At 32.2% G+C, this 72,089-nt stretch overlaps 3 protein-coding genes and 2 long non-coding RNA genes across 10 annotated transcripts; 2 read left to right on the forward strand and 3 right to left on the reverse strand.

Annotated features, from left to right (window-relative positions):
- The first annotated feature begins 20,160 nt into the window (after positions 1-20,160).
- Positions 20,161-23,914, forward strand: LOC124922612 (protein unc-13 homolog). The gene is made up of 4 exons (XM_047463337.1): positions 20,161-20,878; positions 20,946-21,839; positions 21,923-22,360; positions 22,450-23,914. The coding sequence occupies exons 1-4, from the start codon at positions 20,321-20,323 to the stop codon at positions 23,698-23,700; spliced, it is 3,141 nt and encodes a 1,046-aa protein (XP_047319293.1). The 5' UTR covers positions 20,161-20,320; the 3' UTR covers positions 23,701-23,914.
- A 3,619-nt stretch (positions 23,915-27,533) lies between these two features.
- Positions 27,534-31,269, reverse strand: LOC124922613 (protein NPGR2). The gene is made up of 6 exons (XM_047463338.1): positions 31,082-31,269; positions 30,324-30,625; positions 29,970-30,222; positions 28,679-29,898; positions 28,338-28,491; positions 27,534-27,975 (listed from the first exon to the last, which is right to left on the reverse strand). Exons 2-6 carry the CDS (start codon positions 30,594-30,596, stop codon positions 27,659-27,661), a joined length of 2,217 nt encoding a protein of 738 aa, XP_047319294.1. The 5' UTR covers positions 30,597-30,625; positions 31,082-31,269; the 3' UTR covers positions 27,534-27,658.
- A 13,538-nt stretch (positions 31,270-44,807) lies between these two features.
- Positions 44,808-45,186, forward strand: LOC124941508. Its single transcript, XR_007099640.1, has 3 exons — positions 44,808-44,870; positions 44,957-45,071; positions 45,142-45,186. It is a non-coding gene; the product is annotated as an uncharacterized LOC124941508 (long non-coding RNA).
- A 1,234-nt stretch (positions 45,187-46,420) lies between these two features.
- LOC124925994 (glycine-rich cell wall structural protein-like) lies at positions 46,421-47,650 on the reverse strand. The gene has a single exon (XM_047466151.1). It carries the CDS (start codon positions 47,648-47,650, stop codon positions 46,613-46,615), a length of 1,038 nt encoding a protein of 345 aa, XP_047322107.1. The 3' UTR covers positions 46,421-46,612.
- Positions 47,651-61,974: 14,324 nt separating this feature from the next.
- On the reverse strand, positions 61,975-64,881 carry LOC124921963. 6 transcript variants are annotated; one of them, XR_007097747.1, is made up of 8 exons: positions 64,460-64,881; positions 64,263-64,338; positions 63,858-63,986; positions 63,721-63,767; positions 63,517-63,630; positions 62,799-62,852; positions 62,623-62,715; positions 61,975-62,111 (listed from the first exon to the last, which is right to left on the reverse strand). It is a non-coding gene; the product is annotated as an uncharacterized LOC124921963 (long non-coding RNA). The 6 variants fall into 6 exon arrangements; XR_007097746.1 differs by having other exon boundaries at positions 62,623-62,726; XR_007097748.1 differs by lacking the exon at positions 62,799-62,852 and having other exon boundaries at positions 62,623-62,726; positions 63,858-63,970.
- Between the last annotated feature and the right edge of the window lie 7,208 nt (positions 64,882-72,089).

Raw genomic sequence — 72,089 nt, forward strand, 5'->3', positions numbered from 1 at the left:
GACCAAGCGTCAATCACTTCGCTCGCAATTTCTTGATCCATTTTCATTATTTGAAATAGCCGACGGGTGATATTACCCGGTGCACCTTCGTACAGAACGTCACTGCAAAATACATTCATTTAGAAGACCATAACTAACTAATTTCATTTTTCAAATTTCTAAAAGCATGCGAAGTAACTTACAATGGAGGCAGGTCTTCATCAAACACAAAATCGGCTAATCTTTGTTCCTTGTTGGTTATTTTGTGGTCCAACATATCCGCAACCTGTTGCATGTAAGGGGATCAAAGGTGCACAGGAATTTTTGAGATCTTCCTCTTAGGATATTCTCTAATGTTGATGCGTCCCCCCCCCCCCCCCCATCACCTTCATCTTCATCTTCAGAAGATTCAACGGCCTTATAAGCCTCAACATGTTCCTTGCCTTCACACTGATCACTTGGTGCAACAGACTGAGCTTGGGGTTCCGCAACATTTTCCTTCCCTACACCCTGATCATTTGGTTCAACATGCTGAGATTTGGGTTCCTCAACCTGTTCCTTCCCTTCACCCTGATCATCGTCTTCAACAGTGGTTGTCTGCACTTTGTGTGCCTCATCCGGTTCCTTCCCTTCACCCACATGATCAGTTGGTTCAACACTGGGTGAGTCATCTTTGTTGGGCAGAACTGCATCCTCAGGTTCGTCCTGTTGAGGAGGGGGTGACTTGGCTTGAATGTGCTGAAATACAGCCTCTACATCTTCCTGTTCAACAAGGAGTGATTCATCTTCAATGTCCTGACCTACATCCTCAACATCTTTCGATTGCACAGGGGGTGACGGAGCTTCATTGTGCAGAACGGCATCATCGAGATCATTCGGTTCAACGTGATCTGATGGATTTTCTTGATTTGCCATCACTGTATCCTCAAAATCATTCAGTTCAACCCGTGCTGGTGGATTGTCTGCATTGTCCTCCACTGCATTCTCACAGGGGTATTCAACCGGGGGACTATTGATTTTCAAGCCCGCACACAGTAAAGTGTCCCCAAGTGCCTCACTTGGAGGATCTTCCACACCTACACGAACATCACCATCATTCACCACCTTCAAGTGTTTCATGAACCCTTCAGACTCTCTTAGGTTCAGGAAACCGACCTCAAAAAAAGGCTTCGGATCGATGTTGCGTTTCTCCAACTCCCCTGATAGGTAATTAAGCCGTTGGGCTGTATCTTTAAAAGTTTGCAGGATTTTGGATGTAAACATCTGTACATTATGAAAAACAGATTTCATTAATCTTGAAAACAGGATAATATAGACAAATGGGAGTCAATTTCTTGTTTCCACATACATCATTATCGTCTTCTGTTACTTCAACCAAGTCAACTGGATTCTCGGGTTGTTTAGCTGCTAAGCGCGCCCTTGCACGGCCCATCCCAAAACCATCGGCACGAACTTCTAAGTTGATAAACTCTAACACGGTGACGTCATCCCAACAAGAGATTATTGGAAATTTTCTTTCGTAGGGGATACGTTCACCTTCCACAAAAACACCATCTAGGTAGCAAATCTGGAGTAAAGGAATGGGAAACATGTTAGAAAATATTAGATATCTATAAATCATATATAAGAGAGGCAACAATACTTACCGATAAAAGGGTTATAGGTCCATCGAAATATGGATTTTTATCTTTACTTGCTTTTTCTTTCCAACTTCTTACACTGTCAACCAATCGTTGTAGTGTGAAGTGGCACCAGTTCAGTTCCTTTATGTTATCAACATCCATTAAGGATTTGAGAATTTTGAACCTGAAATGAAAAAAATACATGTGTCAGTATTCACAAATACAAGTAGATATATAATAGGTTTGAATACATGTTTACTTGGCTCGTGAATTTTGAACTGGACATAAAAAACTTGAGACAACAAAGACAATGAAGTCGATTTTGAAATCGTTGTCTGCACTTGTGTTACTTAATATCTTGGGGATCATAGAAAGTGTTTCGGGAGCTTTTGAGTCTTCCCCGGTCCATCTGGTCTTCCAATCCCTCAAGAAATTAAAATAATCAGGGTCCTTAGTCTTGTCCCCCCCAACGGACTCGACTACGTTCATTGCCCCTCTAGGGAGGTTCATCACGAGTTGTACGAGATCTTCATCGATAAGGATCTCATCACCGTTGGCCAATACCAGAGAACTCTTATCCGAGTCAAAACATTGGATTACGTGTCTGGAAAAATGCGCCAGGCACTTGGAGACACCCATTGTAAGAAGAGAACCAAACCCGATTTCCTTCACGGCTTCATTCTGTTCTACGCTCAATTTAGGAATCAGTTGAGCGAGGCCATGAGGTGATGATCTTGTTAGAAATGTCAGTTTACGTTTCTTGATGGTTTTGGTTTTTTGGGGAGATGGTGGTAACTCTTCATCGAATGGGGTAGTACACGGAGAAATATTAGTGGTTTCTAGGGGTGGTTCTGGTAACTCTTCATCGACTGTTGGAGTGGAGGTAGGAATAACATTGGGTTTTTTTTAGGGGGAAAAGGTGGTGGTAAAATCTCATCAAAATGGGTAGTACCTGCAGCAACATCAGTAGCTTCGACAGCAACTGTGGAAACTGATTCAACAGTCGATGACGACTTAGTATTCGTCTTCGGATTTCTCTTCCTCTTCCTTTCATATGTAAAGTTATTAAACCTAGAAGTCATTATTTTTGGTGGGATAGCATAAATCAGTATTCAACGAAATAAATTGAATAAACATGTGTAAAATTAGTATAAACACAATAAGATTAACATACCTCTCTGGTTTATTGCGGGGATTGACGTTGGATGCAGGAGTGGAGGCAGTTTCGTTTTCGTTTATGCTCCTACAAACTTGCAAGACGACCTCTCGGGAGTCGATGGTATCCACTTCCATGTTGTTGCCTTGGTTCCCTAACATCTTCAGAAGAAATCCTTGTAGAATAAAAGAAATATCTAGGGTTTCGACGTTGAGTGTTTGGATTATCGCCGGGAGATAGAGAGAGAAGAATATGAACAGTTGCTTATGAAAATGAAAATGATGGAGAGTGGGATTGTAGCGGGAAATTGAAATTATATCAACTAGTAATGGAAGCGAATAAATATTCGTTCGATATCGTAACTTCTTAAAAAAATTCAAAAAATAAATTGAAAATAAAAACTGTTATTCGAAGCGAAGATTTATTCGCGGGATGTAAATGCACGGGTAAGTGAATTTACATGACAGGCAAGTGGTCTTCTCATGAGAGGGGAGGGGGTTTTACATGAACGTCAGGCTAAAAATAATTGAAAAGAAGAAATCTTCGCTTTCAATCGTCTCCTCGAAAAAAAAATTAAAGCGAATATTTGGTCGTTTCCTGCATGTCATTTTAAATTAATTGAATTAACATTTATTAATAAACGGAAATATAAAATTAATAAAAATAAAATAGCCAAGTAATTGAGGCGGAGATTTGTTCGGTTGCTGCATGTGATTTTTAATAAATTAAATTATTATTTAATAAACGGAAATATAAAATCCATGTCATTTTGGTCTTTACATGCACGGGTAAGTGTATTCACATGGCAGGTAGGCGGTCTTCTCTTGGGTGGGTTGGGGGGTTTACATGAGATTATTATTAAAATTAATTGAAGCAAATATATCTTCGCTCTTGAGGGTCTGAAGGCAAAAAAAATTAAATGAAATTCCTAAAAAAAATGAATTAATTAATTGAAGCGAATATTATATCGCTGCATTCGATTTTCAATAATTAAATTAATATCTAATAAACTGAAATAAAAAATCCCTGTCATTTTGGTCTTTACATAGACGTGTAAGTGTATTTTCATGAACGGCAAGCGGTCTTCTCATGGGTGGGTATGGGGGGTTTACATGAGGGTCAGGGCAACGGGCGTGTAGATCTTCGCTCCCATCGCATCTCACCCTTCCCTCTAACACGGTGCCATGAGCGAAGATATCTTATTTGGGTATCATATGATTATTATATTAATTTTCTGGCGTTAACAGGCGCTGCCGTTAACGGCGTCTTGTGTGAACCCGGGATGCAACCCGGATTCCGGATTCTCCCTCCCTCCGTTTTCTACCCAGATTGATTTATTATTAAAATAATAATGCTGCAATCTGATTGGTCCGCCACAGGGGAACACAGCAATCGGTAGCAGAAGATCTGGATTGCTCTACAAATTATTTTACCCCTTTTCCACCATAGTTTATTCACCCTGATATTCAAAACAGATTCATAATCATTCATCTTCATCCTCCTAATATGTTAATTACTTCTTCTTCTCTATTTTATGTAAATAGATTGGCAAACATATTTACAGTAATATATATTCAAAGTTAAAATTATTATATTATTATCTTATTTAGATTATATATCAAATATTTTAAAAATAAAATAAAATAATAATTATTAGGAAATATATGTATACAATATATCCAAAAATAATTGAAATTTCTCTAAGAAAAAATAGATATAATCCCGTGTGAATTCTCTTAAGTAATCAAATAAAAAATTTATTATTCTATAATATATAAATATTAATATATATAATTTGAGTTACTATTTATTATAGCTATTTGGATCAGGTTAATAATATAAAAAGTATGATTTTGGATAAGGTTATGGGTAACGAATTTAAAAAAAAAAAAATCATGTTTTTTGATATATATATATATATATATATATATATATATATATATATTAATCCTCACTTTTGAGTGACTATTTATTTTAGTTATTTGCATCAGTTTAAAAATATAAAAAAAATATATATGATTTCAGGCACGCACAGATAATAAACAGTTAAACAGATTTAAAAAAAAAAATCATATTTTTTGATATATATATATATATATATTAATCCTTAATTTTAAGTTATTATTTATTCGAGTCATTTGTACTAGTTTGAAAATGTAAAAATTAGGATTTCAGTAACGGATCATATTCGGTTAAGAGATTTTAAAAAAAAAGATTTTATATTATATATATATATATATATATATTAATCTTTAATTTTATGTTATTATTTATTCTAGTCATTTGAATCAATTTGAGAATATAAAGTAAAATACGGGTCACAAATATGTAAACAAATTTTAAAAAATATATATATATATATATTAATTCTTAATTTTAATTTTTTATTTATTCTAGTAATTTATATAATGAGAATATAAAATTTAGATTTTTATCACGAAAAAATATAAACGTATTTTTTTTAAAAAAATCATATCTTTTAAATTTATATATATATATACACAATTTTGGAATATATAATAAGTAGAAACACAAAATTTTGATATATATAATACACAAAATTTATGTAAATAGATTTGGAAACATATTTACAGAAATATATTTCAAGGTTACAAATATTATATTGTTACCTTATTTAGATTATAAATCACATCTTTTAAAAATAAAATAAAATAATAATTATTAGGAAATATTTGTATAGAGTATATCCAAAAATAAATGAAATTTCACTAAGAAAAAATAACTAGATATAGTCCCGTGTGAATTCTCTTGAGTAAATAAATAAAAAAATATTATTATTCTATAATATATAAATATTAATATATATAATTTGAGTTACTATTTCTTCTAACTATTTGGATCAGTTTAATAATATAAAAATGATAGAAAAATTAAGTAGATTAATTTTAAATCGGTCACACATTACAATTTTTGAATATTTATTCTAAATAATCAAAAAGGGAGTAATTGTTAGAAAATAATTGTTAGAACTTATGAAAGGTTTAATGAATAAATAAATTAAATTCAAATAAATATGTTAAACCGCTAAGTCATATCAAGTATATTAATTGGTTTAATTACAACAAGAAGCTGTTGTAGCGTAGTGGTAAATACCTTTACCTGTCATATAGATGATCAGGGATCAAATCTCACTGGCTGCAAATAATATTTAAAGTTTTGCTATTTCAGGGAAACTGAGCATTCGGTCAAATCTCACTGGCTGCAAATAATATTTAAAGTTTTGCTATTTCAGGGAAACTGAGCATTCGGTTGGAAATATATATATCGTTCGATTTGAAGTAAAAGGCTCTGTTCAAATCGGTTCGGTCGGTCAGTAAAGTTCGGTCAACCGGCACTTAATGTAGCATGGCCGGTTGATTAAATGCAGCCGCTCCGGTAATAAATGCTCCGGCAGGCTTATCCAAGATCTCTAGCAAATCTCTGAAACAGGCGGCCGGCTAAGTGCATGTCTGTCATGTGTCCAAAATGCAAACCGGCTAAGTGCATGTCTGCCATGTGTCCAAAATATAAACCGGCTAAGCGCATGTCTGCCATGTGTCCAAATTGATCTGTCCAAGAGGGAAGACGTGCAAGCCTCTTGATCATTACCGGTTTCCAGCGGCCAATCTCCTGGAGAGAGAAAATATGACCGTTGTCATATTTTTCATATAAATAGAAGCCAAGGAAGAAATTTTGTCAAGCATCAAATTGACATTCAACAGTTCTGAAACAAGCAAGAGAGAGAAAGAAATCTAAATAGTTGTTTCATTTATTGAAAGCATTGTTGTTATATTGAGTTCCTGTATTACATCATAGTGAGTGGTGTAACCGACGAGTAGCGATTAAGGCTCGTTCGGCATTGTGTGAGTGTTGTAACATTCAAGTTAGTGGAGATCCTTCTCATAATCTGAGAAGAAGGGGTGACGTAGGAGGGTTTGCTCCGAACATCCATAAAAAATCTTGTATCGTGTCATTTCTTTAATTTCCGGCTTACTCACTCTAAAAACCGAACTATCACTCACTTCAAACGAAACCGGAACATAATATTAACCAAACCGGTCTATCCATCCTCTCTAACATACTCCTCCTAAATACTCTCCAAACCGAATCGTATTCGTTGCTTCAGATTGAAACGGACATTTTTGCACTTGAACTCGGTTCAAGAGTCTGTGACAATCTGTGTAGTGTTAAGAACGGTTTTAATCTCTAACCGGACTATCACCAAATTGTGTGTTGTGTTGTGTAAGCGGCTACCCTTTCAGAAACCGGAAACACCTCAGTCCTCCAAGGGCGTCCCCGATCCTAACAAAAAAGTATGATTTTGGATAAGGTTATGGGTAACGAATTTAAAAAATAAAAATAAAAAATAATAATAATGTTTTTTTAATATATATATATATATATATATATATATATATATTAATCCTTACTTTTGAGTGACTATTTATTTTAGTTATTTGGATCAGTTTAAAAAAAAAAAATCCAGGCATAAATAATAATCAATTAAACAGAATTAAAAAAAATAAAGATTTCATATTTTTTGAAATATATATATATATATAAATATATATCCTTCATTTTCATTTCCTATCTATTCTAGTTATTTTGATCCGTTTAAAAATATAAAAAGTAACATTTCGGTCGCAGATCAAATAGTAAACGGATTTAAAAAATATATTTCATATTTATTTAAAATTATATATATATATATATAAATTTTTAATTTTAAGTTATTATTTATTTTATTTATTTAGATCAGTTTGAGAATATAAAAATTAGAATTATGGACCAATATAAACTGATTTAAAAAAATAAGATTTCATATTTTTTAAATATATATATATATATATTCTTAATTTTAAGTTACTATTTATTCAATTATTCTATACATTTCAATCAGTTTAAAAATATAAAATTAATATTTTAATCGATAAACGTATTTAAAAAAAACAAAATTTTTATATTTTTTTGATATATATATATATATATATATATATATTAATCATTTATTTTAAGATTTTATTTATTTGGATCTGTTTAAAAATCAAAAATAAAGTAGGATTTCGGTCAAGAGTCATATTGGGGTAAATGAATTTAAATTGATATATATTAATTCTTAATTTTAAGTTACTATTTATTATAGTCATTTGTATTAGTTTGAGAGTGTAAAAAGTAGGATTCGGTCCGACACTCATATTCAGGTAAAAAATTTAAACAAACAAATATTTCATATTTTTTGAAATATATATATATATATATATATATATATTAATATTTAATTTTAAGTTACTATTTATTCTAGTCATTTATTCTAGTCATAGAAGAATATAAAAAGTTAGATTTTGGTAATGAGTAAATGGATTTAAAAAAAAGAAGATTTCATATTTTTTTTAAATATATATATATATATATATATATATATATATATATATATATATATATATATATATATATATTAGACTCTTGATAATATATTATTCGATAAAATTATAATCTCAATAAAGTAATAAACTTTTACTGTTCCGACTTGGGCCGAATAGCTAAAGTAATATTTTCAATAAATTTATTAAGTAATATAATTTTTTGGCGCATTTAGGTCCAAACTGATATATAAAGTAATAATATAGTATTTGTTTTTTACTAATTCAGAGTGCCTTAGTGAAATATGAATACATCGTTGTCTACTTTGTATTAAAATTTATATCTATTTAAATTCATCCCTCACTTTTTGCAAGACTTTATGAAGTTGTGGAATGCTTCTATCATATTGTAGAAAAAAATTAATTAAGTTTCATTGCTGTTCTAATTGCTTCTTTACGAGAAACAAGCTTCAAAACAAGATTATCATCCTCATTGTCTTCATCTTGATTGTTTTCTCTAAGACCCTCAATGATTTCTTCATCAGTTAAAATTTGGTCGTGTCATTTTCACCCGAATAATCCAAAAGTTGATTCACATTCATTGCGTTACGATAGTGTAACTTCTTTATTGTTAACCATAATTTCCTAATGTCTTCTTCTTTTAAAGGCTGTGAAACCACATTTTCTACCGAATAAAGTTTGCAATTGAAAGCAATTTGCAATTTGAGGTATTCTTAACATCGTTCATCCAAGCTGAGATAGGAATGTTGATTGCATCTAGAACATTGATCTTCTCTGGATTTGTTTATCCATCCTCAAAACTCTCTAAAATAGAACAAAAAAATATGCGACGATAATGCATCTTAAATGCTCTTATAATTCCTGCATCACATGGATGAATTTTTTAAGTTGTATTGGGTGGTAAGAAGAACAATTCAATATTTTGTAACCATTGAATTACCTTTGGATAACAGAACAATTGTCAATAACCAATAAAACCTTTCGTTCATCCATCTTTTTGTCAAACCATCGAACATATTGTTCAAACAATACTTCAGTCATCCACGCTCGTTTATTGGCACAATATTGGCAATTTAAACTTTGTAAATTAACATTTTGAAACAACATAATTTCGCAAACTTACTGATGATCCATAAAGGCATTTTCTCTAACTCATCTTCATTTCAACAAATGGTTACTGTCAATCTTTCTTTTTGTTTTTTTTTTTCTTAAGTTGATTTTTAGTCAAAGGATTCCACTATATAAAATTTAAATTTTAAAATTTAACAATATTCAATAAAATTAAATTTAATTATTACACATTTAAATATTCCTTTATTAATTAAATAATATTTCGATAACCTATTATTACTACTTTATAGAAAGTCTACAATATAATCATCCTTAATTTTGAGTTACTGTTTATTCTATTACACTATTAGTTGAGAATATAAAAATTAGTATTTCGGTCACGGTCATATTCGGGTAAATGGATTTAAGAAAAATAAAAGTTTTATATATTTTAATAAAATATATATATATATTAATCCTTAATTTTAAGTTATTATTTATTCTAGTAATATGAATCAGTTTGAAAATATAAAAAGTATGATTTCGGCCACGGATCATATTCGGTTAAACGGATTTCACAAAAATTATATATTTTTTTAAAAATTAATATATATATATATATATATATATATATATATTAAAATTACTATTTATTCTAGTCATTTGGATCGGTTTTAGAATATAAAAAATATAATTTTGGTCACTGGTCATATATTTTGGTAAAGGGATTCAAAAAATCAAAAATTTCATATTTTCTTAAGTTTATATTATATATATATATATTAATCCTTAATTTTAAGTTATTATTTATTCTAGTTATTAAGATTAGTATGAGAATATAAAAAGTAGAATTTCAAACCTAGCTTATATTCGAGTAAATGGATTTAAAAAAAAATTATATTTTATGAAATATATATATATATATATATATATATATATATATATATATATATATATATATATATATATATAATTTTAAGTTACTATTTATTCTAGTTATTTGGATAAGTTTGAAAATATAGAAAATATGATTTTGATGACAGGGTAAATAAATTAAAAAAAATATATATTTCATATTTTTTGAAATTTATATATATAATAATCCTTAATTTTAAGTTAATATTTATTCTAGTCATTTGGATCAATTTAAGAATAAAAAAAAAAAAAAGTAGGATTTAAGTCACGGCTTATATTTGGTTAAAAAAAAAAATTTTTAAAATTATATTTTTTAAATATATATATATATATATATTAATCATTAATTTTAAATTACTATTTATTCTAGTCAATTGGATCCGTTCGAGAATATAAAAAAAGTAGGATTTCGGTAAAGGGTCGTATTTGGGTAAAATGATTTTTTTTGTTTAAAACTAAAATTTCATATTTTTTAAAATTTATATATATTAATCCTTAATTTTAAGTTATTATTTATTCTAGTCATTTGGATCAGTTTCAGAATATAAAAAGTAGGATTTTGGTCAAGGTTCATATTTAGGTAAATGGATTTAAAAAAAAGCAAAGATTTCATATTTTTTGAAATTTATATATATTCATCCTTAATTTTAAGTTACTATTTATTCTAGTCATTTGGATCAGTTTAAGAATATAAAAAAAAATTAAAATTTTGTTTACAGGATAATCATATTTAAAAAAAAAATCATATATATATATATATATATATATATATATATATATATATATATATATATTAATCCTTAATTTTAAGTTACTATTTATTCAAGTTATTTGGATTCACGAGGGAATATAAAAAAAGTAGGATTTAGGTTCCGGGTCATATACGAGTAAACGGATTTTTTAAAATTTATTTATATATATTAATCCTTAATTTTAAGTTACTATTTATTTTAGTCACTTAGATTAGTTTGAGAATATAAAATGTAAGATTCATTCACGGGTCTTATTCGTTAAACAGATTTGAAAAAAACAAACAAATGATTTCATATTTTTTTTTAAATTTATTTATTTATATATATATATATATATATATATTAATCTTTACTATATATATTCTAGTCATTTGAATCTATTTGAATCCGTTTGAGAATATAATAAATAGGATTTCGGTCATGGATCATATTTGGGTAAACAGATTTAAAAAAAAAAAACAAAAAAATCATATATATTTATATATATATATATATATATAAGCGTAGTTACTATTTATTTTAGTCATTTTATAAGTTTCAGAACAATAGATAGTAGGATTTCGTTCACGGGTCATATTCGTGTAAACGCATTTAAAAAAATAAAGATTTCATATTTTTATATATATATATATATATATATATATATATATATATATATATATATATATATATATATATATATATATATATATATATATATTAAGTTACTATTTATTTTAATCAGTTTGAGAATAATAGAAAGAGATTTCATTCACGGGTCATATTCTGGTAAAAGATTTAAAAAAATAAAAATCTCATATTTTTTGAAATATATATATATATATATATATATATATATATATATATATATATATATATATATTAATCCTTAATTTTAAGTTATTATTTGTTCGAGTCATTTGGATCAGTTTGAAAATATAAAAAGTAGGATTTCGGATCCAGGTTATATTCGGGTGGATCTTAATAAAAAAAACAAAGATTTATATTTTTGAAAACTATTTTATTGCTTCATTTATTTTTCTTCTCTTCTACTATCCTTTTGTATTCTCCAACATAGACAACAATGTCCATATGTATGAATGAATAGATGAAACGGAATATTGGTGATTGACGAAATAATCTCACTTTTTGCACTTTTTTGTCAATAGGACCGTTTACAAATATTTGATTCCTACCATAATCATCTATTGAACCTCCAATCTTAGAAGGCAACTGGTTTAGACATCCATGGATTTTGACCTTTTGGTGGAGTTGGAATGACATAGGGTTAGGGCGGCCATGAACAAATAATAACTTGAACCTATAGCACTCACCTATATATGTTGAGATTTTCAGACGGATGGTGATGATAGACATCGAGATGATAATGCACCATTCCTCGTAAGAAACCATTTTTGATAAATTGGTAGTGGTGTAGATTGTAATTGGTTGAGTTAGAATCTATGGGTAAAATTATATGGATGTTTGGCTGCAACATTGGAATGTTTGGTATGCTTCTAATTTCGTTTTATTCGTCATTATATATTCTCAAGATTATTTTTTTTTTCATAGTTATTTAATAGGATGAATGAAGTTATATATAATAAAAAAAATCAAAATTAAGAGTTTGGTAGACCAAGTATATAGTATAAAAATCTAAATTCAGTTATTTATAATTTAACCATTTGAAGCAAGAATGTGCCTTGTCAGGCCAAAACTAAGGAAGAATGATGAGGTTTCTATATTTGATTCTAATGACCAAAACCCTTTGCAGAATATCAAAACTAAAAGGAAAATCTACCAAGAATTCTTTCAAATTGAACCATGAATGGAAGATGCAACAACTAGTGCACAAGATAAAAACTCAACCAAAAACTTAATTCTGATTCTTTACCTTTATCTTTCTAACAAGTTTGTCTATCCTAATACTTTATATTTGCAGTTGAACAAGTCTACTTGATTTATTCCAAATTTGTAAGTATGTTTTTCTTTCTCAACTTTCATTTAAAGTGTCACATTAATTCTAAAATAAAATTCAATTATTTGGAAAATTAATTTTAATTTTTGGAATCTTTTCAGATTTATCTAGTTCACACTTATTTAAAGTATTGTATTTGAGCTTTAATTCCTTTTCTATATTGTATAATGACAAACTTAGGTGCATGCCTTAGGAACATGATAATACAAGTGTAGTCTCATGTTTAAGTTTGGATAAAAAAAAGTAAATACATTTCTTAAGATTTGATAAATAAATAAAGTATAAAATGACATTCTTTCAAATAGCCAAAAGTTTTACCGTAGAGACCATCAATTGATGGACAAATGAAATATAGCGTCGATGTCCTTTATTAGGTATAATCAAACACCGAACTAAGAACAAAATTATTAAAATACGTTTGAACACGCACAATATTTTATTTCATAATTTCTCGAGGAAATTAAGTAACAACTCAAATATAAAAAACGATAAAATAATATAAAATTAAGTATTATAATAACAATAATAACTAATATAATAAATATGAAAAAATAAAAAAAAAATATTAACCTACCTAAATAAAAATATACTTATTGATGAAAGGAGAGGGAAAATATATATTATTAACTTTAAGGAAAACCAAGAGTCAAATCCATCCATTTTTTTATTCAAATATTCAAATCCGCAAATATACTTATAGAGGAATTAATATATATGGAGGGGAAATATATATTATTAACGTTAAGGAAGACCAATAATCAAATTCATCCACTTTTTTTTTTTTTTCTTTTTTATATCCGCACTCCATACTTATTCGACAATGTAGAGAATTAATTATTATTATTATTATTATTATTATTATTATTATTATTATTATTATTATTATTATTATTATAAAGATAAATATTTAAGATTTGAAATATTTTGGTTATTTTGTTTGACGTGAGTAGGATGACAACGGGGTAGTGAAGTACCTGCTCTGAACTCGATTTTCAATTCACTATCTGACTCCGATCTCGAACCCGACATATATCTATATTTATATTTCATCTCCGATTCGTCGACATATATCTCTATTTATATCTCATCTCCGATTCGTCGGGTACCCAATCCCCAACGGATATCTCATTACCCAATACTAAATATTAAAAAAAATTATATTTTAATTAACACATTTAAAAATGAAAACATTACTTACTTGTATAGTTATGTTATAGATATTAAAAATTATAATTTTTTTTTGTTATTAGAGACTTAGAGTTGAACAAAAACTAAAGAGAAACTTAAGATAGAAGTTGAAATAAGTTTGAATGAAGATGAAAATTTAAAAGTGAAGATTAAAAGTATTTACTAATGATAAGGAAACACTTGTTACAAATAATTGTAATGTGAGAATAATGATAAAATAATTAATATATTTATTTAATAATGTTTATGACTTATGACTTGGAATTTGAAAAGTCATTTAAATTATATATATTAATATATTCGGGAATTTTTCACTCTTCATCCCTGACCTTGAACCCGATTTAAAATACTCGAACCCGATCATCAGATACCCATAGAAATGGAATATACGAGTACACATTGTTATTCCTAGTCGTGAAGTGTAGATAAAAGTATAATAATTAATTATTAGAAATTTGAAAAGTCATTTTATTAATAAAAATAAATATTTAAATATTGATATAGTCTGGTATCAAGTTTTGGGTTGCACATTTCTTATTCCGATTCCGATCAGTTAACCTTCTTCATTTTCTATTTTCGACCACGAACCTAATCCAATTTAAAATAACCGATCCCGGTCATCGGGTACCCACATGTATCGAATATACGAGTACCCATGGTCATCAAAATATGTTTAGTAGATTAGTAGATTAATATTTACCAAATTTCTAGCAAGATATATATATATCGTACTATGCTAACATTATCACAATAAGCTAAAATAAAATATATTATAAGCATTAAGGTGAAAAAAATAAATAAAGCACGCTCTCGAGTTTGAAAAGTCAAACCATAAACAATATGACTTTTCTAATTTGTTTTATTATTATTTTTCCTCTAAAATGTGATAATTTGAATATTATAAATTATAAAACAATACAATATGTGGTTTTATTTATTTCAAAATGTTAAATATATACAAGATTATAACATTGAGATTCACTAATCTATAGATCTCCAATATTTACTAGTAAAAGATTAATAATTACTTTTTCCCAAAAAAAGATTGACAATTACCGAGAAAGATTTCCGAGAGCGAAAGAATGCACTCGGCGATATTTATTTTACCGAGGGCAAAGTGTTGCTCTCGGTGATAATATTATTGTTACTGAAGGCGAAAGAATGCTCTCAGGGATACGATTATATTTTCCCTAGCCGCTTCTCTTTCTTCTTCCTCTATTTCTTTCTTTTGGGCTCTGGTGTAGCTGCCCTGACAACTATAATCGTGACAAATCATCGCGATCAGATAGCTGAAATACCGAGGAACAAACTGCGTTGCTATACTCTTGCGCCTACTAAGTGTATGTCACTTAACTTAACCGTCAAGTATGTTGACATGATTTACTCTATGGTGTTGCAAGTATGCACCTTGCATGTTTGTTAAAATGCTATGTTGGATTCTATATAATTGATCTTTTGATTGTAGGATGATTTCTTACCAAGAATAGTAACATCTTTTGGAAGATATCTTTAAATCCATCTTCTGGCATCTTTAATTATTTTTCTCTTTACATTTTGTTTATCTGCCCTTGATGATTTGGACAACTTGCCTTGTTTATTGTTAGAGGTTTAATTGAGAGACAACTTCATACCAGAAGGCATAAAGCTTAGAGATCCTAGAAGACTATATACTCCTAGTATAATGTATCATATTGTTGAAAGGAAATTTTACAAGTAAGTCTTGAAAAAACAGAAGCATTTTGATCTTCTCTTCTCATATTATTTATATGTCTGTCAGGTGTGGAAGGTTTCCTCTAGTAGTAATATATATAAATGATATACACTTTTGTGTTCCTTTCCTACCTACATGGAATGATGTGTGAGGGATGGGCTTCCAGAGTCAAGAGAATACTCGAAAGCCAAGTCAGTTTTGATCTTTTCATTATATATTCTTCTTAATTACCTCTAGGAACCTTAATTCTTCTTCTTGTTACTTCTACTTACAACCACAAGTCTCTTCTACTACGGTTGATCTTTTCTACACATGTATCTAAAGCAGCCACCACCGGAGGACTTCCAAACTATTTATTAGCAGTAACTCTTGCCAAACATTTAACCAATTGTGGATTTGCATCTAGCCATACATATTGTTCTTCAATTGTTTTCAATAAATTAACAGGTTATTGAAACTGTCTGTTATTCTCATTCAATAATAGGTTAAAACTAATAAAGTGTGAAGAGTTAATACATGTCTGTCTGTTAGTTTTCTGTATATAAGTTAATAATGTATGTTTGTCAGTTTTCTTTGAGAGTTAACAATTTCGCCCGAGAGCAAAGTTAAAGCTCTCGGTAATTAGTAAATATTTTTGTTGAGAGCCTTTAATTCTTTCGGTGAGAATTTATCTCTGAGAGCTACCAATGCTCTCGCAGATACTCTTTTTTCTTTCAGCGACAACCGTATCACATAGACGCTGCGAGAACATTTATCTCCCTCGGTGAACACTAACACCGAAAGCATTTTCTCTTTCTCCGAGTGTTTTTGCTCTCCTTAAAAATTATTTTTTACTAGTGTATATTAATTAGGCCAACAATTTATAAAAAAAATCCAAGATAACTATTAATTGATTACATTTATTACACTCCTGCAATTGAAGTAGGTGGACGATGTATGCTAAGATTGGATCGAAATTCTTCAAAAAGAACTCTCGGAAGCCCTTTGTGAGAATATCCACAAGTTGAAAGCGAGATGGGACATAAAGAACTCGAACCTAATCGCGTGAGACCTTCTCATGAACAAAGTGAATGTCCATCTCAATGTGCTTGGTCCGATGGTGCTGAACGAGATTACTGAATAGGTAAATCGTACTCATATTATCATAGTAAACAAGAGTAGCGGTAGGAATCGGGCAATGAAGTTCTAAGAGTAAATCCGTAGCCAATAAGTTTCCGAAACCACATTTGCAATCGCCTGGTACTCAGCCTCGACACTAGAACGAGACAAAGTCGTTTGGTGCTTAGCCGACCAAGAGATTAGATTATCTCACAAGAAGACACAGTAGTCAAACGTGTGTCCGGGCACCCACCCCAATCACCATCAATGTAAGCGAAATACAAATAATGAGTGATCTGAAATAGGCCGGGAAAAATTAAGTGTGGACACAAAATCTATAAAGTGTTTGTTCAAACTCGAGGAGCTTGCATCAAACCATACAACGATTTTTCTTCAAACGACAGACATGATGAGGAAATGAGGAATCTCTAAATCCAAGGGGCTGATGCATGTGTACAATATCATCAAGAGTGTCATGGAGAAAAACATTACTTACATCAAGTTGGTGAATTTACAATTTCTTCGATAGGCCAAGACTAATGATGGGAGGGGGAGGAGTGGATGTCGAGATGAAGGTGTAGACTGATGATGAATCACATATGGTGATGGAGGATCATCAAGAAGATCATACAATAATAGAGGGGACTAAATTTCAACAAAAGGAAACGAAACTCATCAAAGATGAAGTGATGACAAATAATGATTTTATTATTTGATATGTCAAAACACTTATAACCCCAGTGGGTATCCAAGAAAGACACATGTGGTAGAACGTGGAATAAGTTTTATGAATTATCGTTGATAGAAATAGAGGGTAACATAAACACCCAAACACGCGTAAATGGTCATACGTTACATCTTTGCGGTACAAACGTTGTAATGGAGTAATGTATGCCATGTGTTTACGCGGAAGAATGTTTAGGAGGTATGTGGCCATTTGGAGAGCATGATGCCTAAATGAGATGGGTATATTGGCATTAATGAGTAATGTACAAATTATATTATTGATAGTATGAAACTGTAAATTGGCCTTGCCGTTCTGAGACGAAATGTGAGGACATGAGAATCGAAAGATCATCCCATGCGTGGACGCAAATTCCCTAAACGAATGATTATCGAATTCCCTCTCATTATCACATTTAAAATATTTTATATCCCTTTCAAAATGGATTTTGACGAGTGTTTGAAATTACAAGAAAGCAATAAACACTTGGGATTTATGAGATGAAGGAAAAGTCCACAAATTGACAAAAACTCATCGAGAAACAAAACATAATATCTATGGTCCATAGAACTTAACACAGGAGACGTCCATACATCACTATTAATAATGTCAAACGGTATCAAAGAAATCGAAGTAGAAACCTTAAACGACAAACGAACATGTTTTCCCAATGAACACAATGGACAAATATGATAAACATGTTGTTTATTGGAGTGAATTAAGTTATTTAATCTACGAGATTCAAAACTAGAGTTGTCAGGATGACCCAAGAGACTGTTCCACAAGAATGGCGACAAAGTAGCAAAAACAAAAGACGACACTTGAATCCCAGTTGTGACCAGATATAGACCCCCGACTGCCACATCTCATTAGACGCATCCCGATCCAAAAATCCTTAACAGAAACCCAAAAGGATCAAACTCAACAGGCAGAGAATTATCTGTAGTGAATTTACAAACATAAACTAGATTTTTAATAAGAGAATTAGCATGGAGAACATTATTCAAGGTAAGTTTAGGATTCGAAAAACAAATAGTGGTATGCCCAATACCCGAAACCGAAATCGTATTACCATTACCTATAAGAATATCATGTTTAATGCTTGAATTAAAATAAGATGAGAGAGTACCTTGTTGAGATGTCATGTGGGACATCACACCCGTGTTCATGTACCATATCGGATTAGAGATGTAATACCAAGGGTATGCATGGAAGCTTCAATGCCTGTTGGAGTTGGTGGAGACTGAGCTATGTATGTTTGCAGACGCGGACCAAGGAGAACCGACTATTATTGTGGCATCGTCGGATGAGAGTTGGAAGGAGGTCTCTTTTATTCAGTCATTGGATACGAGCATGGAGGATAAGCCCATGGTCAGCCAAGACAATGATGGTGGGCCTGAATGACCAACCCATTGTTGCGGCCATGAAAAAGAGACTGACTTCAGACTTGGTACTAGGACTGCTTCGATCGACCCCCATTATGAGAGCCCTTCTTCTTTGGCTTATGTCGAGATCCCCACAATGACATACAATGTGACGCATTCGTCCTAGATATGTCGAAGACAAGAGCTACACCCGATGTCAGTGCTGAACTAGAAGCCACCCACTTCGCCAAACCAGATTCCTCCAAAATCAACATGGATCGCGCTTGGTAGAACTGAGGCAAGTGAATACTCTGCTGGAGTAACATCGCCACCCTATTGTACGCCTTTACCAGGCCCGTGACCAACTACAATACGAGGCGCTCGTTCGAGACCGGGCTACCGACGCCCTGCAACTAATCGTCCAAGACTTTGAGACGTTGACAATAAGTCAAGACCTCGAGAAAATCCGTCATGATGGTGGTGGAAAACTCTTGCTCGAGGGAAACCGCACGAGAATGAAAGTTATTTTGAAAAAAACCAACGTAGTTGTGTCCAAACTTGCTCGACTGTAGTCTGTAGAGTCCGGTTTCAAGATCGCGTGAAGGAGATCCTGTGAGATTGTGGCATAGATCCATTGAATAACAGTGGCATCGAGAGTTAGCCACATATTTTTTTCTTCATCCGTCGATGACGGCGGTAGAACAAGGACCGACGGGATGATGTGATGAAGGACCTGATGAGAACAAGCATTAATCTTGAACAACTTCCTATGTCGTATATTGAACGTTTTCTAACTCAAAAACAATAGTGATGTGATTCTTGATGTTGAAAACTGAAAGGACTAGATGAAATCCTTGTTTGTTACTCTTTATCGAAAAAGAAAAGTGATTGAATAAAATATGAACTGTTAGGATACGACGTAAAATAGTGATTGAAGAGAAATAGTAGAAAATAGACCGTTAGGCTAGGCGCGACAGAAGAGAGAAAACATTAAGTTATGATACTATAAAATAATAAAATTAGTTGTTCTATTCATTCTAAAATATAAAATATATACAAAATTATAACATTAATCCATTAATTTAGGAATATTTAATATATTAATTAGATCAAACCTATATAAAAATCTCAAAATAATTATTAAATTAATTTTAGTGTCTATTATTCCCTGTCCTGCCGTCAAGAATTCTCGATTCGAAATAGAGTTCCCGCCCTGGACCGCTTTTTGACATTCCTAAACATAACAAACAACTCGCTTCTTCTTCGGAGAAGAAACCAAAACCACTAATCTCTTGAACAATTAACCTTCAGTTTTTCATCTTTTCCCTCTTCTTCTCCAAAACCACCAAATTTCATCGTCTCTCTCAAATCACACGCCTCTCTGTTCTCCTCAATCATCCAAACCCACCACCTCAACCATATCATGGGCCGCGAATCCACGGCCCTGATAAACAACAACAACAATGATCATACTCCTCCATACACCGGCGGCGACATTCCCGACCTCATTTGGCCCTTCGGCGAGCTCGACGGAATCAATAACCACCAGCTCCGCGAAACTGCCTACGAGATTTTCTTCACAGCCTGCAGGTCTTCCCCTGGCTTCGGGGCAGGGCTTAAGTCCATTAATCAAACAGGTTACACAGAAGAATTAGGTCATGTAGCAGCGTCAGGGTCGTCGCCGGCGAGGGTAAATCATGGTGTGGGGATGGCGGTTACGAGCAAATTGAAGAGAGCATTGGGGCTCAAAATGCTGAAACGATCCCAATCCAGAAAGACCGGATCTCCCAGATTCGCCGGTGGTAACGGAGGAGGAGCCAGTCCGAGCCCGGGGTATAACAACGTTAATAGTATCGTCGGTACGGCGGGGAGGAACAGACGGCCGTTAACGTCGGCGGAGATTATGAGACAACAAATGAAGGTGACAGAGCAGTGCGATAACAGGCTGAGGAAGACTCTGATGAGAACCCTAGTTGGACAGGTAAACTACTACTGTTATTCTCACACAATCATTTCAAATTATCAAAAAAAATATGATGTAATTACAGACGGGAAGGAAGGCGGAGACGATCATCTTACCGTTGGAGCTTCTCCGGCAACTTAAGCCGTCGGAGTTTACAGACTCTCACGATTACCACGTTTGGCAACGCCGACAACTCAAGGTCCTCGAGACTGGTCTCCTTCACCATCCTTATATTCCACTCATCAAATCGAACAATTTGTTAGCGAACAAACTAAGGGAAATAGTCAGCTCCGGTGAAGCTCGACCCATCGACGTCGGAAAAAACTCCGAGCAGATTCGCGCCCTCTGCAACTCTGCAGTCTCTCTCGCATGGCGTTCAATCGACGGCTCACCCACCGATGTCTGTCACTGGGCCGATGGGTACCCTTTTAATACCCATATCTACATTTCCCTTCTCCGATGCATATTCGATCTAAAAGATGATACAGCAGTCATCGATGAAGTCGACGAGCTATTGGAGTTGATGAAGAAGACTTGGTCCATATTGGGTATTAATAGGTCAATCCATAACTTGTGTTTCACTTGGGTTTTGTTCGAGCAATATGTTGCCACTGGTCAAACGGAGTCCGATTTATTGTCTGCTTCTCTCACGATGCTTAATGAGGTGGCTAATGATGCCAAGAGACCTAACAGGGAGAATTTGTATGTGAAGATGTTGGGATCGGTTGTGAGTTCGATAAAGAGATGGTCGGAGAACAAATTGCTTGATTATCATAGCTATTTCCATCGTGGTAATGTTGGGTTGATGGAGAATATGCTTCCTTTGGTTTTCTCCGCCATGAAGATCTTGGAGGAAGATATCTTGGTGGCGGCAGCCGCTGCAGCTCAGGACAAGGGGTTGGAAGTTGCCGGGGAACACTCTATTGAGAAGAGAATAGCTGAATATACTCGATCGTCGATGAGGAATGCTTTCGCTCAGGTAATCTAATCTAATCATTCATACAGTTTCTAATATCCAAATTTGAATTACATTATAAAATTTCTTCATGACACTGCAATTAGCTGGTGGAGAATAGAAATGCGAGTAACGAAAAGGAAGACGAGGGTATTGAACTGAGTGACGCGTTACTCCAGTTGGCTAATGAAACGCAAGAGCTAGCATTGAAAGAGAAGGAATTCTTCAGTCCGATCCTCAAGAAATGGCACCCAATAGCTGGAGTTTCTGCGATAGCAACTCTCCACTCTTGTTATGGCACTGTCTTGAAACAATATCTCACCGGAGTGTCATCTCTCAACGTCGAGATGATTACTGTGTTGCAAAGAGCAGGGAAGCTCGAAAAGCTCATGATCGACATGGCGACAGAAGAAGAGTGTAAATCCGTTGCCAAAGAGATGGTTCCTTATGAGGTTGATTCTGTGATTATGACCCTGATGAAACAATGGCTTGATGAAAGGCTCAAAAGAGGAAGAAAATGTGTTGAAAGAGCTAAAGAAACTGAGGTAATTCTTCTTCTTCTTCACTCCATCATTGTATGATATTCATATAATAAATAACAAAGGTTGTCTTGTATTTTGCAATAATAATGAAGACATGGAATCCAAAGTCGAAAACAGAGCCTTATGCTCAATCAGCCGTGGAGCTAATGACCATGGCCAGGGACAACGTAAACGACTTCTTCCAAATCCCATTGGGAGTCTCCGAGAATTTAGTGCATAACTTCGCCAATGAATTCAATCATATCTTCCGCGATTACATCTCTTTTGTCGCCTCATGTGGTAAGCATGCACATTTCATTACTTATTTCATGGTTTCACTCTTAAACAATTATCTTGTCTGTTCAGGATCAAGACAGAGCTATATGCCAACTCTACCTCCATTAACGCGATGCAGCGGTGAGTCCAACTTCTTTAAGATGTGGAAGAAGAAGATCGGTCGATCGACAGCAACGGCTACCCATTATGAGCAATTTGAAGAACATAACAAGGAAGATCATCAGCATCATCATCACCAACATAATCATTCTTCCACCAGCCGAGGAACTCAACGACTCTACATCCGTCTTAACACACTCCATTACCTACTTTCCCAAATCCATTCACTCGACAAAGCTCTATCCCTTTCACCCAGAATCATCGTCCCATCATCATCCTTACAGTCACAAAAACGCCTTCTCCGATCATCCTCAGCCTACTTCGGAAATGCATGCGCCTCCATTCAATACGCATTGGAACACGTCTGTCAAGTAGCCGCCTACCGATTAGTATTTCTCGATTCAAAATTAGTCTTTTACGACAGCCTCTATAAAGACGATGTCTCCAGTTCCCGTATAAAACCGGCTCTCAAGAAACTTAAACAGAACATATCATTGGTCTTCGCAATCGTGGCCGACCGGGCTCAACCGTTGGCTCTGAAGGAGATAATGAAGGCTGCGTTCAACGCGTTCTTGATGATCATTCTAGCAGGGGGGAGCTCGAGGGCGTTTCAGAGGGGAGATTATGAAATGGTGGAAGATGATTTTAAGAATTTGAAAAGGGTATTTGCAAGTTGTGGAGAAGGGTTGATATCGGAGGAGGTGGTTGATAGGGAGGCGAATATGGCGGAGGGTGTGGTTGCGCTTATGGGACAGTCCACGGAGAATTTGGTGGAGGATTTTAGTACGGCGGCGTGTGAAGCGAATGGGATTGGGATAATTGGAAGCCGGCGGGTGCCTATGCCGCCGACGACTGGGGTATGGAATAGAACAGATGCGAATACTATATTGAGAGTTTTGTGCCATAGAAATGATAAGGCGGCTGGTCATTTCTTGAAGAAGACGTTTCAGCTCCCAAAGAGACGATGAAATTTGTTCATGGAAGAAGAAGAAGATGATGACACTGTAAAAAAAAAATTATATATGTATAAGTAACATATTTACACTATCATCATCTTTACCACAAAGAGTAAGATGAGAGGTAATAATTATATATATTATTAATCTGTCTGCATTTTGTTTATGTAAGCAGATGATACAGTCTTAGCAATACAGTCACAACTTTTTTTCAAATGATGTCTTGGAAAATACTAAGCTAAAGTTGTTAGGGCTGACCTGAAAAACATACTACATTGACGCTTTATCAAATCCTACAAAAAAAAAAAATTAAAGAAAAATGATGAACTGAATAAATTACAACTAAAATAAAGTTATCATCCTTACAACCCAACATGATCCGCAATCAAATTTAAAAAAAAAAAACAAAAACTTAAAAAAGAATATTAATATGGTACATTTTAATTGTACTAGTATTCTAAATTAAAAAATTTGACGAAATAATCCTAATAATAACCGTATTTTGAGAGATGACACAGACCTCATAATGTTAGCAAAAATGATTTTTTTAGCATGTAGAAAGTCCAAAATATCTCTTCGCGTCACGCGAAGCATGTATTCTCGTGATGCGAAGAGGTGGCCTGTGAAATGTCCAGAATACCCTTAATATTTATTATATTTTCCCCATTTTTTTCATTTTTTCTGTCATCTTCTATCCCGTTCTTTCTCTTCTAGGTCTTCTTCCACTTTTTTTCATTTGTTCGTCGTTGTGTTTGCCGCTTAGGGTTTAGAGAGAATTGGGAGGAGACCGAGAAGAGATAGAGAACGGGAAAGAATAGGGGCAGAAAAAATGAAAAAATTGGGGAAAATATAATAAAGACATTTCACATACCACCTCTTTGCGTCACAAAAATACATGTTTCGCGTGACGCAAATGGGCATTTTGGACTTTGTAAATGCCGAAAAGGTAATTTTTGTAAACATTATCTGACTGGTGTCATTTCCCAAAATACCGTGATTATTGAGTCATTTCATTAAATTTCCTCAAATGACCTTCTGACCTTTTCCATAATAATTCATAAGTTTATAAAGATCAAATGGACTTTATTTAGAAGGTTTTGCTATCCAACATTATTCCTTTGCGTAGGACAAGGATTATTCGGGATAGCAATTCCGCAGATATATGTGTACTCATCTGCTTGGTCTGGAAATGGATTAAAATTATAATTTGAGCTATTTTAAAATAATGATGGTGGTAATTTGGAGGAGTTGTAAAATATTTTTGATGTATAAAGATAAAATAATAATAATAATTTAAAATAAAAAATAATTTAATATTTTATTTAATAAATTAAGTGACGTAACGGAGGATGAGAAGTGAAATGATATTTTTTAAATTTGAATTATTTAAATCGAAAAAAGTTCTAAATTAGAGACGAAAAATGTAAATAAATTTTCCTTAGGGTTCTGAGCAAGAGATGAATATTTGTTGATACCTTGAAACTTACTAAATCTAGAACTATTTTTAGTTTATACATTATTATTATTAATTTATTTTATTAATTTTTTCTTTTTAAATTATTATAAATATAGTTAGTACATGTATAATATTTACAAATTAGATTTAAATTTTGAGATTTAGCTGTAATTTTAATTTAAAAAGTAGAGTAAAAAATTAAATATATTTCAATCAGTTTTGTTTGAATATCTCTAATTGGGTTCGGATATAACTGGGGTTGGATTCCAACAGGTTGGGTTTAGTTGAGAAGCATAGTTGTGTTTTTTTTTTTTAATTGAAAAAAGTCCACATGGATTAGGATGAGGATCATATGTTGATTTAATGATAATAGCAAATGCCCAACTTTTGTGGTGCTTTATCATCATGCATAAAGTTTGTGTGCCTGGGTGACAAGTCACGATGTCGTAAAAAACATATTTGAAATAAATAATCAAACATACAAAATTAATTTATAAATATTACAAAATCTAAACAACAGACTTTAGGTATTAAATAGAAGAGTAATGATAGGGGAGCGAAAGATTTGTAGCGAATGAGGCAGTGAACGACGTGGAGTGCTGATTAGACTTGATGACTCGGTATTTATTTATTTTTCTTTTTTATATTCATTAATAATTTTCTCTCTCATTATCTTAAATATGACGCATTTCTTTATCTTAAATACGACGCATTCAATATAAAATTCAATTTTTATTATAAAAAATAAATTTTATATTTTAATAATAAAAAATGATTCAAATTAAAATAAATAATAATTAATTATGTTAATTAAAATTTATATATAAGAGAATAAAAAAAATATTTTTTAATTCAATTAATTAATTCTATCCTCTATTAATTTAATAATATATTTATTAATAATAATAAAAACAAAAATTATTAATTATTTTACTCAACGATTGATTCTCTTTTTTAAACTCTTAAGTGTTGTTTATCTCTCTTTTCTCTCCTTAAAAATCTCTTTCTTTTAATATCAACTACATAAATATGAGTATATGAAAAATGATATAATGAGGCTATTCAACGTGCTCGTTATGAAACATTCATAATCAATCTAGCATAAGCCTACGAAGGTTATCAATTTTATCTGCCAGCCTTCCTTGACTTCCGTTCTCGGATCTACCTCTTCTTTTTTACCTAACAACCAAATATTTTATGCCCGGCCATACCAACATGGGAACCTAGCTTCCCCCCTTTGAAGTGCATTTATCAGATCAGCTCAGCTCCCCGAGTCAAACAAAAGAGGGTGAAAGATTATTCAACTAGCACACAAAAGAGGGTGAAAGATTATTCAACTAGCACACCATGTTATTATTCTCCTAATTAATTATTATTTATTTTAATTTGAGATATTTTTATTATTAAAAATAAATTTATTTTTTTAATAAATAAAAAAAAAAATTATTGAAAGAGAGAAATAATTAAAATAAAGTTTATAGGGGGAGAAATAATTAAAATGTGGTTTATAGGTTTAGAGTGGGCATGTACAATAATTTAAAAAATATATATTTATAATAATAAAAAATTAAAGAGATAAATTATTAAGTGTTTTTTAATAATAAAAATTGTTTTTTATTGAATGCGTCATATTTAAGAGAAAAAAATGTATGTAATGAGAAGAGAGATAAAATTATTAATGAATATAAAAAAGAAAAATAAATAAATACAAATATTTATTTATTTGCTACAAATATTTCGCTCCCCTATCATTACTCTAAATAGAATAATCAATTTATAAAAATTATAATTTCAATAAAAAATCAAAACAATTGTACAGTTTCGTAATAATAAAAATAAGGAAGTAGGGGAAGCTTAACGAATAATTAAATAATATGGAAAGAATTTCTACTAGTCATTTCAGAGAGAGAGTCTACAAATAAAATATCAATTATTCTATAATACACAATAAAAAATAATTTCAAATCTTTTTAGGAGTTAAGCAGAGGACGACCACGAATTCGAATTTAAGAATGATCGTTAATATAATCAGGTACAAGAAACAAACAACCCATCCCATCAAACAGATAATATTATTTAAAATAAGAAATTTTTGACGAACAAATTTAGATAAGCCAAACATGACACCGCACCAAAAATAAAAATTTAATTTAAGTATTAAGAAAAGAAATCATGCATCATCCAAAAAAAAAAAAATAGAGATTACAACTGTCACGGATTCATGATTGAGAGTTTATCAACCATCAGGTGCGTGGCCAAATAAGAGATTGAGTTTAAGGTTTATTTGATTTGAATTTTATGCTATTAGGTATTTAGGTTTAAGTATGTCTCATTTGATTGTTATTTGACTTATAAAGCTACTATTCAATTATTGTTTCAAACACAAAAAGGAATCAATCCTTCACTCAATTCAAATGAAATATTATTTATTATCAGACTCCATCAGAAACTACTAATCCAGCAGCTGTTACACATAAAAATGTACATAATTTCCTTCTTTTTTAAAACCTTTCTTTATCGAAATGGCTCGACAGGGGCGGAGTCTTGAAGAAAGGTAGCAGCCTCAAAGCATTCTGCAGCTTCCAATGTCAATTCACCGGCTTCCGTTTTGTACAGCATCCCCAAATTATACCAAGCCAATGGATTTGTTCTGTCAAGACGTAATGCATCCGTCAAGAAGCTTCTTGCAACAGGCAAAGATCGCTCATTTAGCTCTCTTAGAACAATCGCCATTGAGATCAAGCTTGGAACGTGATTCGGTTCCACATCCAATGCCTTCCCAAATGAATTGAGCGCTTCTTTGTTCTCCCCTTTCGCCTTGTAATGTAATCCTGATTCAGAATTAGTAAGAATAAAGCTAAGGTTAATTTTGGTCCCAGATCTTTAAATGAATGATCCTAAAAGAGTGGAACCGAGATCAAAGACTGGATGAATATCAGAACTAAAGGTAATCAATGATGATGAAATTTGGAAAAAAGAGGTACATGACTGTGCAATTATTCAAAGTGGAATCTGGAGAAAATCCACCAAATCATTTTAGAATGACACATTGATCCTTAAGAAAATAGCTAGAACTAAGATGATCTGATCATGAAAAATGTAATTGTTTAATGTTTATGAATAGTTTTTCTTGCCATTAGCTAGAGAAGATGATGAAACCCGATAAGAAACTGTCACGAAAATGAATAATTACCGGTGGAATGCCATCGAGAAGCAGAATGAGGATTAATGGCTTTCGACTTCAGAAGACATGTCTCGGCATCCCTCCACTGCGATAGGCTTGTGTAAACGTCAGCCAGATCGTGCCATGTTTCCATTTCCAAGCTTTTATCGGTTTGTCCCCAACCCTGCAAAAAAAAATAAGTTAGCAGGCAAAAATTTTAATTTTGATCATTATCTGAAAACTCAACAAAATTCATAATGATGATTCAAAAATCATCTTAATCAAAAGAAAAAAAATTAATACTTTAATAGGCTCAATTTCTTATCATCATTCATGCTAATGAAAACAATTTTGATATTACTCCATTTTACCTTTACATTCTTCTTATGAAGCCCGAAGCTTTTACGCTGAACTTGAAGAACCGCAAGAAGGCGAGTATACGTCTCGATTGCATTCTTCATGTGTCCCTGAGCAATCTGCAATTTAGCTTTAGTTCTCAGAAGTGCCCCTTGTTCCCATTTCCCAGTCTCATCTAAAGCCGCATTAATCACATTCTCAGCATCAACAAACCGTTTCTGAGCAGACAATACACGAGCCAGATGTATCCACGTTTTCATACTCGAACCAGCCTCCACCTTTAACAGCCGCTTTCCATAATAGAGTGCAGCGTCCAATTTTCTTTGCTCTGCATTCTCTAGACTAAGATGATACAACACATCCGGTTCTATACCTCCATTCACCTCATTTGCAATTTCCAACACTTCGAGGGCCTCTGAATGTCTAATAACCCTTTCGGAATCCGAAAGAATTTTCCTAGACTGAGCCGCGAGCGAACGACCCAATAACAGTTTTGAACTGCCGATCAGTTGATCGCACCTTAAGCCCGATTTGGAGTTCAACGAGCGTAGATAACGGATTCCTTCTTCCGGGTGGTGAGTTTGATTCTCCAAACAAATCTTTGAAGCCAGCAATAGCTCGAAGTTGGGATCGGAGTTTTCTCTATCTTTCAGAAAATTCCGCAACAAATTTAAAGCTGCAGCGTTATCACCTTGGGCGTAATAACTCAAAGCTAGAGTGTTGTAGTTTTCCTTTCTTTCCATTATCCCGGGAGGCAATTCTTCAACACAACGGGCGAAAGCCATCATGTCGCCTCCGATAGAGAGTGCGAAGCAAAGATGGTCGAGCAAAGACGAGTCCCATTCGATCTTTCCGAGAGTGAACTTTCTGAGGAGAATCAATAGAAGGAGGACCGACTCTTCTATATTGTTTCTTGGTATGAAGGAGCCTTCAGTTTGGGATTGGAGCGTTGGAGGGGCAGCATCGCTTCCACTGTAGAGAAGAAAAATAGCAAACTCTTTCTCGATTCTAGCTCTTGTTTCGATATCGAGGTCCCAATGATAGAGCAGAGCCTTTCTGTAAGCCAATATTGCTTCCTGAGGATCAGACGCGAGTTTCCAAAGCTCGGGAAACAGTTCAACCGCCTTATTCAAGATTTCCTGCAGTTTCGATTCAGACCCGAACTTTTCTGGTAATCCTTCGGGTAATGCTGATTCAACCGTATCCAATATTACTTTACATGATTGAGCAGCTTCTGCAAGTTATAAAAAAGAATAAAAGATCAGCCCTGTTTTAAAGGGTAAGGATATAGATCATATGATGTACCTCTAAACCTCCCAAGTGCGTGCAAAGATTGGGATTTGAGAAGTATTGCCTCAAACAGTAAGCTGACAGCATGAAGAGACATGGTTGATGAGTAATCACTATAAGAATGGCGTTTAGGGAGCTCAGATCTTCTGGATAAGGAAGCCTTAATCCTGGGAGTGACGGCAACAATGTCTATCCCTTCAAATACATGAAGAGCAGCTTCTACATTCCCTTTTTGATACTCCAGACGCCCTAACAGTGCTCTTGCTTCCTGTACATATATATAAATAGCCATGAACAGTAAGTGTAAAAGAAAAAATGGAAGTTCCATGAAAATCAAACTGCTAATTCGATATGTTATTCATTAACAACCTCATAGTTCAGAAATCCACTCTCACGAAGTGAAGATTCCGCCTCTTCGATGTTGCTGGTGTCTGCCTTAGTATCATCAGCCTCTCCAGCTCGAGAAGAGAAACCGCTTGCAGAATAATCTCGGGTTGCTAGAGACTCGGAAGATGGGATTCGATCTTCTAACCTCATTTGTTCTCCAGAACAAATGCAATTCATCATCATATACAGTTTCCCACTTGAACTGTTGCTTCTTCTTCTACTTGTTCTTCTTTTCAACCAATTCCTAATTCTCATTATGTTTCCCCCAACCACTAGGGCTTTCTCTGGATTACACAAATATTCAGCTAGCTTAGGTCAAAAACTAACGGGAAAATTATCATCATCATATTCCTAGTTCTCATGCCAGAAAGAAACTTAAATGAAATACTAATTTCTGAAGATTTAACCTGGAATACATAAGGGAACCGTTTTTCCTATTCTTCTCAAAGATTGAGAATTTTCAAGCAAAATTGCAAACAAATTTGAAAAATCGTACAAAAAAACTTAAGCATTCAACGAAAACCTATTTCAACAAAAACAATTAGTCGATTACGAAGATACGTGAGAGAGAGGAGTAAAGATTCACCTCAGATTAGAAATTTCAGGAGTAAAAGCAGCACGAATTGATGGAAAACAACAATCTTGTAGGAGTTAGAGAGGAAACGAGGCACGCAAGGGCATGATTGAGTGCGGAAAATGTGAAAAAGTGAATTGAATCATAAAAGAAAGGATGATGGTACCTTTGATCCATAAAAGACATTAAACGAGCCCACAGCACATCAACGCTTCCTCCACTGGCCATCTAGAGAATCCAAGGCTTCAAACACTATACCATAATCACAAGTAGTGTATATTTTGGCATTTTACTTGATTTCTTCTTCATCTTCTTCTGTAAATGATTCTAGAGAGAGAAGTTGGAGATGGCAATGAAAGTCGGAGAGGGAAAGTTTGGTGCATTAAATATGAAATCGAAGTTTCAGAGAAGAAGGTATGAACGGAAGAAAGATTTTAGCAGACTAATTAATATTTAATACTAATAAATTCAAATTGCATGACTTAAAGTTTAAGGAATAAAGCCCATATTTGCCATCCATCTATTATTGTTAGCACATTCTTAACTCTTAACTTTGTTATTTAACTTTTTTTTCTCTACATGATACTCGTAATTTTATTTTATTTTCTTTTTCAAATCTTAGATTTTTTTTTTGTTCTTTCTTTTCCCTAAAACTAAACCATGGAAATTAAGAGGTGAATTCAGGTTTATTAATAAAAATTGAATATGGTAACATTAGAAAACATGCAATTCCTTATCATCTTATAAACAAATCACAAAAAAATAAAATATACTTTACTTCTACAATATTAAAATAGACTACTAAATCAAATAGACTAATAACAATGTATAATTTTCTATTACAATGAAGGTCGGACATAAAAAGTGGGATGTGGTGGGCTCTAAAGTCTAGCCTAAGCATCTCAAACAGATGCTATATATAATATAATATATTAGTTGGGTAAACTAAAAAAACCCTTTAAACTCATTAATAAAAAAAAGCTTAAACTAAATTTCAAATTAAAAATCTAAAAAAAACCTAAATTATATTAGTTGCGTCAATCTTCTTTTGTTTTTCAGTCATCGGTGAAGATTTTAGTTTGTTAGTTCAGAGACTCCTCACAACTCACCAGTTCAGAGCTAGTGATCTTATCCATCGATTCAACCTTCAGCTATCCGTAATCTGAGATGGCGAATGTAATCCGATGCCTTATTCTTTTCAGGTATTTCGTATTTAAATATTCGAGCAATAACATTGGAGTATGGATTTAGCCATTTAGGGTTTTGCTTTTGGGTAAGTGGTAACCAATTTCAATTACTGATTTAAGGCTTAGGAATTTGAAGGGGTTCTTTTTCTGTTTAAAGTTTAACTAATCTATGGTCAAAACTTGGTCCGATTGATTGTTTGATAGTTGATAATAGACAATAAATTGGGCAAAATGACATTTTAAAATTTCATATTCTATTTTTCTATTCTTTTACGTAGGATATGGAAATTTTTTATAAACGAATTCATACTTCTATCTCTCATTCCCAACCCAAACCTCCCTCATCATCTAATGAGCTTACTAATGAGCATAATATTATTGAACAAGTAGAAAATCAATCTCGTGCAGAATTAAATTTAGGCGATATTATTAGTGATCCGGGATTATGGAAATCAATTGAGAATTTTGATGTTGCTATCAAGATGAAGTTCGAAGAGAGTATATTATTCGAGGGCCATATTAATTAAATGTCATTTATATTCAAAAATAGCTTTTGATAACCAGGAAAGGAGGTTTTAAGCAAGTTGGTATAAAAAAATATACATAGTTAGAATATAGCATATAAAAAGATGCGGCATTTCCATTGGTTTATCGTTTGATAGAGCTGATTTTAATTTTACCAGTTGCATTTGCATCCGTTGAAAGAGTTTTTTTTCTACAATAAAGACTGTGAAGACTGATTTGCATAATCGAATGGGAGACGAATGGATGAATGATAATTTAGTAGTTTATGTTGAAAAAGATATTTTTTCAACCATTAAAATGAGAAAATATTACAATATTTTTAACAAATGGAGTCTCGTATAATACAATTGTCTTCTTTTGTACCGACTTATCGACAAAAATAACTTTGAATTGTGTTTATTAAGGTATTTTTCTTAATTTATATTATTTAAAGTTTTAATTAGTAAATACATTTATTTAATTAAAAAAACATTAGTACAAGTATAACTAATTTAGCCCCAAAACATTATTTCTGCATCCATTTGCAATGTGAATTAAGCTTACTCGCCTCAAGTATGATAGTTTAGTAACTTGATTAACATTAATATCTCATTTTTTTAAAAATAAAATAAAATAAAAAAATGCAATTGTTGAAAATATTAAAGATCGTTCTTCAATTTTAAATTAATGCAATTTTGGGGTTATCCAGACGTCTTTCTAAACTTCTTCAATTTTTCAAACTCTAAAATATGATTTTTAATACTTTTTTTTTCGGATCTCATAAATTGTAGCACCAAATAAACAATCGAGAATATTATAGTAAAAGTTGTTGTGATTATTTTCTAGATCATGAATTTTTTATTGTTAAACAATTGTTGGGGAAGTTTGAAAACACTATATACCGTCAAACTTCTAAGTTGAACTTTGTTGCCTTCTATTTTCTTTAGCAGATATATTTGTAGAAATTAATTACTAAAAATATAGTGCAAAAATTTAATACTGTCCAAATTGATCATAAGGGCTTATTTAAATTAGAGTAAAGTTTCTTAAATAAAAATATGAGCACAAACTCATTACATATGTTTCTCCCCCAACCTCTCTTTGATATCTTTCTCACAAACTACCTTCAAATCTAATAGCCTGTTTCTTGATTCATCCATGACTTAAACATTACTTTTCAAATCGATCAATTTTGAACAAATTTGAATAAGATTTAGCCGTACAAATGATTTCTTGGTTGTCATTTGAGGAGACATAGAGATAAATACAAAGAAAAAAAGAGTGATAGGGGAGAGAACGAGAGAATGACGTGACATCACCTCATTGGTTAAAAAAAAAAAAAAAAAAATTATTTTTTTTTTCCAGCGAATCAAACTACGTCACGTCATTCCTCACCCCAGTCATTTCTTAAAGAAAAAAGTAACCAAATTTACTTATCACTTTCAAATATATGTTTGATTCTAATTGATAATACTTGAATTAATTATGATAATAAATTATTACATTAATCTTCTCTTATAAGTGGTTGATATACACAACCTAATCTAAATATTTTAATTATAAAAGATTTGAAGGAAATAAAAAAAGTTTTTAATTATTTCTTAATTGTTAGTCCCGTATATAATATGATAATGACTAACTCCCATAAATTTAAATAAAATATAGTCATCAACTATTGATGACAAAGATGAACATTTTTTAGACAAGTTCAGGGTGAATAATAACACAAAATAATAGTTCAATGACAAACATGGGCTTTATTCCATTACTTAATTAGTATATTAATTTGTAGTAAAATTAGGGTTGTTGAGAGTAGAAGCAATTGAAGTTTGAAACTTTATTGCCTTCCAACCATATCCAGCCATGTTGCCAGCTAAGCTAATCGTACAACTACAACAACTTTACCATTTTTTCACTTTTTCTTTTGAATTCCATGGCCTTTTTTCCTCCATTGTGGAAATACAATTATTTTTTTTAATAAATTTAATATCATATTTCTCAATATTACAATGTAACAAAAAAAAAAAAAAAAAATTGAAAACAATATTTTAATGTTTTTGATGATAATTTAATTGATATAAATGAATGAAAAAATAATAAGTTGATTAAAATTTCTTCAAATAATATAAATAAAACCAACCAAAACTATATTATTAGTATAGTTTATATAATACTAATAGTGTTTACATATACCGTACCACTATCTCAACCCTACATAATTGTATCTTTTTTTACTTTTATTTTGCTTTATAAAGATATAATAAATTAAAATGAACCCAATTGCAAGATTAAGGTATAGGCATTAAGAAATACTTTTTTTCTTTTACTTTTTACTTTTCATGACAGCTTAGTATAATGTAACTTATAATTATGATGTTTGCCTTTTTCATTAAGCTTTTTCTTTCAAAGATTTTATTATCTTTGACCAACTATGACGGTATGAGTACAATTTAAAAAAAAAAAATATTAATAAAAAGAAATGGCAAAAACTTATTATTTTCTCTCCTCTTAAGCTATTTTTTAAAAATAATTTAAAACAGAAGTTTCTTTCTTTAACTATTTAATTTTTTTCTTTGAAAATGAACTCGTACACATTAATTTTTATTTATTTTTACGGTGATTATATTTTTAAAAATAAATAAATAAATAAATAAAAGCTTCTTATTGGACAAGACATATATAGAATTTTGGACACTTTTTGGCCAGTCCATTGGACAAGGTCTCATATGATGTGTTTGAAGAATGCTTTAAAGTGGCATAAATTTCTAAGAAAAAGCTTACTTACTGTACATATGATCATACTAGACTCTAGTTCCAAATAATTATTTAAAAATTATTTTGTTTCATCCATTTTTTTAAATTTAATTTAATCATATTTTTCACATTAATAATAACACATTAAAAATAATAATAATAAAATACTCTTTTTTAAAAGGCTAAAATTTAATTCGTTCTTTTTTAGTGTTTGCACATGGCCTTCAATTTAGCAGATCCAAATTATCCACAAATATATAATCGAACTGTGCTTAAATAAAGAACACTTTATAGTAAGTGACAATTTTGTGAACATCCCATCAGATTAGAACTTATTGTATTTTCAAAATATTGTTTTAATTTAAGTTGAATTTATTTCATGTTAAAATTTTAAATAATTATTATTATTAAAAAAATAAATAAATACATTATTCTCTCACCAAAAATATAATACCAAAATTTATTATTTATTAATTATTAAATAGTAATATATATATATATATATATATATTATAATGCTTAATTTCGGTCGAATATCTCAATCCTCGGTTGGAACTACCGGTCCTCAATAACATCAAAATTGCAGGTTTGCAATTTTCATAGAGACTTGGATTATTCGATCCAAAGGTCTGGGTAGCTTCACAAGCTTTTAGAAACATTTAGAACATCACCTCAAAGTATCAATCGACCACCTAGGTGATGATGAATTCATTCAAAACAATTTGTAGCCAAAAATTGGGTTTTTGGTTTTAAAGTTTGAGGTGAAAGGAGCTAGCCAATAGCTTCTTTATACCTCATATACTTGATTGATACAAAAACAAAAATATTTGATATTCGTTTGGATCAATTCAAAAAATCAAAAATTTCAATTATTTTGAAAATTTTGATTTTGATCAAACATAATTGGAATGGATCAAACATGATCCAAACAGTTGTCCAATATCATTACAATCATATTGAGAAGCTTTCTGGGCTGTGATCCTCAAGAATTAGCCAAGGATAACAAACCCGATTTTTTGATTTTTCAAATTAAAAATTGGGTTTTTCTTTTTAAGACTGATTGATCGGTTTTAGCTTTCAAATAAAGCTTATAAATGATCATAAGATCGATTTCCAACCATCAAATTCAAGACCTAGACAACATACAAGCTTATGAAAACGGAAAAATAAAAATTTCAATTTCAAACTAAAAATATGAATTAAAAGGTGATTGAAAGCTTACCAAGGATTGTAGACACACTTCTTAGACCTTAGGGAAATTTTAAGGATGTCAAGATCCAAGTTTTAAAGCCTTAAACAGAAAATTCAAAAAATCTGAAACTTTGAGCTACAATGGTGAATTTTCGATTTCTTTTGATTTATGGCTTGTGATGTTATCTCTTGCCTTCAAAAGTGTTGAGGGAGACTATTTAAAGCCTCCTCAAGTCGGTTGAGGATTCAAGTGGATCGAATCAACCAAAAGCCATTAATGACATTTTAAGTTCTCGAGCGAACTTGACGAAATAGGGATGAATCGTCCCTATTGAAGTAGAAAAAATGATCATCGAAGTAGGGTGATCATTTAAGCTTTTGAATCAGCCGTTTTGGTTGACCATGGAGAGAGTTCCATTTTTAGAAAATCAAAGGATGAGACATTATTCTTATCCTTCTGGCATCGCGATGAAGACGACAGTGGAAGTCGAAACAATGCCATTTCATGCGTGTTAGCGCGTTCTGTTAGCGGTCCGTTAAGCGTCGTTGGCGTTCGTCTCGACTAACAGGCGTTAGCCGATCTAGTGCCTCGTGAGCGCGTGCTCCTTCCACTACAATGGGATACGCAGGCGCGCCTGGAACATTGGATGAGAATCCAGCGCTGATCCAATGGGCGCGATTCGGCCGGTAGGATTCCTTCCGAATTTTAGCTACATTGGATTACGAATTTATTTTTATTTTAAAACCTTAAGAGTTTGTTTGAAATTTATTTTTATTTCATCCTTTTGGGTTTAATTTTAATTTTTTAAAATACACAAAATATTTAAATAAATATGACAGATATTTTTCCAATTTATTTATTTAATTTTGTATATTTTAGGGTTACATAAATAATTTTGGGAGATGAAATGAGTACCTCATTTCATCCTAAATTATTTATTTTAATCCCTTGATTTTTTTCAAAATTATTTTAAGATAAAATAAGTACAACATTTATCCCAAATAATTTTTATTTTTTTGTTTTGGCCATTTTCCTTAATTAATTATGATTTAATTATTACAATAATTAGTCTAATTAATTGTTTTAATTGGGGTTTGGCCTTGGGGTTAATTATTTTGATTTTATTTATTTGAAAATAAATCAAATTAGTTTAATATTATAATTTGGTGTGTAAATTTTTAGTGTATACAATAACAACTCTATGTTTGCTTTTCGAATCACAAAGGAGATGTTCATTCCCTAGATTCATCTTATGTGCATATGCATTGCATTGTACTTTGTTACAATTACAAACCTTCAACTCTTTCTTTTTTCAATAGTCCACGACTACGACAACCGACACGACCCCTAGAAAGAGAGACCAAAAAACCAGACGTTTTATACGCCACCAGATGGTCGAAGAACTCCCAGTACCTGAAATGGTCTCTATGACCGAACTCATGGAAATGAAGGCAACTTTGCAACATGTAACGAAATAACTCGTGCTAATCACAAACTCTTTAGCTAATTAGCAAATCCCATCCACATCCCAAAATATGCCTTCTTCCTCTCGATTTCCTAACTAGCCTATCCCAGTTATGTTTACTCCCATCAACCCCTGTCCTACTAGTCCTCAAAGTCAAGATGAAGTCTCTCTCTATAAAGACTCCGAAAAGGATATCGACCTAACCACACGGGGACAACATGAGGAGGTACTCAACCCCTTGGGATCACATGATAGACAAATTTCAGTGACTGATCAACCACCACTAACGAAATATGAACGCCAAATGGCTCAAGTTCAAGACATGCATGCAGAGATGCAAGCCTAGCTAAACAGAATGACTAAGGACAAAAGCATTGAAGAACACTATGGCTGGAAAGATGCTATGAAAACTGTCGAACGAGCAATCATTCCATTAGGCGTCAAACTTCCAGCCATATCTAAGTACATCGGAAAAAGCGACTCATTAGTCTTTTTCAAAATGTACACTTCCACAATGACCATATTACGACTTGGAGAACCAATAGTTCTCCACTTATTACCCAAGTACCTTGATGACCAGTAAAATATATTATATCTATAGAGCACATAAAAAATAGATGCAACGTTTATAGAACGCTTCTCTATGCACCTCAACCTCGAACGGCCAAAAAATGAGTTAAAGAATATCAAACAAGGAGACAATGAGAAATTCTCCATGTTCATCGAAAGATGGAAATCTATCGCTGAGGAAATCAATTCCCTCCCGAGCGAACAACGACATATCAATATGATTTTGGAAAGCGTTAACGAACGATATTCTACTGGATTCATCATCAAAACCTTTCAAAATATGAAGAAATCACTGAATTTGGCAATAATTTCGATGGAGCCATCGATAAAGAAGGGAGAGAGGAAAAAACAGTCAAAGCTACCTCCAAGTCATTTCCCGAGAAATGAAAAGATAAAAGTACACTAGGTAACAACTACCTGGCAAGAACGTTCACATCAAAAGACAAGTCCAAGCAAGCCTTCACAAGATAAGGTAAGTACACCAACCCCTACTAAATCTACACTTTCAAAGGCACCTAGACCTCATAGAGTCTTTGACGACTTAGGGATGCCTTTTAGTCAGGTGATGAAGATTCTCCAGGAGAAGAATCTTATCAAACCCCTCTCCCCAAGAACGGAAAGACCATTCTTGGGAAAGTATGAGAACGATTGGTGCAATTAGCACCAAGAAAAGGGCCATGCTACCGATAGTTGTAGCGCCCTCAAACATCTATTCTAAGACTTAATCGAGCAAAACGTGATCGCTAAATTGAAGATATCCAAGAATATGCTACGAAATCACCAAGTCAACATGCTCACAACCGATGAAGCATCCTTTGACACCATCACATTACTAGACTTGATCCATCACGCTAAACCATAAATAACATGATTGATCCCTGGCCCAAAAAGAAGTCCAAAACCCATTTCGGTAAAATTTATGAATGGTGGAAGTCAAAAACGACTGCCCACATCTACGCCTCGATAGACATCGCGACAATACGTGGTGATACATATTTTTAACCTAGTTTCATGAAAATCACACCGGTCAATGTGCCAACCACTTTCTAACCATAGTATGAAATAGATGGGAAAATGAGCCTAGAGCTCTTAACCTAGAAGATAACCTCTTGAGTCAACTAAAAAAGAAAAATGTTAACATTTCCATCTGGGAAATCATGATGTACTCTATCAAGCACATGAAAGCAGTCATCAATGAGTTAAGTAAGACCAATATTCCTACCAACACCACCCTAGAAGAACTAGAAGGGATCATATCCACTACTTCGCAACATAACATGATCGACTTTGAAGACAATAATCTTCCATCAATCGAATTAGACCATGATAAAGCCCTCTATATTTATGTGCAAATGAAGGGAAAGACTGTTTTGATGGTTTTAATAGACAATGGATCCGCTCTCAACATATGTCCTTGGAAGACTCTTAATAATATAGGTGTATCCTAAATACCATCTGACCCGTGTGTCAGAGGCTTTGACAGCTCTCACTGTGAGATAATGGGTTGACTCAAGTGCTCTGTCCGAGTGGTCGGAATACCCTTTCAAGTTGACTTTTGTGTCATTAATATGTAACCTTCTTATAATTTGATCTTAGGAAGATCATGGTTGTACCAAGACAGTGATGTAGCCTCTACGCTACACCAAAAGCTTAGGTTCATCGCCATCGACCAGGTTATCATAGTCAACGACGAAACTAACACCGTAATAGTCATTGGGTCTACCCACATTGACACCCCTAAGGTTGAACTAAGTAAGTTTGAGATATGTCCAATCTTCCTAGTAGATAAAGACTTATCCACACACCCTAACTTTAGTACGTTTAACCTCCCCATCCATTAGAATGATGTGCAAAATGAGATATGTCCCTAGCATGGGCTTAGGCCCGAACGCTAATGGCATGCAATCAATTCCACAACCATGTTGTAAAATGGATCGCCACGGTCTAGAATATATCCCTACAAGATTCGAAGAAATCCGCAAGGAAATGATATCCAAACGACGCATATTTTTCCACCAACCTTGAATGAACAGCTCATCTGTGAGGGACAAAGAACCCTATGATTTGACTGCCCTGAACACTTTACCAATCTAGATTTATAAAGACGTTTTCTAGGTCTCGAAATATTTTTAGCTTGTCTTCATAATCATAGCCCTTTTATTTGCGTGATTAGGAAAAGAACGAACTATTGGCGCGATGCCCTAGAAAATTTGGCCTAGATAGATGATCTAGCATAGGAAGCCAACACTTCCTTTCTTCAAGGAACTGATTCTCTTTCATTCGTTGATACTGTGATCGACGAAAGTAGAACTCTTTCTCTTTTCATGTGTAGAGAGATGTCAAATACTGTACATTGTAAGAAATCTGAGAACAATGATCTTGTTAGATCATCTTTTCTTATATGTAATAAACCCCTCGATGTAACACAAGAAGCTGACTTCGAATCTATGAATAATAATGAGATTTACTTTTACTCTAACTTAAACTTAGAAACCAAAAACTTATTATAAATCGAGGACGAGATTGTCTTCTTATCGGAAAAAACAATCAAAATCAATTTAAACACGACCAACGATTCTTAAATTGTATTGATCAACCAAATTTTAAACCCACAAGAACGTGTGGAGGTAGTTGAACTATTAAAAGCTAGCAAACACGCGTTCATTCAATGGTTGGTGGTCTGCTGCATCCGTTTCTCTTGTATTCAACAACACTAGATCACGGCCATCTTTTTAGCTTAAGAGCTTGTTTAAAATTGATTTTTTTAAAATTCATTTTGTCTCCATTTTCAACATACAAAATACACGAATTATTTTTAATAGACACATTATTTATTTATCCTGTTTATTATTATTTTTTATATTTGGAGGCTTATAAATAAATAATTTGGGATAAAATGTACCCAATATTTATCTCGAATTATTTGTTTTAATTTCTTTAATAATCATTAAAATTAATTTGGGTTAAATGAATATAACATTTATCTCAAATTATTTTATTAAAATTTTTTTGTCTTTTATTCTAATTAATTGGATTTAATTAATATAATAATTATATCAACTAATTATTTAATCATGATTTAGTCTTGATTTAATTATTTTAAATTTATTTAAAATTTATAAATTGGGTAAGTGAAATTTTAGTGCTTATAAAGCAACTTTTAATAATTTAGTATGTAGTTATTTGTTGTTAATTTTTATTTTTACTACTAATGTTAAAACTTAATGCTGGAACTTATCTTAAACCATTATCAAAAATTCAATTTTTTGAATTTTAATTAGACAAAAAAATGAATAATTAAAATGAACTTTTTAACGATAAACTTCAATATTTATATATATTTTAAAGAGGTAAATAGAGTTCAAGATGACACAAATATTAATTTTATAGTATATATAATGTTTTCATATTAATATTAGATTGGTAAGATTTTACTATTCAATTTTTACGACATTTCCCAGTATGTTGAATTTGGTGTATAGAAAGGGAATGTTGTCAAATTAGGGCCCGATTAACGACATTCCAAATTATTGCAGTTCCCAGCTAAAAGAAAAAGGTAACCATTAAATACATATACACAAAGAAATAATGAGTAATTTTGTTCAAATATAATTCGATGATTGATTTTTTATAAATACTTTTTGATATTTTGTGAAGTTTGCACAACGAGATCACACATTCATGACTTAAAAATTTATAGTGAGTATCGAACATAGACAAGATTTTTATAATATAAGTTATCTTAATAAATTATTTTTTGAGTTTGAAATATTTGTAAATACCAAAAATAGTTCAAAGATAGGAATATAAGTTCATTTTGATTTGGGTTTGGCCATTCTTTTAAATTAGTCATTTAGTACAATAATATTATTTCATAGTTTGATTGATAATTTATTTTTCTCTAGCTTGAATGAGTGTTGATAATTAAAGTTATTTTGAAATTAAATAAAATACATTTTAAAGCTTCTTTCATAGTTGATCTTTCTGGTATTAAAAAAAGAAGTTTGATTGTTGATAATTAAAATATTGATTATAAACATTAATAAGTGTTTATATAATTTAATATATATTTAAGAATTTTAAATTAATATTAAATATAATACTATTATTTCAAAATAACCAAATTATCTGAAAAAATCGTTATTTAAATTGTTGTTAAATCCTAACTTAACAACTAAATATTAAAACATGACAAAAAGTTACCACCATCAAATATTTAGGACTTTTCACCTTGTCTAGCTCATAGCAACGGTTAAATATTTAACCATACCAGAACTTTTACCGTTGTTACCATTGTTTGAACTTGGATGACCTCTTATCCGCGCTTTATTTGTTCATGAGCTGATTACTGATAATGAGGATGTGGCCAATACAATTGTTTTAAGCATTTAGGAATAATAATGGGAGGGAACATGGGTAGATCGATTCATTCTAATCGGTTCTTCTCTAATCCATGCATAATTGAAAAACCCTCTCTTCTCTAATCCATGCATTTATTTGTTCATAATTGAACATGGGAATAATAATGAGGATGTGGTCACTACAAATGTATGTCATGTGAACAAGCAATATGAAGTGTTTCTTGCCCTCTCTTCAAGTAAAACCCTAATCGGTTCTTCTCTAATCCATGCATAATTGAAAAACATGGCAGCACAAAATCAATCAAAATCATTACTTAAGCCATTGTTTAATGCAATTGACGGTGGTGTCATTAGTAGAAAAAGGGGTATTAGTAAGGGCTAAAACCGTTACTGAAAGCATCGAACGCCGTTACTGAAACTTATTTGTAACGGCACATAAAACCGTTACCAATCGTTACAAAAAATTACGTTACAGAAACTTTACAGGTATCAGTAACGGCATTCGAAAACCGTTACTGATAGTTAAGGAACAACAGTAACGGTTCTAGCCGTCTTAAAACCGTCACAGAAACAACACTAGCATTTGTAACGGTTTTCGAAAACCGTTACAGATAGTAATGGAACAACAGTAACGGTTTTAGCCGGTTAAAAACCGTTACTGAAAGACTGTAGTTTCTGTAACGGTTTTCGAAAACCGTTACAGATGCTAGTGTTGTTTCTGTGACGGTTTTTTATTTCTTAAACCGTTACAGTTAGATTTATAGTAACGGTTTTTGAAATTATTTAACCGTTACTAAACCCTAATAGTTTTTTTTTTTTTACAAATTTTTACCTATTTAAAATCTCAATCATCAATAACCAATAACCAAAAACGAAAAAGCACACAATCATCAATAACCAAAAACCCAAAACTACAATCATTAATTCAAAACAATAATCATCCACAAACTACGTACAATCCATCCAAAAACTATAATCCATCCAAAAACTACAATCATATCACAAATTCACAAAGCCATTAATTAACGTAATTCAAATTACATTTCAACTAACCAGAATTGAAGTGGGAAAGCGACGATCACGAGGAAGGGGATCATCTCTAAGTAGGAGGGGCATCATCTCGAGTGGGAGGGGCAGGTGGAAGTTGATCACGGGGAATCCTGGATAATAAGAAGTTCATCGTCGATCTCATCTCAAGCATCTCATCCCGCATTCTCTCACGCTCTCTTCGAGCTTCTTCACGTTCATCTTCACGCTGCATCAATAACTCTTCGCGCTCCATTTCACGCTGCCTTTGTGCTTCCTCACGCTCCATTTGACGCTCGATTAAGGCTTCTTCGCGCTCTCTCCGTGACTGAAGCTTCTCAGCTTCACGCTCCTCTCGCATCCTCTGTATCTCCTCAAGTAAAAGGGCGTTTTGCGTGTCACTGCACTGTGTGCTAGTACCACCACGAGCATCAGGTCTAAAAGATCTAGGTGTGACATTACTAAGTTATAAGTTATCTATTGTAAACAAAATGCAATTAGTATTATTATCCACTTTGATACCTATAAACAACAAAGTTGAAATGTGAGAGTTTTATGAACTGGAACTTACTTGGCAGTTTCTGGCTGAAGACAGAAGAGCTAAATTCTGAATAAAGAAGTTGAATCAGCAAATGGGTGTCATCCGTGCTGACAAGCCTTTCTTACCTCTTCAACAAAGAGTATATGTAGTTGGTTAAGTAAGATGTATATCTTGGAAATTGCAGGACAATAAGCATATTATATGCAACCAATTTCACCGGAAAAAGACAGTTTCTTCTAGTGGGGTAATAAAAAGGAGTTCATGCAATATGTTTTTAACTTTTTATGCTCAGGTGAAAGGGAAAGAGAAAGAAATTGCTATCTATGGGAATTATCGACATTACTACGGCTATCGAGTATGCACCTGTTGTCTTTTCCTTGAGTGTTATGATTGTCTTCTTTTCTTTTTGCTGATTTCATTTGGGTTTTATTGATTATATAGATTGGTCAAGGTTTAGATGAAGACCCTAGGATAAAGGTTATGAAGAAGGAATGGTTTGAAGGAAAGGATTGTCTGGACATTGGATGCAATGCTGGTTCAATTACTATTTCCATTGGTTAGTAAAAAAGAAGACTGAATTTTCATTACTTGTTATTTGTTATCTGATACTTATCAACTTTGTGCAGCAAGAAAATTCGATTGTCGTAGCATCCTTGGAATTGACATTGATAGCAAAACTAATGTGCAAACTCCTACACTAACAACTGTGTCATTATCCAATATTCTCAGATAGCACAACTCTAATATTTTACAAACCTTAATAGCAGAAATCAAAATAGCAAAAATCAAACATAACAGCAGAAACCAAATAGAACCAATAGGGTATGAAAATCAACCATTAGATTTTTACCAAATGCACAATGAAAATGGGGTGATTGTCTATCACCGAATCATAATTAGAGGAAGAAATAGTCTTACTCACCTGTTGGATCGAAGAACGATGATCGGCGATGAACGGTTGAACGGCAGAACGCGCGGCGGAACGACGGAGAGAAGAAAAGGGGAAGAAGACTTACCTGGCGACGACTTCAACACGGGCGACGACTTCACGGGCGGCGACTTCAACAAGGGAGGCGACTGATCGGGAAGAAGAGGAGAAAGCGCGGAGAAAGAAAGAAAAGAAAGAAGAAGAAAGAAAAGAAAGAAGAAGTTGTTTGCGGGTTTACTTTAGGCTATCTGTAACGGTTATTGATAAAACCGTTAGAGATAGATAACCGCCGTTTTAATTTCTTTTTACCATATCTGTAACGGTTTAGAAATAGCCGTTACAGATAATACATTAGTAACGACTCTTTAGAAAACCGTTACTGATAACCAATCCCAAAAACTGTAAAGTGAAGCCATATCTGTAACGGTTTTATCCTAAACCGTTACAGATAGTGGAAGAAAGATGAAAAGACGGCTTCATATCTGTAACGGTTTAGCAACAACCGTTACAGATATTGAAGGAGAAAATGAAAAGACGGCTTCATATTTGTAACGGTTATTGCTAAACCGTTACAGATATGTAATTAGTAACGGCTCTTCAGAAAACCGTTACTGATAACCAATTCCAAAAACTGTAAAGTGAAGCCGTATCAGTAACGGTCTTTAAAAGCCGTTACTGATACCTCTAGTTCGAAAAAAAGAATTCAAACTGCTATTATCTGTAACGGTTCTTGTTTAAGTCCGTTACTGTTTCCTTTTGTCAGTAACGGTCTTCAATAGCCGTTACAGATATATTTATAACAGTAACGGTCTTTAATAGCCGTTACAGATAAAAATCTTCAGTAAAGGCGTTTGACCACCGTTACTAAGCATCGTTACATAAACCTATTTTTTCACTAGTGTGTTGGTCACCTTAAAATTATAATATATGATTACTAAAGGTTTAATTATGAAAATAGTGATGCAATCAAAATGGAATTAGGAAAATTAAGGCTTGCATGCATGCAATATATTTTAATTAATCCGGATCAGAACAAGTTAACAACAATAATAAGAAGACATTTTAACGTAAGCACGCCAATATCCTTAAGCCATTGTTTCATGTGGGCTCCAATTTTTGCATAATCTATAATTTATTATAAGTTTATTTAAAAGCTCTTAAATCATTCTTTAATGGTGTCCTCCTATTCCACCACCGCCACCTCCACTTCCACCTCCTATTCCACCTCCTTTCCCAAAATCACCTCCAAATCCTCCCCCCTTGCCAAAGCCTCCTCCAACACCACCGCCCTTTCCGATTCCACCGGCAAGACCACCACCTTTACCACCTCCTATACCTCCACCCTTTCCGAATCCACCGCCAATACCACCACCCTTTCCAATTCCACCACCAACACCACCACCCTTTCCGAATCCTCCGCCAGCACCACCACCGGTACCACCTCCTATGCCTCCACCCTTTCCGATTCCACCGCCAACACCCTTTCCGATTCCACCGCCAACACCACTACCACCTCCAATGCCTCCACCATTTCCGATTCCACCGCCAACACCCTTTCCGATTCCACCGCCAACACCCTTTCCGATTCCACCGCCAACACCACTACCACCTCCAATGCCTCCACCATTTCCGAATCCTCCGCCAGCCCCACCACCGCTACCACCTCCAATGCCTCCACCCTTTCCGATTCCACCGCCAACACCACTACCACCTCCAATGCCTCTACCATTTCCGATTCCTCCGCCAGCCCCACCACCGCTACCACCTCCAATGCCTCCACCCTTTCCGATTCCACCGCCAACACCACCACCACTACCACCTCCAATGCCTCCACCCTTTCCGAATCCACCTCCAACACCGCCACCCTTTCCGAATCCACCACCAACACCACCACCGCTACCACCTCCTATGCCTCCACCCTTTCCGAATCCTCCTCCAGCACCGCCTCCCTTTCCAAATCCACCGCCAATTCCACCACCTTTTCCAACACCTCCCCCTACTCCGCCACCTTTGCCGAACCCACCACCAATACCCCCAACGCCTCCAAAACCACCTCCCTGACCTCCTCCGAATCCGCCTCCAAGAGTTTTCTCCTCATCATCCCTCAGTTCTCTGGCAATATCTCTGGCATCAACGTAACTCGAGACAAAAACATGAAAACAGAGTAAAGACAAAATACCCACTGCAAAAAATGATCCACCTTTCATCTTTATACTGAAAGAAGAAAGAGTATACAGATTTTGGTGTAAACTAACTTACTGATCAACACACTTATATACTCACTCATTCTCACTGACAACTAGAGATCATGCATTAAATGAAATCGCAACGACCAGCTAACTACTTATCGCCACGTCTTAGGTTGTCGGCTGCAATAAATATAACGGATGATCAATACACTTATATAATTTTCAATGAAAGTGTAAAGTCGTATCTTTCACCCCCATAATTAAAGGAGCTAGTACTGTATTAGAACTCTTTCTCTGCTTCACCATTCAATACATCTTAGTGTCAAAACCGGGGTTTCAAAGTGATTTTGTTTGCCATTCGCTCTCCCAAACTAACTTAGTTTAAAACTATTTAAATTCAGTTTTATTTATTTATTTATTTTACATTTAAAATATATTATATATAAAATTTATATTTTGATATATATTTTTAATTATTATTTATATTTTGATATATATATTTTAAATTATTATTTTTATAAATTAGATTATTTATATTTTGATATATAATTTAAATTTAATTATTTTTTATAAATTTAATTATTTATATTTTAATATATATATATATATATTTACATTTCAGTTATTATTTATATATTGTAATAAGTATTAAATAATTCTAATAAGTAATTGATGAATACTAATAAATTTAAAATATTTTAACCATAACAATATAATAATTAAATATTTGCGTTTTTAAATTTATCAATTATTTATTAAATATAATAACAAGATTATCATATTTCTAGGATTAAAATATTAATTAAAAATGTTATTATATTTAATAAATAATTGATAAATTTAAAAACGTTTTTATGAATATATAATTATTATATTATTATAGTTAAAATATTTTAAATTTATTAGTATTTATCAATTATTTATTAAATGATAAAGGAAATATTTATTATACTATATAAATAATAATTGAAATGTAAATATATATATATATATATATTAAAATATAAATAATCAAATTTATAAAAAATAATAAATTTAAATTATATATCAAAATATAAATAATTAAATTTATAAAAATAATAATTTAAAATATATATCAAAATATAAATAATTTAGTTTATATATAATGAATTTTAAATGTAAAAATAATAAATAAATAAATAAATAAAAATTGAGTTTGAATCCTAAACTATGTTAGTTTAGGAATGAATGAACAAACTAGGTTAGTTTGGGAAAGTGAACGACAAACTTGACTGCTTTGAGAAACTTTCCGTGTCAAAAACCCAATTTTCACTAATATTAATAAAATAAAGGGAATTTTATTATATATTCTCACAAACTAGATAATATATATATTATACAATAACAATAAGAATTATTAATAGTTAGCCAGCTAGCATTAGAGAGAGATAATAATAATTAGGTGTAATGTGAAAAAAAAAAATAGTACGTGAAATCAAGATGTACCAATGGCATCAATAATGTTGGTTTGGATGATCATGATAATTTCAATCCTCCATGTGCAAGGTAGATGAAGAATTCAATGCTTTTGTTGAATTTAACTTATAAATGTTTCATTCTCTAATTATTTTTCTTCTTTTTTTTTTCCTTTCTTTTTCACTAAGAAATTGAATCAAATTAGTCTATAATTTTGGTTGGGAAATTATTGAGGGCTTCAATCCACTGGAATTTGTTTGAAACTATAGTCTCTTTTGTTTTAGATCCACGCAACAAATCAAAATTGTCATTGAGTTTGCAAATTTTGCTATCACAAGTTTAATGAAATGATATTATATTTTGTATGGTTAGAATGAAAATAAGTTTTATATTTAGAGTTTATATCACCCTGTTTCGTAACGCCCAGCTCCAGAGTTGGAGTTTGGTTTGGGAGATTTTTTTTATTTACTTAAAAAGTATTTTTTTTTAAAATATTTTATTGAATTGTTGATTTAAATGAAATAATGTTCTCAAATATACTTTAGTTATGTATAATTGTTCTTTCAAACCCAACTCAAATTAACCGAAATTTTACCTCAATTTATCAAACATTACACTTCTATTTTAAAAATAACATTACAGTTTAGACAATGCAATTTAGAAACGTTCATTACATTTCAGTTTTTTAAAAAATAAAATTAAAGTTTAGAAATATACTTCACCTTAAATAAACATTACCGTTTATGTTAAAAATAATATTACAGTTCATACATTACAGTTTAGTTTAAAAATAATACTTATTAACGTCTTTTTCGTGGTAGGCATCTTCTTCATAGTGATCTTCACGGTGATCTTCTTCGTAGTAGTCGTCTTTTAGATTATTGTCTGTTTCGATTTGGATTTCTCATTGAGAGAAATCTAAAGCTCGTGGTTTTGAGTTTTTTTCCAATAGAGAGAGGCTATGATTTGGTCAAAGCTGAAGAGGAGCGCACACACGCTGACTTTTTTTTATTTACTATTTTTATTTTATTTTTATATTATTTTTTATTTTTTCCACCGTGGCATATGTTATCCATGTGGCTATCAGGTTGGGGATCGCTGGGGAATCATTTCCCAGCGTCACTCCCCTTATCATTGGGACATATTGGTGTAATTTTTGTCGACACAGTTTATCTCTTATTTTATAGCTTCACATGGATCCCGAAGTTCAAATCCACGATGTTCAAATCCCTAGTGTTGATATGACTTTTCAGTCCGAAAAGGAGCTTCGTGAATATAATAACGTCTATGCACAATCAAAGAGTTTTGACATTTCTAAGATAGGATCAAGGAATGGTTCAGATGGCAAGCAAAAGTAGTTCTCAATTGCTTGTTCCAAAAGCGATGCTTGTTCTACAAAGGGGAAAATATTTTACAATGTAGACCTTCCACGAAGACGAACTGTAATGCTAATATAAACTTTACAGTTAGGAATGAAGGCGTTGTTGAGATAACTAGTGTCTTCCATGACCATAACCATATCTTGAGCTCGAGAAAGTCAATACATCTTAGATCTCACAAAGTTATAGATCCAATTGCGAAGAGAAGATTGGATTTAAACGACGAAGCTGGAATTACTTGGTTGACATGTATGATTGGACGTGCTCCAAAGGCAATAATCATTGACCAATATCGATCAATGACCATTGCAATTGAAAAAGTATTTCTAAACACCCATCATCGTTTTTGTCTTTGGCACATAATGAAGAAACTCCCCCACCAAATTGTCTTCACATGCTCATTATAAAAGTATAAAAAATACATTGAAGAATATTGTCTATAACTCAATCACAATGGACATGTTTGAGACAAAATGGTCCCGAACATGGACATGTTCGGGACGAAATTATATTAATTTCCAATTCATTCCCAATATAATGTATCAACCAAAAACCAAACTTAGTAATTTCAATATAAACAAATGGTATTAATTTCTAATTCATTTCCAATATAATGTATCAACCAAACATTGTAATTTTCAATATAAACAAATGGTATTAATTTCCAATATAAACAAATGGTATTAATTTCCAATATAAACAAAACAATGTTACAAATGGTATTAATTTACAATTAGTGTTCAACTATTTTATATTTTCTAATAATGTAACAACCAAACGTAATTTTACAGGAAATTCATTCCTAATAGTGTTGACCTTTAACATTAGGATCGATGCAACAAATTTTATTATGAACGACTCAATTAATGTCTTGGACTTCAAAAACAAGTTTGAGTAGGTTAGTATAGAGAATTCTCAAATTTACATTTTCTTTGGTGATACGGAGATTCAATGGTTCTTCATATCCTATATATGAATCCAGTTGCCAAATATAGTAGATTTCATAATCGGTTTAATTATTCGAGTCTTGCCAAAGAAATTTGAGTATGTTGAACGTGAAATAATCTATTGAAGAGGCGATAACTGTGTCAATACTCTTCATGAATTCCTCAAAAGCACGTTTCTGTTTTAATAAGGCAAATAAAAATATAAACATAGATGTGAAATATAAACACTATTAGATAGATAAATTCAATTTATTACCATTCCCTTAGATGTATATTTTCCTCCCAATATAAATCTTCTAGTAATGGAAGGTTGTCAATTATTTGGACTTCTTTTTTATCACGTTGATGCAATAAACGTAAAAATGAGAATGTTCTAAAATAGGGGGAAAATCTGAAAAATATGACCATTTTATTCAAGATATCATATGGTTAGGTAACCGAAAAAATAGAATGCTCTAGAATATTGGAGATGTTACTTACAAGGTCAATCATCTTTAAGTCAACAGATGATAAATGAAATAGTTTAATTTCTTCTTTAATTGAATTGGCAAAACAATATTCAAAACGATGTGTACTCTACAAATGAATATCATATTAAAAAAAAGATAATAATCAATTAAAATAAATGCTTACATATGTGAATGTAGAGAAAAAAAAATTTGGATTCTATTGAGATATTTCATACTCTTGAAACTAATCATTTGGCCACAAGCATCAATTATTCCACAGTCCATATAGCTTTCACTTTTCATTGATATCATAAGTCCTCTGTTCAGCGTGACTCGATCGCTCCGGAATAAAACTTCACTACAAAGACAAAAAAAATTCTAATAAGAGTTAAGAAAACATTAATCAGAATTACTATGAAGAGTTCTAAAAATGTACATTAAGTCCAAATCTGCAAAAATTAACAATACAACGAATTTATCTTTTTCAATAATTTGGACATATTGAAAGATTTTTGCATATTATTCGAAGTTGATTCCATGTATGGAGAGCAAAGATTCGGCCTAGTTTTTTTAATCATATTAGGCTCTATTCTTCTTGAGACTTCTTTTGCAACTCCAACCTTTGAGGGTTGAGGTTCTATGGAAACAACCGCCACCATTTCGGATGGTGCTTAATCAACTTCAACCTCTACGGGTTGAGATTCTATGACAACAATCGTCACCACTTTGGGTGGTGTTTCAACTCGAATCGCCGCCCGATTCATAATCTTTAACTTACTCTTAAGTTGTGTTCTAAGCGGTAGTGAGGCTTCTTTGTAACCTCTATGGGTTGAGTTTCTATGAAAAACTGCCACCACTTCATATGATTTTTCAACTCCAACCGTTGCCCAAAGTTTCTTAAACTTCTTCTTTGATTGCTCTGTTCTATTTGGGGCATCTTTTCCTACCCCAACCACCATTTCGGGTGGTGATACAACTATAAACTTTCACTTAGACTTTGTTTTGATTGAGATATCTTTTCTAACCCCAACCACCACTTCAGGTTCAACTCGAACTTCTACGTGTTGATGATCTATGCCAGCAGCCGCCACCACTTCGGGTGGTGTTTCAACTCGAACCTTTACGGGTTTAGATTCTATGGCAACAGCCGCCACCACTTTAGGTGGTATTTCTACTCGAACTTATGCGGGTTGAGGTAATTTTGTAGGGGATGCTTTTGTAAAATATATGTGCATGGAATCCCTAATAAATTGATTTGTGTACATAGCCTTGTTCAAGACATGGATCGAGGAATCAAATAGGATAGATGGGTTGAGTTTCTATTGTTGTGTTGATATTGCTACATCTTCCAACACTTGTGTTACTTTTTTCTATATTTTGTGCACATCTAGAAACATTATGTGTAGCTATATCCATGTTCTTTATAGATCTAGCAATAATGTATAATGCATTTTTAACTATGGAGGAGGTTGATATCGGCATGGCCTGAGGCTCATCCTCTGCAAGTATATGATCATCCTCTACAATTATAGGCTCATGCTCTGTAAGTATAAGCACATGCTCTGTGATTATAAGTTCATTCTCTATCATTATAGGTTCATTCTCTATAAGTATAGGCTCATGTCCCACCTCATTTGTCACCTGATTTGTCACCCAATCTGGCCCATCATCTGCCACCTGATTTGTCACCTGATCTACCACCCGATCTAGCACCTCATCTACCATCGTCTCAAACTCATCATGGTGGGTTCTTGTAAGTGGAAGGCGTTCATCATCCCTTTCAAATCAGAATCCTTCTTGTTTTATTTTCATTTCAATCCTACTTCTTAGCTTATTGTCATTTCAACATGATAATATCGGAAATTGTCGTTCATAAGGTAATTAGAGTTGGAGTTTAGGGTCTGTAATCCTATCCATGTAGTAAAACTAAAAACAATAAACAGTATGTTAGAACATTTATATTGACATTTGAATAAACCATTGAATTAAAATACTGACAAATATTACTTACAATGAAAAATATTTGCGGTCCGTGAAAATGACTATTTTCATTGACCTTCCACTTCTTGTAGGGATCAACTAAGTCATTAATTATGAATTGACACCAATTCAACTTCAGATATTATTGACATCAAATATAGATTTCATGATTTTAAACCTGTAGGTACAAAAATTAGGGAAGAGAATTAAATGATGTTTTAAAATGTAAGTTTTGGGAATAACTCTATATATGCACTGTTGATTATATGAGGTCCAGAGAAAGCTACTGACAACATAGACTATTAAGTCTCTCTTAAAATTATTTTTAGTTGCTCCGTTGTTTAGAATCTTCTGTGACATTTTGGTTGTTTTAGTACCACCACTTTTCATTTTATTCCCAACGTCTCCTCTAGTCCCTCATTTGTTCATTGTCTTGTTTCCAATAGACTCATCAATTTCAATATCCCCTCTAGGGATGCCCAATATGCACTAAATATCCTCTTCATCTATTTTGACTTCCTCTCCATTTTGTAGGATGATTGCACACCTACTGTAGTCGAATGACCTAACGAGGTGTGAAGAGAGTTCATTCGAACATTTTGAAAGATCAAGTGTAAGAAGTCCTCCAAAGCATTTAGCCTTCACAGTCTCTTTTTTTATTTTGTCAATTATTGAAGTAGATTGAAAATGCCCATTGACGAGGTCCTTGTCAAGAAAATATTGTGACTAAATTTATTTGGGGAGGGAGCTGAAGTTGACGGAGTGGAGGATATTGGAGCTGAGGGAGTGCAGGTTACGGAGGGAGCTAATGGAGTTGCACACCCTTCATCATCAATTGTAGCAATAATGACCAACATTGACAAATCTGTTGTCGAGGGGCGATGATTCCTTTTATATACTCTACAAAAAAACATATAAATGAAGCACAATTAACATATATAAAAGTGCTGAAAATTCAAATTTTATTTGAACACTTGACCAAAAAAGATAAATGAAACACGTTTCACAGATGAAAATCCAATTTTTATTTGGACAAAACAGTCCCAAACATAGACATGTTTGGGACAAAATGGTATAGAACATGGACATGTTTAGGACCATTTGCTCCCGATTATGGCCAAAATGTAACATTTGTGCAAATTTCTAGAACCTATATAACTGCAAATTCAATGTTGGTGTAATTTCTAGACCTATATAACTGAAAATGGAACAAAAGCTTAAGATTTGTAAACTAGTTAAAGATAACTTTGGTCAGATTTGCAAATCTATATAACTTTGGCCGAATTTACAAATTAGTTTAAGATTCTCCATTATAACTTGGATTTGTTAGTATTAAGAGTTACTATCATTAAACTGTAATTACCAAAACAAACACCTAACTTGCTTAAATTGTGTAGCACAATATCAATAGTATTAATATGTCTATTCTAATATTTGGGTTTTTGTTTCTAAATGTGTGACTAAGAGCAAGTGCATCAGTTACTTTAAACACAACCATCTATGCTATATTAGATTTTTTAACAAAAAAATTATCAAAAAAAACCATACATCAGTTAATCTAAACATTAATTCTAAAATAGAAAATTCTAAAATTTTGACTCTCCTAGTTTAAATTTAACATACCAAATACAAATTCTATAATTTTTTAATAATTCTTTCTCTCTCCTCTCTCTTATATAATTTTTTAATAATTCTTTCTCTCTCCTCTCTCTTCTCTACCATTCTTTCTCTTTCCTTTTTCTCTCTTATTATAATAATAGATTTTGGAGGGAATGAATATTTTATAATTTTGTAGGATAGAATTGTAAAATTTAGAGTAGCTGATGTATTGATCAGTTAAAATTTGAGATGCTAAAATAGGTTTATGTTGTTTTAATGTATTTTAGATACTCAGATTTAGAGTAGCTGATGCAGTTGCTCTAAGAGTAGTTTTAGTAGCCATCGACTAAGGTTTTGTAAATGGATATAGATCTAGAAACTTAATTTGCTTAAAATTTGTAGTATCAGTTGGTCTATTCTAATATTTAGGTTTTTGTTTCTAAATGTGTCACTAAGGTTTTAGTAAATGGATATAGATCTAGAAACCATAAATATTAATAAAAAAGTTTCCAAATAATAAAATTAAGTTCCCGAACATGAAAATATTCGGGATAACCCTAACTACAGGAAAATCAGTTCAAGAGCTTACCTTCTGTTAGTTTTAGAGTTTGATATAGTTGAAAGACACTGATTCTCTTGAAAAGTAAAATGATGTTACTCAAATCAACATTTTAGGGTTTGAGTTGTTCGGGAACATTGTTGTTTGCCATTGAAGGCTTACCATTTTCAAACTTGTTGAAAAAGATACGCGGAAGAAGGAAGAAATCACCGAGGTCCGAAATCGCGGAAGAATGAAGAAGAAAATCGAAGTCACGAAAGAAGGAAGAATAAAGTCGGAGAGGAAAACAAAAAAAAAAAAAATGAGGAGAGACTGAAGAAGAAATAGAGTGACCGAAGAATACTGAGAGATTATAAAAAAAAAATATTATTAATTTTTTTAATTATTAATTTTTTTTCACAATAGTTTATTTTATTCACATCTCGGTCAGGTGAGGGCAGCGGAGTCACTGTACATTCCCTATCATTATTCAATATATATATATATATATATTTTGAGTAATAAAAGAACTCTCATTTTACACTTTGACGTGACAATGAAATTTTGGACTATAAATTTAGAATTTTGGGGAAAACACAATCACTCACTTGTGTCCTTAAATTGATTAGAGTATTTATCTATATCTTAATTATTGGAAATACTTGTGTCCTTAAATTGATTAGAGTATTTATCTATATCTTAATTATTGGAAATATTTACTTTAACTTGGTTAGAGGTGAACCACTTAATTTTTGTTTTATCATATTTAATATATATTTAACATTTTAATTTAATGAGTTTATTTTAAAATAATAAATATTAAAATATTTTGAAAATATATTTTAATTCTATTATTTTAAATATTAAATATATGTTAGAAAATAATAATTAATACACAGTACACTAGTTTGGAAATCTGTCTTATCATACATTAATAAAATAATTTTAGTACATTAAAATCATAAATTTGTAATGATTTTTTTTAATAGCGGTTACCGTACAAAGCAGAAAAACTCAAAATACGATGAGGCAAAATCTCAACATCAGTCCGCTAAAGCTAATTTTCCAATAGAACTTTGTTTTACGTTATCACTTCAAAGTAATTAATTTGTTCATTTACCGTTAAAACTGAATTTTTTATTTTTATTTTTTTTACAATTACAATGTTTTAATAAATACATTCTAAATTTATTATTTATATTTAACTTATTATTTTTATAAATTTAAGTATTTATATTTTAATGTATATATATATATATATATTTAAATTATTATTTTTATAATTTAATTATGATTACTTATACAGATATAAAAATATTAGTTAAATATTTTGTCTTACTAATTTTTACAATAATTATTTGTGATTATCTCATTCTCTAATTTTATTTTTATTTTAATAAAGAGTGTTAATTTTTTTCTAAATTTTATATAAATAAATTAAAACATCACTTTGTTATATATAAACTCCTAGAGATAAATTTAATTATTTATATTTTAATTAATATATTAATATGAGTAAATATTTATTATATTATATAAAATAATAATCTAAATGCATAAATATAAAATAAAACATAAATAATTAAATTTATAAAAAAATAATTTAAATATTTATTTTTTAAAATATAAATAATTAAATTTATAAAAATTAATTTAAATATATAAATTAAAATAATATAAATAAAATAAATAATTCATTTAGAATTTAGTTAATAAAATAGTTTTAATTGAAAAAATAAAAAAGTTGGAAAATTGAATTTAAATAATAAATTATGTTAGTTTTGAGAAACCTAAAGTGAGAAAAAACTAGAGTTTGAGAAAAAAATCTAAATAATAAAAATAAGAGTTTGTTCGGTTTGGAGTTATTTTAAAAACATAGAGTGAGAAAAAAAATAATGATTGGTGATGATTTTGAGGAGGTAATGATTATTTTTGGTAAAAAGACTTAAAGGGTATTAATATATTTAAATAAAATAAAAAATAATAATTTAAAATAAAAGGTATTTTAGTATTTTGGTTAATGATTTGAGTGATGTGATGGATAAAAATGGGTGGAGTGATATTTGATTTTGTATGAATTTTTTTAAAAACCCATACCGATCCAGGCCCTAGTTTTGAGTTTTATTATTTGGATTTTAAAATAAATACATACAATAAAACTGATACATTTAAAGATGATATATGGCCGAACAAAAAAAATATAAATTTTAAATCATAAATTACGATTAAATTTCGGATAAAAGACATAACATCTCAATTCTAACCCGCTTGAAATAATATAACTATTCAAAACAATAACTCGTTATTCTAGTCATAAATATTCAAAATGGGAATAAATTGTTAGATAAATGATCAATATATCCAGGGACTAATCTATGTAGGGGCTCGGGTGGACTGAAGCCCACCCCAAATTTTTTTTTTACGGTAAAAATATGACATTATCCTTAATTTCTTTAAAAAAATTAATATAATTCATTGTTTATTTATCTATCTAATTATTAAAAAAATGATAAAATTTTATTTTTATATACTTAGTTTTTTCAAAATTTTCTCGTTATTATTTTAAGCCCACCCTAAATTTTTTTTCAAGCCCACTCCAGTTCAAAATCCTGGGTCCGTCCCTAAATATATCTGACCCAAACATCTACCTCGGTTGTCAACGATCGGCGGCTAGCTACACATTGTCATGCATTAATATTGTAAGGAAAATAATGAGCCATGTCAATGTCGTGCCTTGCGATTTTCAAAGAAGTAGATGGCAAAAATACTTTGGAGTTCTAATAAATTAAATAGTTAAGCAACATAACATCACCTTCAGGTGGGACACACTGTAGATTTTTATATATTGATTTAAATTAAGGTGATTAATTCGTATGTATTTAAATTTTAGGTGGTTGACGGGATATACGTGTTTAAATTCACTCCCACCCACGTACCCAAGAAAGAATATGTTTCCTTGTTACGCGAGATTTTTCTCCCTTTCGTCTTAAGCGTCTATCAATTTTAAAAGTTCACCTAACGTCTTGTATTTTAGGGCATGAAAGATCTAATCCTAAGATTGATTAATCCATTTGAATGCTCCGTTTTTAAGAGCATTTCGTGCGATCCGAAGTTGGTCGATCTCATGATTTACTTATCCTTTTGAGTACTCTGCCCATAGAGGGGACGCATCGAAGGACTTAAATGGTAAACACGACTCATGCACTTTTTTTAGAAAAAAGTTTGTTCTACGAAAGCTATGATATAAAACCCTGTGGCTTACCTTCCTTTCGAATCTCATAAAAAGTAGATAGGAGAACTATCCATATAAGATGTTGTCCTATCTATTTGAGATGAGAAACCACAGGTTCTAGATTAGTACGTGTTCAAAACGTAATAATCCAGTTGACTTTAAGAGTCACTACTTTAATTTACTTCACAAAGAAACCAAAGAAATAAAACAGAGTATTCACGGATTAAAAGTTTGGTGCTTGGTTATGCATAAGGAAAGGGTCACAACAGTTATGTCCTATGTGCCTATCCCGAGGGATAGTCTCTACTCCTATGTAGTTGGCCATTATTTGTGAAGGTACGTTACACAATTACATTTTGAGCTCAAAATTATTTTGCTTGTAAATGCCCTAACCTTGTCTCTAATCCAGTAGGAGTGATCCTAACTTTTGATTAGATTCCAATGAAGGTTGGAATCAAGTCATTATAGTTATTGAATATCCATTTATCGTGTCTTAAGTCTATTTAAAATGATATTATATGCTTAGTACAAAGGTGATTTTGGACTCTCGTTAGATATTCATAGGCTTTAAGAATATAAAATGGATCGAATGTTCTCATTGGGCACACATGTGAACCACAAGGTGAACTCTCGCATCCACTAGTTTTCTTGAATATTTGTTTGTCGATAGACTATGAATTCTTGCACATTAAGGACTTCACAAGTTCACGAGAATGTCGATTAAACAAACGAAGAGGGGAAATTGGAGCCCCAAAGTATGCAACAACCAAAATCAAGAATTTCCCTAAAGAGTTGGAAAATCTCGAGAGTTCTTTTGCATATCGAACGTATTTTTAGAAACACTTTACTCTCGATTACGAAACTTTTCGGGGTTACGAGACACCCAATACGACTTTGATAAAAACGAGTTTTTTTTCGAAAGTGTTAAGAAAATTTTGAGGATTTCCATGAAGGTTAAAAAAAATTATGAACCTACTACGAAAATTTCATAATTTTCCGGGCTATGGAGATCCCGAAACGAGCTTTCCAAAATAATCCATTTTTTAAACGGACCTAAAAAATTATAGAAAAATATTATTTTTAATGAAAATAATTTTTTAGACAATTTCTGAATTATTGGAATTTTTATAAAATTGTTTGAAGGCTCCAATTAGAAGAATAATGTTGTTTGGCATAAAAGGAATCCAAACAATAACTAAGGAATTTCTCAAAAGTTGCAAATAGAAACTTTATATAAAAAGTTGGCCGAATATAAAGTTGTAGACATTGACAAAAGTTCTGGGGCCAAATGAATTTGAATTTTGATTTGATTAAATTAGATTGTATTTCGTTATTTATTTCCTTTTCAATTCAATATTGTAGGTAGGATTGTAAATGAGCTGAGTTGCTCATGAGCCGCTCGATCAAATTTCGATTCGAGTTTGGTCAAAATCGTATTCGAGCCGAGCTCGAACCAGCTCGTTTAAGATTTGAGCCGAATTCGAGCTTCGGTAAGACTCGCTTGATGCCTCGTCGAACTTTTTCGAGCATAATTATATAATTTGTTTTATTATATTTTACTTTTTAATCATATTTGGTATAAAATTATAATAAACAGTAAATAAATATCGTAAATAGAGGTGAGAGATATTACCGATATAGGTATATCAAAAATATCGTACCGCAATATATCGAGGATATTATTTTTTTGGTACACCGAAAAAAAGTAAGGTATGATACTAATACCGAAATTATTGGTACGGTAAAGGTATGAAATTTTTAATATTTTGGTATATCAAGATATATCAAATTAATATTTATAAATTAAAAAAATATATATTATATAATACTTTCAAGGAAATAAATAAATTTGTTATTAATTTAATTATATAAACATAATTTTTGAAAATAAAATCAAAATATAATTATATTGTAATGTTATTTAATATATGCAATCTCAAAATATTATATTTTTATAAAATATAAAACAATTTTTATTTCACTATAAATTATTTAATTTCTTAGTATAAACCTAATAGAGTCTAATATGTTTTCAAATTAATCTCAAATACAATACACGACTTGAAAGTATTCTTCTTGAGAAGACTCTCAACTTCCATTTGCATATCATTCTACGGTCCACAAAACCCAACAATCTTTATTTTGATGAACTATGTTCTGATTTATGTGTGTCTGTTTTTATTAATATGTAACTAAGGATTTAAAATATTTGTGTGGTGAACTAGTGATTGATGAATGGTGACTTAAGTTTTGATTACACTACAAGAAACAATGTATTTGCGACGTAATTTATTGACGGAATTTCTGACGAATATATAATTTGCGACGGTTTTTACATGTAAATAATTGTTTTGCAAATATGAGTGTCTCTAATACCCTACGGATAAATATTTAGTCCAAAAAATATTGGCGACAGTGTTTGCGACGCTATATTGGCAATGAGACTTGCGACACTATTTGATGAAATAGTTAGTTTTTCTAATTTTTTTCAACATTTATTTCTACTGCTCATCCCAACTTATTTATGGGAATATCCGTTGGAATTTTTATTTTTTAAACTATTTTATAATTTAATTTATTTACCTAAATTATTATATTATATTTAAATAAATTATATTAAAACTAAATATAAAACAAAATAATATAATCAATTTTTTATTGTCACAAAATACATTTAAAATATACCTAAAACAAAATAACATAATCCATTATCACAAAATAAATTCAAATTAAACTTTAAACAAAAGTTATTAAAATTAAAACATATTTTATATATTAAATGATATTCCTGAAATTACGGTTAATTATACTAACACAATCAATAAATAAATTAATTTTTTAAGCAACGAATATATCAAAACGTCTCAACAAAGCTTCGATCTTCAAACACATCAACGACGAAAGAACAAAACTCGAAACTGCAATCAATTTAAATCAAATTCAAAATTAATTATAAAGACTTTTATATTAAATTCAAATCAACACCAATTAACATTACTTAATAGCAATAATAAATAACTAGTGCATAAATAATAACAAAATTTTAACTATAATTTCAAATAACTTGACAATAACGTAACATATAATTAGTAGAATTGATATTCATACCTTATCATGTACTTGGCTTTTTAAAGATAAAATATTATAACATCCGATTATGCAATTGAATAAAGAGATTTCTACGAAGAGCAATAGAATAAGATAGAAGCACACTTAAGTAACATGAAAATCATGTCCTCTTTAATTACTCGTTTATCTTTTTTATATGAGCTTCTGCTTTCAAAATCCTATCAACCTAACTCCCAGAGAACTTTTGCCTCAAAATTTCCATATTTTCATTTTTTTTTGACAAATCAACAATTGTTTTGATAAATTCTATATCATAAAATATAAATTAAAGACTATAAAAGTTCTTGGAAGAAATGATACCAACCAATTCTTTAAACAATGGTTCTGGTTTTTTAATTTTGTGAATCTTGAGAATAAGTTGCCTTCTCCTCTCTAAACATGTAGTGTCCTGATCTGAATTGAACCTACGAAGATCAATGGCAGTATATAACTGATTTTATTACAATACAATTAAGTAGAGAGATTGTCTATAATACTTTCACAATAGCAAGAGTTTGTTCAAGTTACTGAATTTGAATCCACTGTTCCATCTGCAACAAGGTGGTACAACACATGATAAATAAAACTAAAGTAAAATAAGAACAAGGATGTGATAGAAATTCCAAGGATGTAAACCTTAACCAGATAAGATTTGGAGTATATGTTAGTTAATACTATATTTTTTTTTTCTAGGTGATCTAATCCATTTCTATTATCATGCATAAATATATCCCCATTTAGAAACACTTTTCACATTTGGAAACAAAATTTATTCAAACACCAATTCAAAAATTTAAGACTTCATTATCATTGATATGCTATTCAAATATGTGTAAGAGTAGAACTAATTGAATCATCAAATAATGAAGTGATGTATCTTGATTGAGGGGATTATGAATAAAAATGCAAGGAAGAGTTTAAACGTCTCTCACTTCAGAGGAATATACGACAAGAGATAAATAAAGGATCCCTACCAACTGCATATAATGAGACTGGAAACCGATTATGTTATGAAGTAGAATCTCTATTAATACATGAAGCGCATTCATGTTTTCAAACCTTTTGTCTGTAATGGCTAGTTTGCTTAAGAGGAAATGGCCAATTATTCAAGTTTTCTTCATGTACACATACACACAACCTCAATAAAAAGACATCTCCAATCAAGAACATAGTATAGTTTAAGAAAAAAGAATAAAAATGATATAAATCTCAAACCTTCTGAACTTGGGAAACAACAATGTTTAGATTTTCCTTGTTATCTTTTGCTTTAGACTCCAGAATGTTAACATTAAAGTTGCTTCTTCTCATAGTAGCCCAAAGAAATCGAACCTAAACTAGTAATAATGTTATAACGTGAACAATCAAATCAACAAAATTTTAAGTAAAAGAAATGTAGAAGACATCATCAAAATTAAACACCTCTTCTTTCAAGTGCATAATATGTTCACTGCCTGTAAGGATTCTCCCTAAAATAATGAACAAATATAAAAGATTTGTAGAAGTTATATTATACAAATAAAATAGATAAGATACATCATTAACAGATGAAAACAGACCTTCAACTTAGATGCAATAGTTTGTAGGCTGCTTATCTCACTGGCCATCTCATCGAGTCATTTTTAGATTCTTTGACGAGAGAAGTTTTTGCATTGATGTCACAGATTGTTCCCTAGAGAATGGATTCACTATATTTAATCAAATGAGTCTTTATGAAATGAAAGGAAATAACCAAAAACACAGATGACTGGTGCAACAATTTTTCAGGAATTAATAAATGAAACTTGCTAAATACAATTCCACTCAACTGTTAGAATTCACTACATTAAGGTAAAATTCAGCATCGATTCAACGAAATTTTACAAATTTCACACATTATTTGATTAACTAGATTGACATTAAAACACGTTCAAAGATCCTTGATTCATTCAATTAAACTCAGTCATAGAGGAAACACAACTTACCATACAACTTGAAAAACTAAGTTGAAATAGAAGAAATCATGAATCCTCGCTGGCTAGAAGCATATGAAGGACAAATCTGTATGTAGAAAGAGGCATAGAATGAGAGAAGGGAAATAAGACAAGATTTCAGTGAATAGGAGAAGTTAATTAGAAGACGGGAGAGGTTCTGCCCAATGAAATCTATGCAGAAATAATACCAATTGCATAGATGATACCAATGATACAGAGGAGGAGATTTTGGAAATTTCATTGAATCTTTCCTGAAATCAGATTCTCTCCTGTCCGCAGATGTGAAATTGGCTCTTCTGTATCATATACATTCAGATTCTAACAAACAGGCGAATGAGGACCTCACTTGAAATTTTCATTTACATGGAATGCTTTTCTGCAACAAGAGATAAGATGCAAATAAAATCGGCACAAGAAATGTATTATCACTTGAGATCCGTAGAACTGTATTGTGCGGCAGATCCAATACCGAATTCTCCTCTTGTATCGGCCTCGAACTTGTTTAGGTCTGCGATGGAAGACATATCATTGTGGCTAACTAATCGTTGATATATTCGAATTCCATTACTACTACTCTGAATTCTCTCTTCTTTCCTTTCCATATGGGAAATTTGATGAAATGACCATAAGAGGCCTAATCCTAAAAAAGGCCCACATTTGATAAAGTTGGCAAATGTATAAGAATCCTGTAAGAGTTTACATATTACGATTTCATTCATTATATATGTATTTCGGTGACGGTTATTCAATGTAGCATCTGAATGAATGATGTTTCTCTCATTAAATGTCCTGTTAAGAGGTGATATTGATTCGGTTTTAATTTACTGAAGAATTTGGGATGAAACAAGGTTGATATTCAATCTTCTCCGCCTCTAGATGTCTCTATATGTAATTGATTTAACCTAGGATTGAAGTTGAATGTTGATTAGTGTATATTTTTTTATTTCCTATAGATAAATTTGGTAGATGGAAAGATGCAGTACTTGTTTGATGAGGATGGACGTCGATATCTAGATGCGTTTGGGGGAATTGCAACGGTTAGTTGTGGCCATTGTCATCCAGATGTGCTTGATGTTGTTATTAGCTAGATGAAGCGGTTGCAACATTCTACTGTACTCTATTTGCATCCTGCTATCACCGATTTTGTTGAGGCTTTGGTATCAAAGCTACCAGGTGATCTTAAGGTTAACTTTTCATTCATTTAGATAATCAGTTATGTGATGATAATTTATAGGATTCTGTTTTAACTTTGATTCGTTTTTCTAGGTTGCTTTCTTCACTAATTCTAGTATAGAGGCCAATGAACTGGCTTTGATGATGGCCCAGGTATACTCAGGCTACAATGACATTATCTATATTAGAAATGGTTATCATGGAAATGAAGTTGCGACGATGGGAGCAACTACGTCCAGGTAAGTTTATTTGTTGTGCCTACTGTTGATTTGAATTTGATCTAAAGAGTTTTGAATTTGATCAAGTTCATTCTTAGAGATCTTATTATCATATGATGTTCTTGTAGTATTACGGGGTCTCTTAGAGTACCAGCGCTAAATGGGGTAACTTTAAGTCAACAGGCTATTACCTTACCCTTACCCATGAATGGACAAGCTGTCATTCCTGCTGCACTTCTTCCAACAATTGTGGTGTCGGAGCCTATTGGAATCCCCGGTGAATGTCTCCTCTTGAAGAATATGTTTGATCCGACCATGGAGGTATTTTTTTCTTCTTTTTTTCCAAATCACTTTTTTGTTCTGTTTTGAGACTTAATTTTACAACTATGTTGCAGATGGACCCAGAGTATGATTTGGAAATCAAAGATGATGTTGAGGCAGAATGTTCCAAATATGGTCCAGTTTTGCATATTCATGTTGACAAGTATATTTATTGATGCATTTGATATCGGAAAAGAATATGCAGGAATATTATTGAGTTTAGCTTACTTTAAAACTGATTTAATGATCCCCAATTCACTGAATACAGGAATAGTGTTGGTTATGTATATCTTCGATTCGAAACTATTCAAGTTTCTGCAGCTGCTCAAGCAGCAATGCATAAGAGGTGGTTTGCACGCAAGATGATCTCAACAGTATTTTTGGTAAGCCTCCTTTTTAATCCTGTTTTTATTGGTAATTTATTTAATCCTGCCAAGATAGTGTATGATTATGTATTTTTTTTTATTGTTTTGATGTACAGCAACCGTATGAGTACGATGCAAAGTTCAAACATGCTGTCATGTGAAGATACAAAGGATTCAAACCGTAATCCATTTCAGGGCTGTTGCTTTCCAAAGGTCTGGTTTCTTTATTTTTTTGTATGTTTCTAGAAGACCTATGTGAAAACATTACTTATTAGTTGTATCGTAAACTTCATACTTATCATTTAAGTCTTTCAGTGCCCTAAGTTATTATCCAGTAATACTAAAAATGGATTGAAATTGTTCCAAGATATTATTTTTATTCTTGGCAAGTAATGGGTTTTGCTTACAAACTTATTTTATTATTTCCAAAATCATACTAGTAAAGAAAACATATTGAATAGACAAATAGATTAAATGTAAAAAATACACAAAAATGCCTCTTAAATTCCATGTGAAAGTATTTATCAAATAATGAATGAAAATTTCTATAAACGCCCTTTCTATGTTGGTCGGATGTTCTTAGTTATCTTCAAAGACAAATTAAAATTTATCATTAGTAAGCAAAATCGAAAAAAATTATTATAAAATGTCCCAATATAAAAGAACAAAGTTAATGTAAAATGTCCCAATAGTTAAAATGTTTGGTTGTGATAGTCTTGAATGTAAAAATTTGTAGGCATTCCATTTTTCTGCCAAATGTTTGGTTGTGATACTCCATGAGCTAAAATTTGTGATAGGCTTGAATGTTTGGTTGTGATACTCCATGAGACACATATGCCAAAATGTAGATGAGTTGAAAACATATGGCTGGAGATTATGGTCACCAAAATTTGGTATATTCACTTTCTACAAAATGCGAGAAATATACCAAATACGAGAAATATACCAAATGTGAGAAATACATCAAATGCGAAAAATATACCAAATGCGAGAAATACCAAATGCGAGAAATATCAAATGTGAGAAATACAAAATGCGAGAAATATATCATTCACGCATTTTCATCTAAAACGCGTTAATCAACTCACGCTTTTTAGATGAAAATGCGTGAATGGCATTTCTCGTAATATAGCGGTAAAATAGGTACGCGAGGGGTATTACAGACTTTTCGCAGGGCAAAAATGCCCATTTTGTAAACATTATCAGGTGCGGACCTTTTTTGGAATTAAGGCTATTAGTAGGGTCATTTCATCAAATTTCCCTTCTATCTAGATTTTGGAGTTTGAGGGATTTGAAATTTTATTGAATCTTGGGAGAAATGATACCAATGATATAGAGGAGGAGATTTTGGAAATTTCCTGGTACGAATGAAATTCGAAAGTCAGTGAAGAGGACATGATGTATAAGGTAAGAGTGGGCTTAATATATTATCCAAATTTCTACGGATATTTCGACTACGAAGATAATCTATGTAATATACGACGCCCCAATATTATATTAACGGATTTTGTTAAAGTAATATTAAATGTTATTTTATTTACAAAATAATTATATATATATAATTTACTAAATTAATTATAGTTAACTCCAGATAAAGAATAGTTTAAAATAATTATATTTAATTTGTTTTATTATTTAATTAAGATTTTATCTTATTTATATATATAAATATAAACTAATTAGTTATATATTTAATTTATAATTATATTAGATATTATTCACGAATTTTTTTACTACAATATTAAATATTTTATTTTATTTATAAATTAATTATATTTATAATTTATTAAATTAATTAGAGTTAACTATATATAAAAATATTAAAATAATTATATTTTGATTTATTTTATTATTACTTAAGATTTTATCTATGAATTTCAATTTAATGGAATTTAGGAAAAACAAAACGGTCGAATATAACGTCGAAAATTTGCAACGAAATTTTCATACTAGATATTTTTCTACGATTTTTTTACTAACTTAAAAAATATTGACACTAAATATATTTGTTTAAAATTTCATCCAAAATAGAGTAGGAATTAATTTACGAATTTTGATATGGAAATTTATCTTTTAATTTAGCGACGATAATTGACTACAAATAAAAATCTTTATTTTTTACGACAAAGTTTTCTTCGTTAATTAATATTTGCGACGGTTTGTGTTTTTCGTGGATTAAACGTCGCAATATCCGTAGAATATTTTCGACATTAGTTATACGTCAGTAATTATTCGTCGCTAATTAAGCATTTTTATGTAGTGTTAATTTAAAAAAAATAATATATAAATATATTTAAATTCGAGTCTTTCAATCCGAACTCAAACCTATGGTTATATGATTGAGCTGAGTTTGAGCTTAATATTGAAAGTTCTATCGAGCTCGAGCTCTAGCCGAGCCAAACTCAAGCCAAGGCTAGTTCGAGCTCGGCTCGACTCGTTTATACCCCTAATTATAAGTATAAATAGGATATGCCTAGAGCTTGATAAAATACAAAAAAGCTTTGCTCTTTTCACTACATATTTTTTTCTGCAACAACAAGTGGTATCAGAGTTGTACGGTGTTCGATATGTTTCAACGATGGCAGGAAAAGGAAAAGAAGTGATGAACATAGGCTGGGAGAACGAAGGGGTGATGCACTTCACGCCTCTCACGCGGACTAACTACGTGGATTGAGCGATCCTAATGAAGGTGCATCTACAAGCGCAAGGTTTATGAGTTTTCGTTGAAAATGGTCCAAGAGGTCTTCTAGAAGATCGACGGGCTATGTCGATACTTCTCCAGCTAGTGCCGCTGGAGTTGATCCAAACCCTTGGAAGGAAAAAGACAGCCAAGGAAGCATGGGACACACTAAAAATCATGCGAGTCGGAGTTGAATATTTCCAAGAAGCCAAAGCGCAAACATGGAGGACGGAGTTTGAAAACCACGCGTTTAAAGACGACGAGAAGGTGGAGGCTTTCAACATTCGACTTGCGGTGATTGTCAATGAGCTCGAAGTGTTGGGTGATCTAGTGTCCGAGCATAAGGCAGTGCTCAAATTCCTTCGTAGTGTGACGTGTGCATACAAAAATATAGCGATGGCGATTGAGTAACTTGTTGATCTGAAAACGTTGTCCATCGAGGAACTCATAGGTTGGCTCCTAGTCGTAGAGGAGCACAGAAAACTCGATGAAGTTAGATCTTCTAGTGAGCGACTACTACTCACAAAAGAGGAATGGCGATCTTGTCAACGACAACGTGAGCAAGGCAAAGGCTCATTCAATAGAGTCAACAAGAAAGGTGAAAACGATGACCGAAAAAAGGGAAGTTGTAAGTACTGTGGCATTCCTGGTCATTGGTCCAAGGAGTATCGCAAGGCGAAATGAAACCAAGAGTAGCAATAGCAAGCGAATCTCGTAGAAGCAAATTCCAAGGAAGATGAAGGTTCGGTGCTACTGATGGCACAAATATGTACCACAACATTAGCCGCCGACGACGTACAAAAGATATTTATAAATTAAGAAAAGGTTGTACCCATGGATACAACTAACGGCGTGTGGTACCTGGACACTGAAGCTAGTAGTCACATGACGAGTGACAAAATGGTGTTCTCAACGCTTGACGAAACTGTAAAGAGTAAAGTACGGTTTGGAAACAATTCTGTGGTAAATATATACGAAAAGGGTATGATGATGATTGAATGTGACACTAGTAACCATCGGATTCTATTTGATCTGTTCTATATCTCAAGCCTAAAGAGTAATCTCCTCACACTTGGTCAACTTGACGAAAATAGTTGCAAGATTGTCATCGAAAATGGGGTACCTTGCATCTCTGATCACTCACGCAAAATACTCGCTCAGGTTCAGTGAACACGTAATCGACTTTACACGATGAAACTAAATCTCGTAGCACCGATATATCTATTGGCTCAAAATGATGATATCGCGTGGTTGTGGTATGCACGCTTTAGTCATATGTATTTCAGTGCTCTTCGAAATTTCTCGCTCAAGGGGTTAGTATGGGGTATTCCAAAAATTGAGCACATGGAGAAGTTATGTGATGGTTGTGTGCTCGAAAAAAAAACACTAGACTCCATTTCCACAAACCACTTCATATCGAGCACAGCGCTCGCTAGAGTTAGTTCACATCGATCTATGTGGTTCGATCACACCAGCAATTGGAGGTGGGAAACAGTATTTTTTTGCTTGTAATCGATGACTTTAGTCGATATATGTGGCTTGAGTGCTCAAAACGAAGGACGAAGCGTTGCGATACTTCAAGAAGATTAAAGTGATAGTAGAGGCAGAATGCGAGTGCAAATTGCTCGCATTCCGATCCGACCGAGGAGGCGAGTTCAATTCTTATGCATTTGAAGAATTTTGGGAGGAGAACGGTATTAAGAACAACACTGTGACTTCTTACTCACCACAACAAAATGACGTCGTAGAAAGTCGTAACCAGATAATAGTAGATATGGGGTGTTGTCTTATGAAGTCAATAAAAGTATCGGGTATGTTCTGGGGAGAGGCAGTAAAGACGATTGTATATCTCTTAAACTGCGCACCAACAAGGAGTGTTGAAGGCATGTACGAGGTGTGGAACAAGAGGAAGCCTAACGTACATCATTTGAGGACTTCCGGCTACGTAGTACATGTGAAGAATCTCGGTATGGGCATTCACAAGCTCACGGATCGCTCGACGTCGGGGGTACTAGTGGGCTAGAAAGAGGGAGAAAAATCCTATCGGGTGTATGATCCAACAAGGAAGCGGTTATATGTGACTAGAGACGTTGTTTTTGAGGAACATTGTGTCTAGAATTAGGAGATAGCTGATAACATGGAGATGGAAACAACACCAGCTATATTCACTATGGTCTATCCCACATAAACCATTGTTTTGACGCTTGAATCTAGTGCACGGGAACTAAAGTCACAAACACATGTGCCTAGTCTGAGGCAAAACCAATGAGCCACACCGTCAATACATGATGACGGTCGCAACACCGACTTAGAACATCGACGTTATCGACCGGTTGAAGACATCTACAATCCTACTGATGAGGTCGTTAGTGTCGAAGTAAGTGATTTTGGTTTTTGTGGTTGAGGAGCCTAAAAGTGTGGACAAGGCACTTTCCAATGTGTCTTGCAAGGATGCAATAGAGGAAGAGATGAAGTTGATTCTTGAGAACAAGACGTGGGAGCTTGTGTCACTTCCAACTAGTCATCTAGCCATCGGGCTTAAATGGGTGTTCAAAGTTAAAAAGGATCCCAATGGAAACATCGTGAAGCACAAGGTGAGACTCGTCGTAAAAGGATATGTGCAGCGCCAAAGGGTAGATTTCGAGGAAATTTTTGCTCTAGTAGCAAGAATGGAAACATTACGTTTATTACTCGCACTCACTACACAAACCAAGTGACAAGTACACCATATGAACGTAAAGTCAGCATTCTTGAATGGTGATCTCGTAGAGGAGGTCTATGTAGAACAACCACCTGGGTTCATCGATTCCAAGAACGAACGTAAAGTTCTTAAGCTGCGTAAGACATTATACGGGCTCCGACAAGCACCACAAGCATGGTACTCAAAATTGGACCTCTCCCTTACTTCACTTAGTTTCACAAGAAACCCGCTCAACATATCGTCTATAGAAAAGGCAATATTACTAACAATGTGGGCATTGTTAGTAGATACATGGAGACACCAAGTTCTAAACATTGGGCTTTGATCAAGTAGATACTTTGTTATGTATGAGGTATGTTG

The sequence above is a fragment of the Impatiens glandulifera genome, chromosome 1 (genome assembly GCF_907164915.1).
Source record: "Impatiens glandulifera chromosome 1, dImpGla2.1, whole genome shotgun sequence".
Classification (NCBI taxonomy): domain Eukaryota; kingdom Viridiplantae; phylum Streptophyta; class Magnoliopsida; order Ericales; family Balsaminaceae; genus Impatiens; species Impatiens glandulifera.

Bases quoted from the DNA above. Each gene is read 5' to 3' on its own strand.
- LOC124922612 (XM_047463337.1), top strand. From the start codon at position 20,321: ATGGGCCGCGAATCCACGGCCCTGATAAACAACAACAACAATGATCAT. The intron at 20,879-20,945 runs GTAAACTACTAC...ATGTAATTACAG, and splicing joins TGAGAACCCTAGTTGGACAG to ACGGGAAGGAAGGCGGAGAC. The intron at 21,840-21,922 runs GTAATCTAATCT...CACTGCAATTAG, and splicing joins TGAGGAATGCTTTCGCTCAG to CTGGTGGAGAATAGAAATGC.
- LOC124922613 (XM_047463338.1), bottom strand. From the start codon at position 30,596: ATGAGAATTAGGAATTGGTTGAAAAGAAGAACAAGTAGAAGAAGAAGC. The intron at 28,492-28,678 runs GTAAAATGGAGT...TTTTTTTTGCAG, and splicing joins TTCATAAGAAGAATGTAAAG to GGTTGGGGACAAACCGATAA. The intron at 27,976-28,337 runs GTAATTATTCAT...ATTCTGAATCAG, and splicing joins TTCTCGATGGCATTCCACCG to GATTACATTACAAGGCGAAA.
- LOC124925994 (XM_047466151.1), bottom strand. From the start codon at position 47,650: ATGAAAGGTGGATCATTTTTTGCAGTGGGTATTTTGTCTTTACTCTGT.